General features: G+C 39.7%; 1 protein-coding gene and 2 long non-coding RNA genes across 3 annotated transcripts; 2 read left to right on the top strand and 1 right to left on the bottom strand.

Annotated features, from left to right (window-relative positions):
* Positions 1–3,079: 3,079 nt before the first annotated feature.
* Positions 3,080–25,602, bottom strand: ACTR2 (actin related protein 2). The gene is made up of 9 exons (XM_056486735.1): positions 25,421–25,602; positions 19,793–19,903; positions 14,691–14,906; positions 11,076–11,148; positions 9,541–9,677; positions 8,594–8,743; positions 7,768–7,913; positions 7,247–7,379; positions 3,080–6,128 (listed from the first exon to the last, which is right to left on the bottom strand). The coding sequence occupies exons 1-9, from the start codon at positions 25,466–25,468 to the stop codon at positions 5,958–5,960; spliced, it is 1,185 nt and encodes a 394-aa protein (XP_056342710.1). The 5' UTR covers positions 25,469–25,602; the 3' UTR covers positions 3,080–5,957.
* A 33-nt stretch (positions 25,603–25,635) lies between these two features.
* LOC130250729 (uncharacterized) lies at positions 25,636–42,499 on the top strand. The gene is made up of 3 exons (XR_008840036.1): positions 25,636–26,241; positions 26,894–27,019; positions 42,404–42,499. It is a non-coding gene; the product is annotated as an uncharacterized LOC130250729 (long non-coding RNA).
* A 1,368-nt stretch (positions 42,500–43,867) lies between these two features.
* On the top strand, positions 43,868–50,953 carry LOC130250682 (uncharacterized). The gene is made up of 3 exons (XR_008840028.1): positions 43,868–44,011; positions 45,720–46,928; positions 50,287–50,953. It is a non-coding gene; the product is annotated as an uncharacterized LOC130250682 (long non-coding RNA).
* Positions 50,954–51,240: the final 287 nt, after the last annotated feature.

Raw genomic sequence — 51,240 nt, 5'->3', positions numbered from 1 at the left:
GCAAAAGCTGCAGGGTCTTCAACCACAGGAAAATGCCACCACTTTTTTTTTTTTTTTTTATAGGCAGCTACTTTACCTAGGCAGAAGAAGCAGGCTTCAATATGGGGTAAAACCAAGGCCTGCCCCAGCACACTACATCCACACCAAGGGACCAAGTGGTTCAGGTATTTTATCTTTAAAATGCCGCACAAGCAAACACGAAAGGGAACCAATCCATACTGCTCCACAGGCCAGCATCAGCTGCCTTCCTCGATAACCTGGGTCAACGAATCCTCCTTCAATTTCAGCTGTAGCTTGAAAGTTGAGGTACTTTTGATTAAGCAGACTGCTCTCCTAAAAGTTAGCTTCCTGCCTCAATCCCTGCAGCAGGATGGAGAGAACTCTGTCCATCCTGGACTGTCTCATTCACTTCTCAAGGAACACGACTTTACTGACAGTAACGGAACAAGAGGCAAAAGAATGAATTTTCCCCATATTTTGTTGCCATTTTAAGAGTGGATAACCATTTAATTAGTTTTCACCCTCTGGGGCTGTAAGTTCTTTTAAAATTAGATAATGAGCAATTATCATTACCGCATTTTGTTCTCACATAGCACTGCGTGAATTCCAGCAGTGACCACATTTCAAAGGCTCGTGTTCCAGGTTGCTGTGAGAAGTCCTAACACCTCTCTTACAAGAAGACTTTAGAGGGAACATCTACCAGTTATTACAGGTGCTAACCTAAATCCCACCTGCTCTTACTGGACTTGTCCCACAAGATTTGTGCCAATACCCACTACAAGAGGAAAACCCTAAAATATTTCAGGAGATTATGTGGTTGGGTGCTTCCCAAATTAACTGCCTTACATGTCCTTAATGCCACCTTGCTTTTCCTGCTTTGGCAGGGAAAGCCAAAATCAGGGTTACACGGAGTGGTTTAGTACAGAAAGCTACATGCCAACACAAAGGTTTCAATCTGGAGTAGCCCCCAGAAGCACTGCTGCACTAAGAAAAGTACCTGATGGGAGTCAGGACTTACAGGATCTACTTGCATTGAGGCCAACAACTGGCAATTAATTAATTGGCTAAAATATCTGGAGAAATTTAAAATGGGCACATGGCAAGAATCTGTGCAAGAGGAGGATCTTGAAACCACTTAGGCTTTAGGGCAAATAAAAACCAGGTGGGAGATGGGTGCAGAGATTAAAAGGTATGGGCAAGAGGCCCATATCTGTCATTATTCCTGCAGCTAGAGTTTAATTACTACTCCTAGGCATTGGGAACTGAGTATTTTTTAATAATAATTGTTTTAAAAAAGGTATGTGAAAGAACATGAGTTCTGCAGCTGAAGATAGCCCTTAGTACTATTCCAATAAAGCACCTTAATATGCTTTATTCATGACCCAGAATTGAAACTGTTTCCCTAATCTTCAATGTTAAGGTTGCTTTCAAAGGGAAAAACAAAATTTTAAAAAGCCCAAATAAACTAATCAAGAAACAAAGCCCCATGCTGCCTCTCCCTCCCCAGACTTCTCCTTTTTCAGCAGAATTCCAACAGAATTCTGCATGAGGCACGAAGAAGGCAAGAAGCTCTTCTTAGCTGCTTGGGCAACAAGCAGATGTGCACAGAAATCTTGTTTTGTACATCTGTTAGTTGGTTCAATGGGCTGCAGCACCAGGTTAGGGGAAGGTAAGCAATTTACATGGAGGTTGTTATTAAAGAGCTATTTTAATGTCGTAATGCAGTGCAGGTAAGAAGCAAAATTAGCAAGCTGTTCTGAATGGAAGGGATTTTTCTTGAGGCCTCTAATGGCAGAGTTGCAGTGACTTACAGCACAGGACAACAAACTAACTCATTAGGAAGGAATAAGTATGACATAGCAGGGCCAAAATACAGCAAAATTTTCACTGAAATACTTGCTGAAAAAGTCCAAATCAATTTTCTCTAATACCATTCTTAGTTAGAATGTAGAAGCAGATATACTTGGATTAAAAAAAAAAACAACAAAAAATCCCCAAAAAACCCCAAACAAAAAAACCCCAAAACCCACCCCCCAAAAACTCACATTAAGCCAACATACTAAACGCTCCCCCAAACAACAAGCCCTCGAAACTAGATCTTCCACAGTTTTGGAACAGCAAATGACACTTGTTTGTGGAAAATAGCTGAAGTGCCCACAGGGAGGAATTCACTATTGAAAAAGTTGACTAGCAAATGTCGACTGAGCTGTATTTAGTCCTTTACACAAAAGCCATGTCAGGCAAAACAAGCAAAAGGGGAGGAGCAGGGACCATGAATTAGTACTGAGCAGAGGTACAGGCAGATGTATTCATTTTTTTCCCAAGAATGCACAGTGATAAAACACAGATTTGGGGTTAAGGGTAGCCTTACTTTTTTTTCTATTAAAATCCTGTCTATCTGCATCTGTCCCTAAGATGACAAGTGTTTGACCCAGCCACAGAGGCAGATGCATCCAGAGTCAAACTGCACACAGTGGTTCCATCTATAGAAAAACAAATCCATTATCCTACCAGGAACAAGATGCCTGGGGAGCATTCCTCCAGCACAGCACGTGAAATGAGATGGGGGAGGAAGCTGGTGGAGTTAATTTCAAAAACCAAATAAATGCATCATGAGTGGTGGACCAGTCACTAATCCACTCAAGTCCTAAATGCTACAGGTCAACCCCACATGTACTTTTTCTGTCAGTTAAAATCAGGGATGCAAGTGAAATAGCACATGAAGTCACAATGCCAAGGATACTTCCTAAACAGGGCATCATTATGTGGCTTCTGAGCTTAGCCAAGGATGCTGAGGTCAAAAGAAGTTGAGGGCTCTTCCCACTTTGCAGTATGGAGGCTGAACTAGAAAAAGATTCCTGTCCAAGGATAAGGATTTTTCTTTTTTAAAGAAAAGCATTGAGGGAGTGGAGTACTGGCTAAATGATGGAGTATGACAGCAATCAGTAGACAAATGTCTTATTTTGTCATGTCAGATTTCCTCAGCAAAAGCAGCTCATGATGGTTTTGTGATGGAAGTTAAGTCAGAGAAAAACTGACAGAACTGTGATTTCCCAAAGGAAACAAAGCAAACATAATCTACTTTGAAAAAAATCTGATTTTATTTTTGTATTGAAAAGACCTGTCAATTTAAATAGATGTTTATTTCCATTCATGGTCTCAACCAGTGTTGTGTGTTAACATTATTCAGAACTGTATAAAAAGCCATCTGTGTTACATTGGTTAACATCCTAGAACACTGGGGGAGGGGAGGGTTTGAAGCAGCTTAACATTAAAAATAGGATGTTCCCAAAAAACTTACAACTGATGCGGCATCTTCTATTCTAATTTTATAGGAGCTGAAGCATTTTGCAAATACAATTCAAGTTATTTGGTCTTTAAAAAAATTTTAAAACCAGATTGCTTTCATAGCAGTATTGAAGCTGTCAGCTGAGAGAACACACACACAACACTCTTGTGTGTGCAAACACATACATGGAGAACCACACTGAGCACAACTGGAACACCCCATTCAGTATTTGGATTACAAATGTTCTCCTCTGAATCCATGATCACAGTTAATTTAAAATGCTAGTTGCTTTTTTTTTAATATATACATGGTTTCCATGGAAACCCAAGATTCTGCACAATCAACTGACATTTATTACTCATGGTGCTGTGAAGTTCTCTAATGAAGGGGCCAAATTCCAAAACCTTTACTCAAACATGCACATACCTCACTGAAGCCAGTGGACAGGGGAGAAGATGGTTTAAAAAAGGGGTTGCAGGGTCAAGGTCTAGATTTGAAAAACCACATGACAGATTGTCATTCAAAAAAAATTTTTAAGTCGTTCTTTGGTTTATTTCCATGATTCCCAACACTGTCTAAAAAGCCCAGAGACAGTCACATGAGAAATCATAGCTCTAAAGCAAGCCCACAGCATTTTTAAGTCTTGTGTATTAAATGTTTAGAAGACTACAGGAATTCAGAGTACCCCTTACATTCATGTCCCCAAAAATCTAGTAACTGCTTAAGTGCATGCACTGAGGCACGACCGGCATGCCTGTAAATTCATATTGTTCAAGTCAAGAGTAAATATAGCTGCAAAAAACCCCACCCACCTATAATTAAATGGTCATTACTAGCAATATTATAGTGACTGTCTTGTTATTAAAGAAATGCAGACATAGTTTCTGCCCCTTTGGCTCGCTCAGCCAAAGGAAGCTGTCTGCTCAACTTAGAAAGGAAGCACATTTTAAGAGTCCAAGGGAGTTTAATATTTCCATGTTTCTGGGGTCAATTATTAATGTAAAGATGTAGACAAATGGCAAGTATATGAAAGCATCTCTCATACATTCCAAGGTTTGGAAGTCAAGAGCAGATCTTGACTTCCTTATGCTTAAATATTATGGTAGGCTCTGAAAACCAGTAAGAAGTAATATAATATTTCTATGGAAAGCAAAGTAGAACTAAGTCTAGCTAGCATTTGTATGCAAGCAGTTTTTGCTATGCTTAATGTAAGGCAGATTTTATTGCAATGATAGTTACCAGTCTACTAGTAGGGAAAAAAAAAACAAACAGGCAACTATAGTCAGAGAAGGTGGCTGATAATTACTAGTGACAACTTCTATTTTTTAGAACAACTCAGCTTTAATATACTTTCTGGAAACAGCATTTTCATCACTGGTTTTCACTTCCTTCCCCCTCCCATGTTAAGTATCAAAAATCAAGACTGGATAAAATGATTTGTGGGTATTTACCAACCAACATCTCCTATTCCAATATTATTCTTAACTGGAACAAATATAAGTCATTCTTTATGACCTACTGCCACTGGTTGTTTATAAATATCTGCTTGCTGCAATAAACACTGGTCATTGAAATATTCATTTGCAGTAACTACTTGGCACTAGGTTAATATACTTGTAAAGTTTAATGGAAGTGCTTCTGATGTACATACAAGCACTTAAAACATCAGACTTTTTAAAACTTAGTTCTGGGGCTTTAAATATTCATAGTTACAGTTTTCACAAACATTTCTGAAAGTATGAAATCTCTTCAATAAGTTTAGAGGCTCCTGTCTCAGCATATCTAAGTTTCTTCAACAATTACAGAATAGCTAATTTAATATTCTTGCTTCCTATGCTGAGACAATACGGTACCAAAATTTAGTTAAAAAAAGAGGCATTTTTGGTCAGGCTGACCCCCCCAGCTGTCCCTTAACAAAAAAGAAACACAGCTCAAACCTGTCTCCTCTCTCCAGAAAAAAAACACCTAAGGCCACAAATGTACAATTACCAGAACATCAGGTGTTTCTCCATTCGTGGCAACTGTACACTCCCACTTAGAGAAATACAGTCTGAAGGCCCCACCACCACCTTTAAGGATGAACCATTCAGAAGCCAGTTTAGGCAGCAGTGCATGTGAAACCACATTACAGTGAAACAGTCTATTAAAGTCATTCCAGCTACTTCAACTAGTTTTTAACAATGTTTAATCAAAATTCCTAATTGCAGGAAAGAAAAAAAAAACCAAACTTAATGTAGAGAGAGGCATAAAGATGCAAAGATAACCACCACAATGATCCAATAGCAAAAACTCTTGTTTAAAGGTTTTCTTATGCTAAAAAAGGCACACAACCCCTTGTGAACTAGAGACAAAAGCTAGCAGAACTACGGCAATAAACCCAAAAGAAAAAGCCTACCAGAATTACCCAACTGCCTACTGGGAGGGAACAATGAAGTAGACAGGCTGCTCTTGCTCCGTTTTGTTTGCAGGGAAGTGGTCAAATTTAATAGTCAAATTTAGCCACATTAAGAAACATTTAACAAAAGCTACCCCAAGAAACCAGAACAAAACCTGACGTTTGGGTCAAAAGGCCACAGACAGGCCCTTCCATAGCATGTAGCTGAGTGAGTTCAGAGATTGGCAATGAAAGAAAAAGCTTTAGACATGTGATGGGAACAAGCTTTGGGATTTATCGAACAGTCACACCAAGCTTCTCCAGCACACGCACTCCCTTTTCTTGGTATTCTTGTCGGGTCATCCAGAAGTTGTCTTTGTCTTTCATGATGTCTGCTAGAACAGCACCCCCCAGAAACACCATGTGCTTCCGACGAGGGGGATCTTCGATCCGGATCTTAAATTTCTGAGATAAAGAAAAGAAATTGTTACTACGATTCTTGAAACAAAGCCTTGAAAAGTAAAATTGGGCTTTCCACCAGAACAATGAAGGGGAAACTGTCTAGTGAGAAAAACACAACTAAAGAACTGAAATGTTAGGGCACTCTGTGCAAGCTTCCAGCTTGCGCAACCGAAGTAAAATAATGACTTTGCATTGGAAATTACACACAGCTACTGACACTTGCCCAAAAATTGTACTTTCAGTATATCAACAAAAAGCCCAGGATTCAGAATACTGACAGAAAATTAAAGACCCAATTTTTGCATTTCAGGAACACTATTAAAAGTGAAATAATTCCTAATCTTTGATGGCCAAAATTACCAGAAGTCACCAGATCATCAAATCACAAATATTTCAGAATTATACAAAATTACACAATCTAAATAATTCTAACTAATTAATATTCCCTTAACTTCTTCAGTGCTAAAGCTCTAACTTTAAGAGCAAAAATGAGTACAAAGCTATGACTGAAATACTGTCTCAGATGTAAAACATGTAGAATTGAGTCATTCCACAGAAGACCTTCAGAGAACACTGTATTAAGAACCAGGGAAGTTCAATTCAGTTCACAGTTAGGAACAACACACTGTTCCTTCTGTAAGGGGTGTGCCTGTTGCCTGCTTATCACAGTAACCAATGGAAAAGGGAAACTTACTCCACCTGAAAGTGTGCTAGAACTCTAGCCTCTCTCACTTTTGAGTATTTCACTTGTAGTATGAACCAAAACTTCCACAGATAAAAAAAGTGGCTTTTTTTTCTCATTGACAACTTTAAGGAACAGAAACTCCTTAGCTTTGTTTAACCGACATCACAATTTGTGTCCTGGTATTTATCAGCCTACTTTACATTCGAATCAACCCAAGACTTCAGGAATTACTGGCTACTAGGAGTGTCTAGAAGGTAACTTTACTGCAAGTATGTAAAAGCAAAGGCAGGGGTATGAGGAAGGAGGGGCAGCGATTTTGCAAGCTGCAGGGAGGGCCACCCGCAGGCTCCGTCATTTCTGACCACTTGGTTCCCTCTAGCGGGGATCCAGGGGAAGCCTCTGCGCCCCCCGGGCGCAGCAGCCACCCGATACCCACCGAGAGCTTTTCCACATCTCCTTTCAGAACTCGTTCCAAGTAGAGCTGTTTCAGTTCCCGCTCCAGCCGTGAAGGCAGCCCAGGGTACATGGTGGACCCTCCAGACAGCACAATGTGCTTGTAGAATTCAGACCTGACCCAAAAAAAATACAGTCTCTGTAGTGCTGTATAGTTTACTCTGTACTACAATAGGTACCTGTACAGACAGGGGAGTAAATACAAATCTAAAATACTGCTACTATTGCACAAAGACAGACTGCACAATTTCAGGAGACTTGCTCATGCCTTTCCAGAAAGAAGAAATAAAAAACCATTTTGCTTTCAAGATTTTATCTTTGCTCATTCTTACTGAAATAGTTTCTATACAAACTGTTAAACTCCAAAAGCTCAGCCTGAGCCCCACTCCCAGCATATACCCTTCACCCAGGAGCACAGTGTCTAAAGCAAAAGTTTTTACTTTGAAGACAATTCTTGCATCACCCCTGCACCCAGACCAAGGATTTTAAATGTTCTGCTCTTACCTGGTATCAATGTCAGCAGCCTGGATGGTGTTGAAAAGCAATTCAGCCACACCAACCCCTTCAACATTGATTAAGTGAGGCTGGAAGAGAGCCTCTGGTGCCTCAAACCGTTCTCCACCAACCTTGATAATTCTGCCATCTGGGAGCTAGGGAAGAAACAACACCATTGAAAAGACTACTTTTAGCCAGTCGAATGCTAAAAAAAACCAAGAGGAAATGACCTACATTGCTCCCAAATGTTTTAACACAGGAAATTGTTGATAATTCTCAACACTGCAAGGAATCGTTCAGCAGTACTGAAAGAATATACAAATTCTTTAATCACTCTGCATTTCACTTGGAAACATCAGGGACCAGATACTGACCTACCAAATATTTCCTTCCAATACCAACTCTGAGTATTAATTTTAAAAATTATCTTACAGCAAGAATAATGCTTTTCTGCAAATTTTTCCAACTGTTATCACAAAGTTTTGATTAAGAGCAAGTTTACCTTTCCTGACACCAGATACGAGTCTCATGTCTCACTGCTGAATGCATGAAGCCGGAACAATTTCATATGATAGAATAAATCCACCTTCTCTATAAATTTCTTTACTATAATATTCTAATTTCAAAGATCTACAATGACAAAAATGAGTACAAAATCTTACAGAAAATGTGAATAAAAAAAGCCTGTAGAAGACTTTCACAGAACTAATTAATTTGATTCTACAGGCTGAGGTGAGCTACTGCCAAGAAAAACTGTGAAGGAATCAAAGCTAAATGCTACCTGAATTCAAACCTAGGAAGTTCAGGACAAGGAAAGCTGTCTCGAGAAACTCACCGTGTAAGATTCAACGAGAACTGTGGTCTCTAGTGCCAGCTTCTGCTCCTGTTCAATGTTGTATCCCACGTAACACAACTTCTCCTTGATCATGCGAACCGTCTCAAAATCAGCAGAATGGTTGAAAGCGTAACCTCGCAGCAAGAGGAGCTGGAGGGAGCACAGCAGATTAGGAAATGAGAGCAACGGTCCAGATCTCTTTGTAGAGGGGAATTTTTAAACACCTGTCTTTGTTCACCACCCTTTTTTAACTGCAAATCTGGGTATTAAGACAAATCTGTCCCAGTGTATCCATTACCCCCAGAAAAGCAGCAGCGTTACTCCAAATGGGAAACTTTCTTCATCATTTCAATTTTCAGCATAACCAGCACAAACACAAATGAAAAAGAAACACAAAATAATTCTTATCTTTAGAATGTCACTTCAGGACATTCCCGTATTCCACTTTAACCATAAGATTTGTCTAAGATGTTGCTTATATTTAAAATACCCAAACAAATGAATTGTCCATCAAATATGCTCTCTTATTTAATAATCAGGGAAGAACCACTACACTATTTCCCACACTGAAAGAAAGTCGCTCTGAAAACAGATGAGTAGAACCGAGAGAATACAATTTACCTTTCACTTTAGGTATTGAGAAAGCCAACTTTCAAGCTTTTCCTTCCCAAACAGGGAATAAATTTCCTTCCTACAAGATTGCCACTAAGAAAATGTGATGTCTCTGAATAACAATATCATCAATATCAATATTATCACGTGATTCAGATGAGGAAACACAATAAACATAGACTGAAATAACACAGAGAATACAGGCATTCTTAATGTAATTAACATATCAATAATAAAGGGAAAATATACAGTAGTTTCTTGCTATCAAGGGATTTTGACTTGAACATACCACAGACACCAGCCTCAACCTTATATCCTCCTCCCTCCCAGCTTACCTTAATGAGGTACCTAGTGATGTCCCTCCCAGCAATATCTAACCGTCTCGTGAGGTGAGGGAGGGAGAAACCTTCATAAACTGGGCAAATGTGAGTCACACCATCTCCAGAGTCTACGACAACACCAGTCAACAAACCTAAAAGAATTAGGGGGAAGGACAACTTTCATTGTACTTTCATAAACTGAATGAGATCCACTTTCACAGACTAAAAAAACCAACTCTCATGAAGAAAAGTTTACCACAAACTATTAAATTCTAAAGTATACAAAACAGCTATCGCAAACATGTAGAAGCAGAAGTTTCTATACTTAAGAGGCAAAAATCAATGCTGAAAGTTAATCAGAAAACCGTTTTATAGTTTCTCACAAGCTACCTAAAACAAAAAATCATATTTTAAGGACAGACCTTAGACGTGTGGTGCAATGAAATGAGGTACATCTCTATATAACTTTAGCAAGTACTTTAATCTTTGAAGTAATATAAATAAGTAGGATGTTTTAAAGGACTTGTTTTTAAATTTTCAAAAGGAAATGTTTGATTTATGTGCCCCTTGATTTTTACATTTTAAAAGGTCTTCAGCTTTGTTTTAGATGAAGGTATGTAGAAACACTGCAAACTGTTCTAACTTATATTCTGTTATTCACAAATTGAGTGCTATACAGTAAGGTACATGTATAATTACAACAGACTTTAAGACTGTAGATGTCATTTAATTAAATATTTGTATGGAATCAAACCAAAGAAAACCAAGGGGAGAAAATGTAATAGCACAGATTGCAGCAAATAAAATTAATATTCAGGTTTGCAAAAGTGGTTTTGGTTCAAGTAGTTATACTGACTTGCATGGCAGAGCCACTCTTCCAGCAATCCATTGCTTTTTAATCCTGGACAGAGACACTACAGTGAAATGTTAATGGATATGGATATTTATGTCCTGCTATGTGACAGCTAAATACATCAAGTCACCAACAAACAGATGCAAGGAATCATGATATTAGAACTGATGTGCTTGAGTAACTTCTTAAAATCCTAGATGGACGGAAGTCGATGGAAGAATTTCCATTTAATTCAGTCAATCCATAATTTTCTGCTCAGGCTGAGGACAATTTCAATTTTGTTTATCTACAGCAAAAGACTCAATTTTTGTTTTTTTTTTTCCCCTGAAAATAGTGCAAAAGTCACATGATCACCTCCTTGAAATTACTCTCTTACTCACGGTAAAAAGTTCTTCCTTTTTCAGAAAATCCAAAGTAAGCCATTAAGACTTGATGCCAAAGACAAAATTATGACACCCTCAAACAGTAAGGGTTTTGAGGAACCAGGTTTTTGCATTTATCCATGAAAATAACACCAACAGGTGGTACCTATCAATAGTCCCTCAAAACAAAAAGCAAGCTGTCAGTCAGAGCTGAGCTTCCTTAGAGAACAGCATGGAATTAAGGCCAAGGTCCAGTTAGTACTGGATGCCATGTTTGTACTTTAGCTCAGCAACACATCTGGAAACTAAAGAAATTTTAGGTAAATTTTGCCTACCTTGAGCATAGAGAGTAAGAACAGCCTGGATGGCTACATACACCCCAGAAAACTGGTACGTCTCAAACATAACCTGTAAGATGAAGGCAAAAATCAGCTTCCAAAACAGGCCAAATACCTCAAAGAAATTTCATCAGTCTTAGAAAACTGTATTTCTAGAATTTTGTACTTTTACTAATCAAAAACGCTTCCAAGAATTTTCATCACACAGATTCTGCATCAACATTAGAGACCTATATGCTTTGGGACAGTAACAAGTACATTCAGTTCTGTACCTTAGCTGTTCACACCGGAAAAGCCAGATTAAATATTCCACATCCGTTAAGCAACAAAAGCAAATACTTACAAGAAACCCACACATCAATTTTTGTAGCTTTACACAAATTTTCACTTTTCCAAAGTGCTTAATGAGTGGGAGGCAGTACTTGCAGACTAGCCAAGCAGTTCATTACTGAAGTGTGACTTGGGAATTAAATGTTTAACATGTATGCTTTAAAAACGAGTTCAGACATTATTCATTCTTCATATTAAGCCATAGACTTTGTACAATTGCACACTATGTCAAATAAAGACCAGACTCCTTCATATCTTAGTCTAGAATAAGCCCAGTATCACAAGCTGTTCTCTGGATCTGGACCACCATCTTCTCTTCTTTAAAGGGCAACCAATGACAAACTTTTAAATTTAGTGTAAAATCTACTACATAGGTTTGCAGAATTCATACTGAAACAGGAAAAGTAATGTAATTGTCTTGTACACTAGGTTTCCCTCATCACTGAACTAGTTTCAGTTAAGAAGCAGGCCAAGACTAAAGGGATGTAGAGTTTATAGGATCTTGTTTTCTTCCTAAACATATGAAAAGGCCAAGTAAACAAATCATGCTGTACAGCAGTTTTCCCGTCAATAAGCTTTACCAGAAAAAATGGATGAACTCTGATTATTCCAACATATACAGAGGTTTTGCTTTTGTTACCCTGCAGCCTTCTGAACCCTTCCCCAACTTCTAGGGTTAGAAACTGATTGCATCTTAAGTGCTTCCACAGCTCAAGTAAAAGAAATCTAAATATTTTTGAAGAAAAAAGCTGATGCCTGACAATTTTAGAATTCTGAACTATCTAAAGAACCTCCTCCATGTGAAAAGGAACAGAAAGGGAACAGTTGACAGGGCAACAACTCAAAATAGATTCCCTATGAGTAGTCATTATCCAAACCCAACACTACTCCAATGGATATTTTCAAATAACCTGAGTGCTTATTAAATTTAAAAAATAATGTAAGAAAAATTTAAATTATCACCTTCATATAATAAAATCACTATTCAAATGGCACTAGTTACTGCCTTCACATGTATCAAACCCTAAAGGCCACTACAAAACCTTTTATAACCCTTGGGGGTGTTGTCATTCTTTCTTTCAAGAGAAAACAAATGCTTTCTCCTCTGCATTACTTCCTTTGACATGAAAATGCCTTGACATAGAGCATATATGTTAACAAATATTAAGATATAAATACTGAGCAATATGTTTCCCTGAAAAGATTCTTCTTCACACAACAGCAGATTTTTGATTACCTACAAAGTGATGTTCTAACTGGGTACAGAAAAGAAGAATTAAAAACTGGGAAAAAATACAAGGAATCTTAGGATGGATTAGATGAAGTGGCTGTGCTTGAGTGTCTCTACAGCTTCTTGATTTGCTACTTCAGTCTGGTTGCTTCTGAGGGTGTTACACAATGAGAGTGCAGCATATAAAGACAAACAGCAAACACTCCACTAAGCTGAGGAGAAATCTAGGTCTTGTCCATGCTATGAAAGGAAAAGCACTTCTTAAACATATTTTACAATATAGCTGACATGTGAACACTTGCTGCCTTACTATTGTAGGTGGGTCTAACAAAATGATGAAACGAGGAGAGAGAATTACTGGAAACAGAATGAAGGACAGCACATGTAATTATCTATCCTCTTTATATGGTCCAGGTGACCAAGCTTTTCTTCTAAAATGTTAACTGCACTGTTCCCAAAGTGCATTATGATATTTAGCTATTAGAGACATTATGATATTTACTGCAGGCTTTAGGAAATATCTTCATTCAGTCCTCTGCCTCATACTGGGCTTGTCTCCCTGGAAAGGAGGCGAGCATGTCAAAAATGGAAAGAGTAAAAATACATTGCAGTTAAACTAAATATTGCAAGTTCTCATAACATTGTGTTCCACTAAAAACATTAATAGAAATAATGAGCTTCTGTGTAGCTCAAATTTAAATTTACAAAAATGGATTCTAGTTCTCACTAATCTTCTGCATCATGATTAAGCATCTATGGTCTCTGGAGTGGTGTTAAAAAGGCAAATGGAGCAATGCAAATACTCTATGAGAATTCAGAGACCATGCTAGACTTTTGAATTTTTGGTATAAAATTACTTGGCATGAGAATAACTAAAATCCATCCTTTTTATCAGGCAAAAATAAACAAAACCACTATTGTTGACCACTGAAAAGCAAAGAAACAGACAGGAAACAGAGCCATTCCTGCCACATGGAGGCCACCCAGAATAACCTGCTCTGCCTATCACACTGCAGCTGGCTGATACACAGTACATGATATTACTGGTGTTGCATTACCTGATACTGAGGTCATAGGACCCAAATGTCCACAATTGCTAAAAAAAACCAAAAAACTGAATTTAGATTGCACAGTCTGATTTTTTTTTCACTTAAGTTTTCCCAACATTGCTAGACTTCATTTGCCCGCTGGTTGCTGAAAAAAGGATTAGTGCAAATGTATCCACTGCCAAGTTGCAAAAAGCACCACTGTAGCTGTGAAATCAAAAGGATTTCAAAGGAAAGCTCATGATAAATGTAAATTCTTAACAGACTAAGCAATGAATTTGGGGAAATATATATATACAAGCTCTGATATTCAAACTTATATTATTTGAAAATACCTATGATGCTTATAAGAAATAAATTCAACAAAACAGGAAACTAAACACTCTCTTCCCATCAAACACTACCACTCTTTAAACTTGAGTCTTCACGACATGTACAGGAGCTAAACAATACATATCTGACAACCTACACTGAATACAAGGTTCAGCTGGAACTTATATCACCCAGGACAGCACTCAGAGATGAGGATGCAAGAACCAGGCTTTCCTTCTTAGAAGGCTTTCATTGATAATCCCTAGCACTAATTAAAGATTAGTGCATTGGTTGTCATCACACCTTCATCTCAACTACTTCCAACAACACTGCTCCATCTGCTAAGCATCATCTAGCTCCAATCTCCTCTGTATTACTGGCTTATGCAAGTCCAAGTCATTTAAAGTAATTAACATCCATCCAACAGCTAGTAATCAACTTATCCTGTGAAAACAGACATGTATTTCCAACTCTGTGTTTTAATGCTTAAGACAAGAAGCCTGCTTACAGCTTGTGAATGAGATCAGCTGGTTTGAATTTAAGCACAGTAGCATTCATGCCTATGGCTGAGAACGGGTTTTGGTTAGAGAACAGAACTGCTTTGCTTCAGGCAGTCACTGCGTGTTGCTGGAACAAGCAATCTCCTAGCACTGCCCCAGTGACTGTATATCAGCTCCTACTAGACACACATACCTCCACAATCTTCTCCCTATTTTTGGTTGGATTCATGGGAGGCTCTGTGAGTAGTATTTTACAATTTTTTGTGTCAATATTAAGTTTTTCTGGTCCAAACGTGTAATCCCAAAGGTGCTTCATATCATCCCAGTTTCGAACTATGCCATTCTCCATCGGATAATTCACTTCCAGCATTGATCGTAATTCACTGGCTTCATCACCAACCATCAGATCCTGTAAAATTTTAATACAAAAACATGTCAGTGTTTACAAAGTTTACTAAACACCAAAATCCTCAAGACAGTGAACTGCTTCAGCCTGTGTCCAGATATGTTCTTAAACAATGCCCATATTTTTCAATCATTTGATGGTACTTTAGAGAGAAGTAGAATATATTTCATATAATGTTTAAATTTGGCTCTTATCCATCCCACAGCTTTTCAAAAATAAACATTATTAATTTTATTTTTTCAATTAACCTTAAAAAAAACCAATAAACCCTGTCAGAGCTAGAGATATAAAGACTTTGTAAGCAGAGATGTTTCTCCACTGACACCTCCAAAATTATTTTATCAAATACTAATTTCTAAGAGCTGAGATGCAAAACAGCACATAAGGGTAGTAGGTGGGATTGGCAGAATATTTTTCCATGCATGTTGCAAATTTCTGTGCACAATACCAAAAAAGGAATAATGAGTGGTGAATAAGCATACCGAACAGGAGCAAAAGCAAATAAGAGATTATAAATTCCACACCAGACATTAAAAGAAACAATGGTTTACATATTGCCTGTGTCAATAGGGTGTGAAGAGACACATCTGAATATAAAATTTAACCTCATCTGTTCCTTGCCAAAAGTCCCAAGCCAGAAACCCCAGTAATGCATTCTTGTACAAACACAACCAACTAATGCAATTTGTATAGTCATTTCACACTGATTAAGCAATCTGTTTATTAACGTTAGTTATGCAAACATTGCACATTCAAATTAGTAGCATCACATCTTCTCCTTTCCCACGTATTTCCCACAGGAAGTATGCACAGTAACATCTTATCTTTGCTACTCATTATATCCCATACTTTTCTACAGAAGCCTGAACTGACTCACTTGTGCTTAGGCTTTAAGAACATATTTCTAGGTACCATTAGCTCTGTGTCCATAATAATATTAATTGGAAAAAAAGAAAAAAAAAAAAAAAAAAAAAAAAAAAAAAAGAAATAGAAAAGCCAGCTGCTTCATCAAAACATATGCAGTTGCCATGGCACAGTGGAAGTGAGGGTTACTCAACCTACTATTCAATGCCAGGGAAAAAAAAGATGCACAAGAAAAAAAATCTGTCATCCGGTTTATAACGCCTATTTTAGAAGTAACCTAAGCAGTTGCTCTTGACTATATAAAAAGGAAGTTAATTGAAAGCAGTTTAAGTGAAACCCTTCGTCTTTCACCCACTCTCCCTGACAAGGTGTTTTATTTGTTTTGCCTTGCACAGCAGATCACACTTTAGCTCTCGACTGTACAGAAGACAAGACTCCAACACTTTCAATCAAAAGCACTCTGGTGAAACCATACTATGAGAACTCCACCATGTAGCCACATTACTCATGAGAATTTGAGATGACACAAACTCCATCAGTTAGAAGAATCAGAAGCCTTTTTTGTGCACTGCTCTTTGAGGCTCTAAGCTGCCAAACAGGACATAGCCCAGGAAAAGCCGCTATTCAAAGGTGCAAAGCCAAAGTTGCACAAAACTTTCACATCCTTTTAAAACAAAGCTAAAGGGCAGAACAATTGTTCTCTCTTGAGAACATCAGCACTAGCACACTAACAAACATGTATACTTGGCAGTTGAAGAGGAAGAAGGACACACAACCAAATTTGCAGAGGAATCAGTATTGTGGCATCCAACATTTCTATCACTTCAGCACTCAGTAATATCTGTCTAACTGAAGTCTGAACATTTCTTATGCAATGTCAAATACAGCAATTTATGCTGTTAAAGACGCTGAATTCATGTTGATCTTTCAATGTTATTCTTGCATGTTGCAAAACTACAGGTTACATAGCATTTAAAAGCAATACATAAAATATTCTCGTTAATTAGTTGCCAGTAAACCAAAGCAATGAACAATGTCCAAAATAAGTATGTATTCAAATGTAAAATGTAAGACAAGACAAAACAATGAATAGCATTTAAAAAATAACATAACAGCTACTAGGTCTCGTGAAGCAAAAATGGTAAACAAAAAGCACAGGGGCACCTCACTTACCATCATTTTGTTATTCTACTTCAACAGGTCAAGAAAGGTGAAGAAAAGGTAGAAGCAAGAAAGTCAGAAAAGGCCTAAATGAAATTCTCAAATTATTTTAAGTACACAGTAGAATTAGGCTGAAAAGAGATGCATGTACAGCAGGAAATGATTTGAGTTAGTCTAGTTAGGGCCAAACTAACATTATCAGGACATCAGATTAAATTGTCTCTTAAAAGGAAGCTATTGCTACATGTCAGTGGGAAGTCATGTTTAGGCTTTCTAGACTGCAAACAAGATCAGTGTATCTACCTATCTCTCATAAATAGGATTCTGTGTATAAATATTGTGTAACAGTGGAGTTTTACTCTGGGCTAGGTGTATATCTGAATTAGACAAGACTGCACATGACAATTGACCATAACCAGCTCTGACAATTGCTAAATTTAAATTTTGTTTTACAAATTCACTTAATATATCCAAGAATTGAAAACTACTCCTTAGTACTAACTTAATACCTCCTCAAAGCTGCTGCAGACTAGTAAGTCAGTAAAAGCCAAGAGCAGCATCTATGCTTCTGGTTTAGTTGCTATTTTAAGCAAAATAATTTCAGTAACAACTGAATTCCTGAGTCAGAGAAAAAGCTATATCACTGCTGCTAGCTGAAATGAGAATCCACAAGGAAAATATGGTCAAAGCAACTTGAAATTCCTAACTCAATGGATGATAACCACTGTTTTGATCAGCTTCCAGGCTCCTTTCACAGAGTTTCTGGATTTCACAGGAGTGCAGCTTTCCTGAATAGTTTTCAAAAGTTAAACTGATAATCTCCTTTCCAGCTTCCTTTACTCAGTTTTAAACTTATCCCATAAGAACTCACAGCATATGCCTAGAATTAAATTTTGGCATAAAACTCATCTGCTAAAATACATTTTTTTAGGAAATCTGCAAGATTCTCACAAAGAAAAACAGCACTCACACTTAACAAGTCTTTCTACTGTATTATCCTACTGGAATACCCAAAGTGTCTGTGGCAGGGATTTCCTCTCTTGATACACTGCTTTCTTAGGAAAGGGTGACAAGTTGTTACAGGCAGATGATATAAAACTTGTAGAAAAAATCTAGACACAGTTTATACTCTTTGAAACACATCCACATGACCCATGCTCAAGCAGAAGACCAGCAATGCATGCGAGATGATCATCTACAGATTCTTTTGCTGATCTCATAGCAATTACCTACTTCTACCTCCTATCTTTTCAATGCAGCACTGTTATCTGTAACAATATTAAATTATCAGATATCAGAAGATACCAAAACTGGCAGGATAGGCTGTATTGAATCAGCAGGAAAGAAAATATAACTTCAACAGTGAGATTTCATGCAAGAAAAATGGGGGTGGGGGGGGGGCGTAGTTTAGACTCATAAATCACTGGATAATTTCATAATTTACCAGGACCTCCCTTAAGGAGGCTTCTCACATTAAGTTCAAGAAGATACACAAAGAAATACCTCTCCCCAAATCTTACTAGAGAAAGAATTATGTTTTTTGTCTCCTTATAAAAAATCCTCTCTACTGTGGAAGGGAAAGATCTCTATCCTCTCAACCAACTTGTCTTAGCTGATACAAGGTAAAGCATTATTGACATAGTAACAAGACAAACGCACAATCACATTTTCAGAAGCTCTAGCACTTTTCAGTCTTTTGACTTCCTTGTATGGCCTTCTGCTGATACCACAACCGTTTTACAGGCAGAAGCAGAAACCAAACAATTCAAGTTCTCCTTGTCAACTACGGGGTTCTGAAAATAAGGAACAAGACTGGACCAATTTTTTTCCTCTTCCTAAACTGCTGCTCAGAACCAGTAAGGAAAGCAAAATTGAAATCCTGTATATGTGTGGTCCCACTTAACCTTCACTGGACTAAGTGGGCACTTCTACAGTTCTGCATTGCCGCCTGCTTCTCCTTCTCTCCAACTGGCGTTTGCACAATGGTCTAGTAAAGCAGTCATTACTTTACCTGACCAAGAAATCCCTCTTTTTCAGCTGGATCAGCTCACTAAAGCAGCTCACAACATGCCTGCACAAGCAACATGACCAGCACAAGGTGAGAATCGTGTGGCTAGAAGCAAGAAGGGAGGATGTGACCACAGCAGGGCCAAGACATTTACCGAAGCCTATACAGCAGAAGCAACTAATAACATTTGAAGTGTTACTCTCTAATTACAAAGTGAAAAATTATAGCTCCCTAGACTTGAGAAAATTAATTCTCCAACAGTGGTTCTCCCTCCATGTCTTGGAATAATGCCCCAAGACAAAGCAGCCTGAACAGAGTCTCTCCATCTCTAGCTGGTGTGGAGCACCTATGTCCATCAACAGCAAAAGGAAAACGAAAACCATAGAAACAATGAAACAAACACAACCAAGGTTAAACATCTCATACAAGATCACAGATTATCAACTCTGAGCAGAAAGCAAACTGTACAGAAAAACCTGGAAGCTCCAGCAGTTCTTCAGCATAGTCTCAAAATCCCACGATACAGCCTGGTGACAGTCACTTCTGTCTGATTTCTGCCTTCTAATCTTGACACCATTTGCATATTGGCATTTGAAGCCCCTTTTTGCCCAGAACCACTCAAGCCCTACCTGCTGCCTCCTCAGGTGTACTATCTGAAGTCCTTCAGTGCTTTAGATTAACCTCTTCTTAACTTTGTAGTTTTTGACAGGCTAAAAGCCAATACAGAAATGAATCAAGAGATACTGAAACAGCATCAAATGGAGTTAAGAAAAAAACATTTCCATACATTACACAAGTCAAAAGCTGCCATAAATATTTTTATCTGTCAGAAAGAAATAACAATCAAAAAATTTACCTTGATTTCAATGTTTCCTACTTTAGCAGTTGATCTTATAATAGGTCTTCCAACCAAAGCTGGAAAAATGTGCTCTGGAAAATTCGAGCCTGCATAGCCACATTTCACAAACTGAAAAGGAAGAAATAATTTTATTAGAGTATGCATTACTTTTGCTTACAAATAGAAACCTGGTTTGGGGTAAAAAATTAAAAGTCCAAATTTAAGAGCATGTGTCCCACTGGAAACCAAACTGATTTACACTTTCAAACGAATTTTACACATTTTAGATGATGCAAAGATTTTTAAAACTGAATAAAAGTATTTTCCATAATGTTTTCTGAATCAAGACTATCAGACCTTGAGAAACAGTTTAAAATGAATAAGTACACTGCAAGGTGTAAAAGAGTTCAGTGTCTGAATTTGGATTTCTTGCCGCTCTATAAAGAAGTCCTCTACCAACCTGAAATCTGTAATTTTGTAATGGATCACCTTATAATGAGCACCCACTGAAACCTAATTAAATCACCTCTCCAATTAGAGCACACAGTAGCATAATGAATTATACACCAGAAAAAGCCCCAAAACCTTGTGAATTCCAGTTTTACGCTCTTGTAAAAAGTGCTCAAATGTGAACTAGCAATTCAGATGGATTTCTCAAAGTTTTGTAATTTTGAGGGTTTCCTTTAAGGATAAAGTCTGCAGTAAGCACTTCTAAAACTAACAGCACAACCAAAACCTCAGATGGTGGCAGTTCACACCAAACAGGATGCTCTGAAAGTTTGTTACCCACATATATCCAAAAGGAAGCTTTATATCACCAGGCTCTGAAATAGTATACACACTAAGAAAATAATGACAATTTACTGAACAATAAAAAAATATATAGTCACTAGAGGAAGTTCAGTTGTAAAATGTGAACTTTAAATGTGCCAGCAAGAAGTTCCAAGTTTAGTTCATGGGGATCAGCAGGTTATGCTCTTCAGCTATCCTATTTTGATAGGATATTTTCATATATTGTACTCTGATGTTCTGCCACCAGCTCATACAGAGAAGACTCCTCTTTTATTCTGATGCACAGTTTGCATACTGGACTATATTAACAAGCCAGAACAAAAACGTTTTCATCTGCAAAATTACCCAACCACTGAGGTGCAGCAGCAGTAACCCTCGGGTTGGAGGGAACCTCAGGAGCTGCCTCATCCAACGCTGGGCTCAAATCAGTCACCGCTGAATTGTGAGCAGGTTGTTCAGGGCTTGGACCAGCTGGGTGCTGGGAGCCTCCAAGAACAGGCAATTCAGACTCCTCGGGACCCTGTCCCAAAATGTAATTACCCACTGCAGGCTGCCTTAAAAGCCATCTGCTAGAATTTTCCAAATATTCGCCAAGTTTTCTGAAGCAAGATCTGAAGACTGCCACTGGAACAATTATCCCAGCAAAGAGTACAGCTAATTGCAGCTGAGAGGAATTGTCATTGCACTAACATGAAAAGTCACTTGTGCTGCTGCTCATATATTTATTCACCTTACTGCAGTAAAAAAGGGCACCCGCTGTGGAAAGAAATTTAGAGCCAGTTACAGAAAGAGCTGGGGTAATGGAGGGGAGAAAAGCTTTTTATTTTGCTTTTTTGTGACCCTAGTTTCTTTCACTCCTTCACTGCTTGCCCTCTGAAGGCAGAGCTGTTTGGAATACCTGACGAATGAGACTGTGTAGACAACTCATTACAGTCATTCTACTTCAAACCCAGAATATTTGGAAAAGGCAAGTATTTACCAATTCTTTTGGTTATACTAAGGCCGACATGCTTAGGAGTTGTATAGATCATAGCTGTGCATTCAAGAATACAGTGCTGCTATGAGAAAGGAAAGAGCAGCCACAAGCACTTCTGCATCACATACCTGAACACATCAGTATATCAGAAGTAACAGGATAAGTAATATCTAAATAAATCTTTACAACTTCAACCCCTAGAACACTCCCTCAAGAAGCACCACTACTCAAACTTTTAAACCTTGCTAAATGCCCAGTATTTATATAGCAACCCTGCTGTATGCAACCAAAACAACTGCTGTACAAAAAACAGCGCCTCTTGGCCAACCCCTCTCAGAATCACATACAGCTATACTGACCTAAAAACTGCTGACCTACAAAACCACAAAAAATTCTTACTATGTGATATGAATAGTAACTTCCAGCCTCTTTTTATATTAAGACCTTGATGCATCTTCCTGGGAAGTTAACTACGTTGGCAGCTAACAAATCCTAGATTTTAGAAACAGATTTTCATTCCTCCAACCAGCCTAAACCACAATCAAAATCAGATTTAATTGATGTGAACTACAACAAGCAAGATTAAGCTTGGACATTCACAGTCTGTTTCCCACCTCTTTCTGGCCAGAACAGAGAGCCTTAAAAATTACATTTTACAAAGTCTGACAGACTCTGCCATAGACAGAAAGGACAGAATTTTAACTTGCCTTCAAATTTGAAATTTCCCCTTCCAGTCTACATAAAAAATTGGTGAATATAAGAATAAGAACAAGTAAGCCTCTTCTGTCAGCTTCCCCATCAATGGGGGCATCCCCATTGATATTCTCCCTGACTATCCTGAATATTCAGCTGGTTCAGTAGGTTTTTGATGACCTAACATTGCATATGATGGCTGAAGAAACAGGCTCAGTAAAACTATCACGAGGTCGATGCACAGATCTGTATAACAACAAATTTTGGACTCTTTTCAGATTTTTTGAAGGAGGACAGGAAACATGAAATACCACTCCCTCCTGTCCCTCACAGGAAATCCTTCACAATCTTCAAGTAAACATTATGAACTGCAGTAACCTGAAACAGTTTCTCTTTTCTAAGGCCCAACACTAAACGCTCACTGTTCTGCCACTCTCTGTTTGAAACTCTCCAGTTTAAGAACAGTGCACTTGTTTCTCTTCCACCTCTTGCCATGCACATCCCTCCCAGCAATTATTGAACAATTTCAGTACAATGCTCATGTTTCCAACAATAACACAAGCACTCCATGAATTTACCCACTTCTGCAAGGACTTCATCATCATTTGTTTTTGCTCACATTTGCTATACATTCAGAATGTTCTAAGAACAGCTATTTAGCTCGCCTGTGTGCAAGACCACATATGTAAGAATTTTTACCATATATAGTTTCTTCTCCATTTCACTGTGGTTTAAACCGTGTCTTTCACTTCCTACTGAGTCATCAAACACTAAGAACTTGCATGTATAAGTGTTCTTTCAAACTAAAAGAATGAGGAAGCTCGCAAACAGGTCACATGACTGGTTTTAAAATGAATACTAATATTCTTATCAGATCTCCGTGCTTGATCTTTTCCACTGATGCAGCTCTCAAACAAAAACTCTAAATACAGTTACAGTAATTTTACAGACCAGTAAGTAACTTTCCATTTGGCCTCTAACAATAAGAACATCCACCTCTAACACTTTACACCTTTAAGGTGCCATTGCCTGCCTTCCATACTACATGTTGCAAGAACTTCCTTTGAGTCACTCACCTCTTCCTCAAAGATTGGCTGCAGCCTGATACACCAGAAGTCCTACTGCAGCCTAACAAGAACAGCAATATCAAAGACAAGCCTAATGTTAAAAATTCACCTGATTTTTCCAAATATATTCTCAATTTTTTATCTATAAGATTTCTGACATCTGGAAAGAGATTTCATTTCAATCATGCTTTAAAGTGTGACATATCAAAAATAACTCTAAAATAAAACATCTCTTGTCATATAGGAAAAATAATATTATCAAAATACTGGTTTGAGGATATTGAACTACTTGATATCTCCACATGCAGTTGAGACGCAAAAGTTTTACTGAATGGAATTTCTGTCCAGCTTAGTTATCCCAACCCTTGTTCAATTATCCCGAATCAATCTAAACATTTTGAGTTAACTGACTTAACAATTACTTCTGACTCTGTGCTCTCCCACCCAAGGAGCTCTGTGGCTTCCAGACACACACTGTCCTGCCCATGGCCAAGCACAACCCAAAACCACACAAACTGAAGTGACACAGGCTGCAACACAGAGGCACCTTCCACTCCTGTGGTTATTCATATCCCGCTGGTACAACTCACAGAAGGAAAAAATGTATCGATCCAAGATGTCTCTGGAATTAACAGCACACACAGATACCCTAGGTTGGGTACACACAGCTTGGGAAATCTGATTGGAACAATCCCTTTTACCCCGTGTCACACCTGAGACCAGCCAAGGCACAACACTGCTGTCACCACCAACACACTAAATATTTTACAACTCAGTGATTATTGCCACATAAAGTACCACACCACTGGATGAAATTCTGAATTTATTTTTTTTTTTTTAATCTGGGCCTCACAATAAGAATATTAAAGAAAAAAGAGCAACAAAAAAAAAAAAAAATCAAACCAAACCATAAAGCAGCTTCAATATCCCTTTATAACAAGAAAATGTTATCTTTTCTTCTTTCCTTTTTCTAAATGATAGTGCAAAAAGCACCCAATGGCCCTGAACCCTAGCCCTATTAAAAATAATTTTTGCTATATGAGGGTTAACGAAGACATCAAAACTGTCAAATCCCTGAACTGTCAGATATGATGCTCTTCTTCCTGAACCATTCTAACAATTTCAGATGCTAATTGAAAACGCCTCTAATTTAGGATGCTGAATCTCTAATAACATCATCCTTTGTCTCAATTCTTTCCTAGGCTTATTAAAAAACCCCCACCTCTTTATTGCAAGTGTCCATATAAAAAAAAAACAAACCTTAATCTGTTTTGCCATTCAAGAGATCTTAATGTACACCAGTTAAAGTAACCCTCCACATAATATTGCTTTACTAGGGGAAACCCTAGATTGCAAAAAAAAAAAAAAAAATACCAAGGGGAAATATCCACCGATAGTATCTGATCTCCTGCTTTAAAATGGTATCTTTTTCACTTCCTGCCAAGGTGCCTCAGAGCCTGACAAAAGGATGGATTTCCAACGGGTGCCTGCACACTTATGGAGGTCAGAAAAGGTGGAAAGGATGGGGAGAAAACCTTTCATTAAAAAAATGCCAATTATGGAGGAGGTACGTGGCAGATCAGAAAGGTATTAAGGAAAGGATGATGCTCTATTTTGAACAGCAGCTGCCCCCCCTCCCCACCAAGAAAAAAAGAATCAAACAAAAACCTCCCCACAAACATTTCCCTAAACTAACAATCCTACAGACACAGGGCACATCCTGATTGCTCAATGCAAAATATGCTCATTCAATTTTTAAAAATCGGCATTTTTGTCTAAACGCTCGTTGCTACAGCGAGACTCGCCCAGGTCACGCAGAGCAATGAGGATATTGACGGTAAGATCAGAACGCCGCGGGGATGCGGGCGGCAGGGCAGCCCCAGCAGCGCGGTCCCCCCGGCTCGGGAGCCCCGCCGGCCCCCCCGCCCATTCATTCCGCGGGCCCGCGCGAGCGCCGGGATGGCGGCCGGGCCCGGCGGCGGCAGCAGGGCCGGGCGGGCGCGGCCCGCGGGCGGTGCCGGCAGGAAGCCGGGCCGGCTCCGGAGGCAGTCGCCCGGCTTCCCCTTCCCCTCCGCCCCGGCAGCAGGGCGGGTCCCGGCGCCGCCCGCAGAGACTCACCCCGGTGCCGTTGTCGCACACCACCACCTTCCTGCCCAGCGTGTCCATCGCTGCGACACCGACACGGCTCCGCACCGGGACCGACACCGACCGCGACACCGGCACCGCCCCGAGCTCCGCCGGGCCCCCCGAGCGCGCCGCCCGCCGCGCGCGCACGCCGGAAGCCGTCAGCGCGCGCCGCCGCCCCGCCCGCCGCCGGCCCCGCCCCCGTTGCCATGGCGGCGGCGGCGGGGGCAGCGGGACACGGGCGGCGAAGCGGCCCCGAAACCGAGTCCGAGGGGCGCCACAAGTCTCCAGTGTGACCCCAGCTTGCCAGGACGGCACTCTGTGTTCGTCCCCTACCGATGCCGAGGCGGGGACTGGTCACCTGAGGGGCTGCTCGCCTTTCCCCCTCATGCCTTCCCCTCCCGCGGGGGTCTGTCTGCTCTCTCTCCTCGCACTGAGCGAAATCAGGCAGCTCTTAAAAGAAAGCTTCTATTTGCCATGAATGTTGTGTTATTCCATAGCTCGACATCCCGGAAGAACTTCTACTCCTTACAGGAGGCCTTGCCCAGGTCTGCCTGGCGAGCCCTTTGCATTTATGTGATAGGTTCTGGATAAAGGAAAAGATAAGCGTGATCTCCTGGCTCCTTTCTGGCAGCCCAATTTTTGTAAAGGATAAGTATGACCTCCTGCCTTGTCTCTGACAGCCCAATACTTGTTTATTGTGTTGCCCCAAATTCCACTGACTTCCACGAGAAGCCAGGAACAAACCCCAGGTTTTTCCTCTCCGTGCCATGAGCTGTGTCGGCCCACTGTGAACAGCAGCCTGTTACAACCTGGTATCACACAGTATAACCACGAGACGGGTTGTGTAGTTAAGAGAATTACATATTGTGTGGAAAATCACGCTGGGAAAGGCCACTGTCCACAACGGAGGCAGAGGAATCCTCAAAAATGAACTTTATTCGTATAAAGGGAGAGAGCTCACTGAGCCATATCCCTGTGGGGCTTCTCTTGACTTGTTGCCCTCCTCCTTTCCCCAGGTACAGCCTTCCCGAGCCATCTGCTACATGTCCCCCTTGAACATGTATCCCCCCTCATAATGCATTGCAAGGCCATTAAAATTAATCATTAGCCCATCCTGGCTGGAGAAGTTAAAACTCATAAATATATTAGGTCTGTGCGTTTCTCCCCAAAGTTCAGAAGTTCAGGCTGTGCTTTGCTCTGCAACAAACTTGCACAGCTTGATGCTGGTAAAAACCCCCACACCCATTCTTCCAGAACTGGGCAGATCCTTTCAGATCGAGTCTTCTGTAAAGACTAAGCCCATTTCTCCTATCACATATGGATAGGAGAATCCATATGTATATGTTTGTGGTTCTAATTTTTTCTACCTTTAATTTTACAGAATAGTGAGAACAGTCAGGAATTTTAAAAATACCAGACAATAAGCCATAATATTTGACTTTTTTAAACTTTAATCACACCCAGATATTGAGAATGAGGAAACAACAGGGTTGTCATACCTAGTAGGACGAAGAGGCTGTGGAAACAAACATGGAGTAATCCGGTGTCATGCAGCTGTGATGGAAGGATATCCTGCACAGCTTTACCTGGGTATGGATTGCTTTCTAATATACATATGATTAATGATCTTATTTTAATCTGCTTTTCAGAGCATGGCACGGTTAACATTGCTGGTTGAAGACAGATGCATAAAGCAATTGCCTTAAAAGCCTGCTCTTTGTCCAGAAAAATTAATTAATCTGTATGTTTTAAATCCCTCAGCTTGTTGAACCCAGCACAGAGGGCTCACTAGGGGAACTACACCCTGTTTCCTACTCTGCTGTTGAACTTGCTGGGTAATTCTGGACACAGCACTTAACCAGCCTGTGCCTTAGTCCCACAAAGCTGGATATGGTACCATGCCATTTCATACTAATGCTCATGGATAAAGCATCTGCAATATCTTAGTGAGAAATGTTTCATTTTGGATTCAAATTATTTGTCAGACAGAATGCTTCAGCTGTGCCTCCTCATGTACAGTGGTGGCAACGTTTACTCTGCTCCAAAGCAAACTCTGTTTTAATATGATCCTTAACTAGATCCTTAAATAGGTTAAATATAACATGTAACTCCTTTCTAATAATGTTTTGTAGCTTTTATCAGACGAGCCTTTTCCTGCCAGGAATTTAGGCCATCAGTTAAAACGCTGTATGACAAAGGGTTAGTTTGATAATTGCCGTCAGAATTTACAGTGTAATCCAAGTCTCTCAAGATACTGAAGTCTGTCAAATATAAATGGTTAATTTGCTGTTTATAGCCCAGCATAAAGATTTCAAATCAGAGGTGGTGGAATCATCATCTCTGGAAGTGTTCAAGAAAAGGCTGGACATGGCACTTAGTGCCATGTTATAGTCTAGACTCTGAGTTGAGGTGTTAGGACATAGGTTGGACTCGATGATCTTGGAGGTCTCTTCCAACCTCAGTATTCTGTGATTCTGTGATTCTGTAAAGGGGTACAGATTCTATACCAGAAGTAGCAGAAATTACATCCTGCATGGTATAGTCAACAAATTCACCACTGTTCTTACTACCAATAGTTGTTGCTGTTAGCTGCTGGATAGCTATAAAAGATTTTTGTATTTTATTAAATGTCATGTACAGTGCAGGAGAGGAAGTACAATGTGGTTTGAACAGACACCTCTTTTAAAACTTATTTCACTGATTTAGTTGAACTGAGATTTTACTTCTTGTTTTAAAGATTAAAAAGAAGCAGTGTCTGTAGGAAGAAAAACCATGGAGAGAACTATCCACAATTTCCTAACAGGAGAAGGTGCTGTGACTTTTGAGTGAGCAAGACATCATGATAGAAGATAATAAAAGTATGATGACTAAGCAGAGTGCTGAAGCTTATCAGAGAAGGTACTACCTCTCTCTTACACTGAGTTTAATAGACTTTTATGAACTTGCCAGTGAAGTGCTCTGTGCTTATCCTAATGTGCAAGCATACAAAGAGGCAGGAAATACTCAGAGTTAAAAGGGAAAATGAGTTATTGTAACAGCTGTCCCATAGCTCTGCTCAGTGTTGAAGAGAAAGGAGGATCTAGTGATATCTTGCCTGCAGCAAAGCAAACAGTGTGCTCCTTAGTGCCACCTCCACTCCCCAGAGATCCCTCACTCCCAGAGTTAAGTATATGGAATTTGGACCTGCAAACTCTGGCTGGCTGGAGAAACTGAGGCCAGTTCATTCCTGTGCTGATGAGGCTTGTTCTGATGTTGTATTGGCAGGGCACAAGAAAGACATTCTACCTGAAAACTAGCATTAGTCTTTTCTCTTCAATAATCTGTTTGGTTTCTTATTGAGGGATTTTACCTTTGTCTTGGATTTATTTCATTACTTTACCAAAAATAGAAGTCTAGAAATATTCACAGGAAGTGTCCCCTGACTAAACATTGATTGTTTTCTGGATTTATCAAACTGTGGATGTAATAAGTTAAAGACAGTCTGGATACTTCTGAATAGATCATGGTTTAAAGGGCAGGTAAGCCCTCAGCAGACACACCTTCAACATGGTGTGACTACCTCATTAGCATTAAGGGACTGTGACCTTCACCCGATCCTGAATATCTCATTTTCCTGGTTATCAAAGCCAACCACACTCAGGTGCCAGAGACAGTGTGGCCATGGGGGTCAAAGCAGGAGAATTTTTCTACTAAGAAAAGACAGCTTGGTAATCAAACTGCACCAGAGTGAGAGTGCTGAGCAGGCCTGGGTTTCTGTGAAGGACAAAAGGGTCTGGATTCTCCTCCCTATAAGCACCACCCATTCTGAGTCATCTGAGCTGAAGTACTGGCATAATTGCAAAACACTTTCACACAGATGATATGATCCAGTGTAGGTTATGTGAGGATTCTTATGATATTTGGCTGTAATTAAAATACTATGAGGAGAGATTTTTATTGTTGGATATTTTTCACAAGCACTTCTTCACAGAGTAGAGAAAATGTTTTTCTTTTTTAGCATCACAGAGGTGCAGAGTATGAACTTTTATTTTTGTTGGATCATTTCCAGATAAACGTAACACATTGTAAAGGTTTAAAACTTTGCATTTTAAGTTCAACAAAAATTAAATTTCATGTAGGATCTCTAGCATATATCCCATCTGCCATTCAAAACTCTTAAAACTCAGCTTCAAATAAAGTTATCTTACAGAGTTCAGGCACTGCAAATCATCATGAATTTTGACCACTGTAGATGTGATGATGCTTTGTCACAAAAGCCCAGATCCGTGCAGGATATATACTTGTGCTGATTTCACTAAAGTTTAGGGGTCACAAATAGTTTTATGGTAAAGAAAATCTGCCTTTATAGCTTTGCTTTTTATTTGAAACAATTTAATTTCTGAGGCCTTAGGATGAAGCAGTGAAATGTGCAGATGAGATGTGCTGGACACTGGACTCAGGGGAAACCCCTGGATGCTCTCTCTGGACCCTGTTCTCCATTGCCCTAAATATTTTGTAGTTGTTTAGGCATGTGCAGTGGATGCAAGGTATTAATACATCTGAATTCTCCACTTACATCACTGGTAACATTTTGAGGCCACTTTCCAGAGATATAAATGGCACCCAATGGAATTTCAGAGTTTCAGAAACCTGATTTCCAGAGATTTCAAGTTCTTTTTATACCAGCCGAAGTGAATGAAACCATTTTCTGAAAATTGGTTCCAGATATTAAAGTCTGGCAGGCAAAGCTCAGTTATCCAAAATTAGATGCCAATTCTGAAAAGATAATTGTAAGTGATGATCTTGTAGGGGAAGTCTGAGACAGAGTTAAGACTAGAACCTAAATCATCTGACACCCAATCCTGTGCATTAACACTGATTTTTTAAATACTGTAAGCTTGAGTACTGATTTATTAAGAGAATAAAAACAGTTTTCAAAACATATCCATAGCGCATGCAAAATAATGTTTTGATGTAATTTGCTGAATTCTGGTAGCTGAAATCAATTTGCATCTCAAATTTTCACAGAAAGTACTTTCAAATAAATTCATTCTTTAGTGTGGTGAAGTTAAGCCCCATATAGGTAAATATTAATTAGTTGATTAGTGGATTTTTTTACCATTCTTTATCTGTTTTTTGCACTTCTAAAACCAGTTCTTACCAAATACTTCTATTCATGAGAGTATCTGTGGCTGCTGTAAAATACTGTAGGTATTAGAAGACAGAAAGCAGTGACATTTTCCATTTATCCTATGAAGGCAGGCTGAGTGAGCTGGGGTTGTTCAGCCTGAAGAAGAGAAGGTTCTGGGGAGACTTTATTTTGGCTTTTCAATACTAGAATGGGGCTTTATAAGAAAAGTGGCAGAAGACTTTTTTACCAAGAGTTTCAGTGACACGAGGGTTTTAAACAGAGAGGGTAAGTTTAGATTGGACATAAGAAAGACATTTTTTATTACAAAGGTGATTATACACTGGCACAGGCTGCCCAGAGAAGCTATGGATGCCCCATCTCTGTGAGTGTTAAGGGTTTGACTCAATGAGAGAGACATTTTGGAATGAAGTGCAATGTCTTTCATTAAGTAGCTTTTCCAGAAGGCACACAAATTATCAATATCTGGGAGTTTGAATTGCACCTTTCACTTTTTCTCAAAAGACTTGGTAGTTTTAAAACCTATTTTTTTAACCAAGTCCAAAACCTTACTAAGATTGAAAAGGAAAATGGGGAAATAGATCTAATATGTGGATGCATAGATGCACCACTAGCTTAAAATAAGGAAAACCTCTCTTTTCTTGTCACACTCAATATCACAAACTTTGTAGAGATTATTTGCCCTGAATTTCAAATTGAATAAGACAAACAAGAAAGAAAGGAAATACAGCTTTTTGAGGGGTTTGTTTTGTTTTGTTTGGTTTTTTTTATTTTGCAGGTGAAAATTGTATGTACTCAAAACTTTTGTATGAGAATTTTTATGCTTCTTGATTAGGGAGATATTGATGTCTCAGGCTAGATAGTAAGAGAGGAAGGCGCATTTACTTGGATTCCAGTAGCCAGGCTCATGAAGAGAAAGTCTGAGATATGGATAAAAGCCTGTGATTTGTCACCTGATGGATTAGAAGCAAAGAACTGTCAAACATCTGGAGTGTGGCTGTGGTTTCTCAACTTTGGCAGTTTTGATGCCACTTGTACTTTAAATTAGTATTAATACTTGGGGGGGAAATGCATCCTTTCTCTCTTTAATCTTTCTCTCTTTAATCAACAGTTTATAAATGCAGTAACACATTTCAGATTCAGTAATATATTTTTATCTGGCAATTGATTAATGTGCATAATAAGATGAATAGGCCTGTGTGTGACACACAGCATAGTGTTGTTTGAAAAGGAAACAATATTTTTATTATTTTTATTAGGTCTCATAGTTTTGGATATCTGTGAAAATCAATAGCTGCTCTAAGATGGATACAACATATTTCACGGTTGCTCTAGTTCCTGTAACTTATGTAAATATTTGTTTCTGATTATTTTTGAGGAAACATCCTTTCTACGCAGAATTAGCTTTACAATCACAGCCGGTGTTGGGAGGAACACCCTGATCATGTTACTAAGCAGCCCATGAGGGAGTGGAGATTTAAGACAGGAGGTGGCAGCCTTGAGTAGCAACGCACTGCTGTCTCTGCTTAGTTAAGCTCAGATCCAAATGGAGTCAGAGCTGGGCACAAATAACTCAGCATCTCAGCCCTTTTTCTTACACATCACAACGATGAGCAGCCTGGATAGTGAAGATGGCAACAACTAGCTTTGTCCTTTTTGCCTGGTAATTAAAAATGTAGCTAATTAATTCAATACTTTCAATGTGAAGCTGTATGAGTTTTCCTAGATTTTTTAAAATATTTGGATCAGTAGTTGTAGCAGGAAAGACTGCAACACACTGCAGAGGCAGAATTTAATCTGTGTCATTCTCATCTGGGTCTGTTTTTTCTGACTAGGAAAATCATGTTGCAGACAAGAATAACTAATAAAATATGGAGTTGATTTATTCAAATAAAAGTCGTGCCTAATTCTGGTCTCCTTGTTGGTATCCTGGAACACTGGGTTATCCTTCATCCATTAACTGTGGTGTACAAGCAGGTCATGAGGTACTCCTGTCTCCCTCATGAATTACCACACAGTAATGGCAAGATAACCTACTTTTTTAGGAATATCACTGAAATTTTCTAATCCATAAATCAGCAGAACCTTGCAACTACACAGTCTCAGTAGAGAGAGGAAATTGATGACATCATTGTTTTTCCCCTGTGAAAAAGCTTAGTTGGAAAAAGACAAAAAAAGCTTAAATGAATCAGAGTAGCTCCATGCAACCTCCCACTTCTAATCTTTTTGAAGAATGTGAACAGTACCATTCACTGGTAAAAAATGTAACCAAGACAGTTCTGCAGCATTGTTCATTTCTGCTGGATATTCATAGTAGGAATTATACTTGTAACTTTTAGTATTGTAAATGTTGTGTATATATTGATTAATTTTTCCCTACAGCTCCACATTTTAAAAATATGTATTTTGGGCCAAATTTCAAGTTACATTTTTTTCCTTCAGTTGCATATGAAAAGTCTTCATTTGAAAGTTTGATAAGCAACAAATCCTTCAAATAGAACAGACTGCAACTCTGTTCTGCCTGGAAATTACACATGCAAGTAAGTCTATAACAGAACTAATTTTCTGAGCTTTTTGTCACAGTCTGTAGGCAAAAAATAGCATTTTCCTCTTTTTCCCCTGTGGCTTGAACCCTGCAGTTAACCTGTGCATGCATAGATCTGTCTGCTGCACACAGACACCATAGTTTGCCTGGATGGATCTGAATGAGACACCCACATTTTCTGTAACAGTCTGGTCCTGTTAGGCACAGTAGACATTGTCAGGGAACCTTCTGTTTAATCTTTTTATTAAGCAAATATTTCCTTAAGTTTGCATAAGCAGTCACCCAACCATGGCTTCCACACAATCCTTTAATAACTGGCAGGGTGTGGTGATTACATTTCCTCAGAGGCTTCTCCTCCATCTGACTATCAAGAGTAATTTATTCCTCAGTTAACACCACCAATTACTTGTTTTATTTCTTCACTTCCTTTGTCTGTCACAGGCAGGCAGATCAGGGAGTTAATAGCTGTCTTTTTAGTGCAAAAAGTGGATGGGGGATGATTTTTTGAGCTGAATTCCCTGAAGAAATAAGGTTTGTGTTATCATTCTCTGCCTATTCCAACACTAAACATGCAACACTAGTAACATGGAACCCCACTGGCCATTTCACTTCATGTGGAAGAGAAACAGGGGACTTCAGTCTCCAGCTTTCCAGCAATTTTATGGAAGTGGATGGCTGAGGGGAGGAAAGAGAGCTTACTACTACCTTCTAGTATTAAGTGACTTGTTAATTTAGGAGATGCTAAGTTTTAAGTATCAAAAAAAAAAAAAAAAAAAAAAAAAAAAAAAAAAAAAAATTATTTGGAGTTAAAATGAGCACCTCTCTTTTTGCGTGTATTTGGTTTTTAAAAGGCCACTGAAACTGAATGAATGTGCAAAATCTGCTTGATACAGATGATCAGTACTGATCACTACTTTTAGGTTGAAGACTGAGTCATAACAGTTGTTCTGTGCATTAATTTAATTTTCACTCCTTCACAGCATTTATGGGATTGGAAAATTTGCCAAAAAGCATTTTGTTCTATGAGGAAGCACAGTAAACTTGGGCCTTATCATGTCTGTGTTGCTGGAGAAATATGGTTTTCTTTTTTGAGTAGATAGTTTTAGAGTCTTAAGGGCTCTCTTTCTGATTGTTGCTTTCTTGGAACAACAGTAGCTGCAGCCTTGGCTGGATTAGGACATGGAGAGATGTTTTGTTGCAGATGCAGCTGTGCAGAGGAAAGAGGTTTTCCATCCACAGCCACATGGGTGCTTCTAGCTGCTACAAACTGGCCTGTCATGGAGAAGTTTATATGGGTTCTCCCTAATTCATACTAAGCACAATTAGTTTAAAAGCAGTTTAAAATCCTGGTCTGAGATATGGGCAGCTGGCTGTGCCTCACCTGAGTTAGCAGCACTGCCATGGACTTCTGTTAGCATCCTGAAGAGTGGTCAGGAACTTCTGAGGTAGTTAATCCATATCTAGCACTCTAGGCACTGCTAGATGTAGAAGAAACCACCTCTACAAAGCCTGAAGCTCTTTTGGTAATTCACAAGCATATGACATCATGGGCAGGACTTCTGCCTGCACAAAAGGTGAGTGAATACCAGTTGGGGATTTGAATGTCTGACCTCAACAAACAGAAAGGAAAACACTGACTCATATGCTTTTACAAACCAGTTCCAGAGCAGAGCCACATTTTAAATTGGGCCACATGTGAAAATGGTTTCTTATGCTGAGAAAAATTGTAGATATCTGGAAAAGGTATTTGAAGAACTATTTAGTGGTTTGGGTCACTAAGGAGATCTATTCTGAGAGTATAGCTTGTGAATGGCATGAACAGATTTTTAGGGAACCCTAGCCATGTGTGGGGTAGAAAAGTCTAAGAAGTCCATGAGCAATGAAATCATAGAAGCCTGGTTTCCAATGGGTTTGTGCTTCGTGCAAGTTCTCCCCCTGGCCTGCATGGTCTTTGTCTTAGATGGATTGTCTGATGCCTGGTAAGAATGAGACTTTTGCTATACTTTTCCATGGCTGGAGACACCCTCTGGATCTCCTCTTTTTTCCAGCTGCCTACTTTCACTAAACTTGGGATGGTTTTGTGTCTTGAAACTTGTGATTCATTTTCAAATTTAGTTGAAAATCAGCACTGGATTCAAAAGTGACTCTAAGAGGAAGTGAAGACAGCAGAATAGGCACTCACACACAAAATATGATGACAAAGGCCTTTTTTTCCTTAGGGAATCAGAACAGTTGGAGAAGGCACTTCCTTCATATTTGGTGATTTCCAGCACTGACAAGGTCACCTCATTGGGACATAGAAAGGGCAAATGGAAGCAGCTTTCTAAACTTAAACCTGCTTTCATCTTGCAGCCCTGTTTTATAGAGAACTGAGGGACACGTTTACAATATTGTACTCTTGTGGGTCTTGTTGGCATTTATTTGGAACTTGGTTATTCATTAGGTGAAAATGTGCTAGAATTCCAGGAGTTGGTCTATATCTATATGTAGATTGCATATTTTTAACTGTTTCTTATGTCGGTATTACTGATATGATTAATTTTGCTTGTCACTCCAAAATTACATATATTTGTCTAGGGGGGATGAATGAGAAAACAAAATCCAGTAGCAGGTGCACAAAGCAATCTACCCATACATGTAGGTCAAGTTTAATAAGCACATTTTGCGAACCAGAACAATTTTCTGTAGTTCTTATCAACATCATCATCTTTGATCTTCATCTCAGTAGGTAAGAACTCCATTGTTTTGTTAGTGCTTTGGTTGACTTGCAAAATAATCCTCCTTTGACTATTTGAGAACATGTAACTGAAATACCTGGTAGTGGCAACCTATGCTTTTGTCCCAGGGAAAAAACACGAAAGCTTAAATGGAAAATGAAAAAGGAACCTATCAGAAGAACTGTTCTGAATAAACTGCTGTGCGCATGTCCTCTCTGTCTCTGAAAATTTCATTTAGCTCCAGGCATGGGCTTGAATAACCTACCTCATGTTTACTAGCACCAGCTAAAAATTTGTTCCAAATGGAGAATATACACCTTTTTATTTTACACAGGGAATGTATACCTTGTATCACCCTTTTAAGAAAGAAAGGTGGGTTTCATGTAGATTATGTCATTGGCTGTAAAAAAAGGTATGTCTTGATGGCAGAAAACAAAAAGGATTTATCTAGGTGCTTAGCCCAGCGCAAACATTTTTTCCACCAAATAGAAAATATCTGTTGACATAACTAGGATGAGAGAATCTGTATAGATAGGTGTGATAAAAAAACCTTCTTTGCCTCACTGAAATTCTCAGTAAAAATGTAGCCTTTAGTGGGGCTTGTAACAGAATAATATTTCAATTAAACAATCTGTGACTTATGGTTCTAGAAAGTAAAAAAGCCTCTACAAGAACTATATCTACAGTACAGCCTAGGATGTGTTGTCTAACAGCACAGCTCCTATCCAGGGATAAATAGTACTTAAATCTGAAGAAGTTAATTCCTATTCCCTGTTTTAATTTTATTTCTTGTATTACTCTATGATATAGCAGACTTCTGCATTAAATTCCTGCCTGCTTGGCCTTACTTTTCCAATTTTAATAGGCAATCAGTTTGCAGGGCATGAACCCTTCTTCCAACAGTCCCAGTTCATAATATTGAACAACATCAAGGCAGTGAGATCAATATTCCCCTCTGTAAGGAATTTGGGGTGGTGTCAAACCTGCCAAATGACTTTCACAACACTAGCACAGGTGATGTGACCAGGGTGTTTGAGTGATCCTGCCTGAGCAGTCCTGGCCTTGTAAACTAGCACAGGTATCTTGACTGCTCAGACCTGTGCTTGCATAACCTTAGCCAGCATCTGAATCAGCTCCAGGTCCAAGAAAGGCAGTAGTAGTGGGTTTTCTAGGCTCTTTAGGCCATTTTCCTGCACATAGTTTTTGCCAGCAGGTTAGAGCTGAGCCTTGTGTATCATCTATGAGTGCTGTGTATGTATGGGAAACAAGAGCTGTCTTCCAGTACAAGGCCTGCTTTAGATTTCATGAAGCTTAAGTGCCTTCATTCTGTTAATACCAACAGGTTATCTACTCCTACTGCCTGCATCTAAATGATTAGTTTGAGGAGATCTTTGTATTAAATGGAGTATAAACTTTGCTTCTGTGAAGCTTCTGGGAGCAGACATGGGTATGTGTTCCTGGCTGCAGGAGGAACAAATGGTTGTGAAATTTGGAGACTAGGAGACTGCTTATGAGAAGTATTACTTACTATACGTCCATCCTATACTGGATAGCTGTTCTTTGAAATGTCTACTGTATTTTGGAAGTGTCTGTACCATGGAAAATAAGTTTTAACCACAAACACTGTGTGGAGCGTGACACTGGTGCCTGACAGCAGAGACCACACCCAAAGCAGCTGTGGTCTTCCTCTTAACATGCTCAGTGTAAGTCACAGCACCTGAGGCCACATTTTTCAGTGCTATTTTCAATGTTCCTTGGGTAGTATTTTGAATTTTATCAGCTTAAAAATTAACTGTTTTCCAATAATATTTCAGTGATTTCACTGGTGAGTATCTAAGAAAATCTGAAGGTTACAGGGCAGTCTTTCATTTAATTTCTTTTTTCTTTCCTCCTTGCCCCATTTTTTCCCCCTTGAAGCTAGCACAGCCTTGGAGATAGAGATTTTTAGTCTCTGATCTCATGCCCTGAATTATGACCTCATCACTCCATATCAATTTCTGGTAGTCATTTAGCAGTACCTCTTCTAAATGGGGATATGTAAGTTAACTGTGGAGACAGTAAAGTTAACAGAAAGCATGTAGTTTAACTTCTAGAACCCAGGCTAAAACTTTAGTGCCAAAGCATGGAAACTCTGGGTTTTTCCTAATGAAAATGAACAGGCTGAATAAAGATGAAGTCTCACAATGGTATTGTACACAGCTTTGCTTTTCTTATTACACAGATTCACTTTTCTTATTGAAGAGAATAGAAATAATTGAGAAAGTAAAATGAACCACCCTCTAAAGGCCAACCAGCTTCTCTCATCAAATGGTCAGTAGGCAATAAAGAGAAATGGTCAGTTCAGAAAATAATTCCTTCTCTCCATCTTTGATACCCATTTCAGGAGAGAGGAACTCATCCCTCAGAAGAAGAAAGGGATACAGTCTTGTATGTGTAGCTATCATTGCTTAGCTTTCAAATTAACACTAACAACCTTATCTAACCTGTTTTTGTGACCGGAACCTAATGAAAATGCAGTCAATATTTGCAAATGCAAAGCTCTGCAATTCTACTATATTTCACCCTGCTCCACAGAGCAGCAGAGGAGATTTTTAATTTACCCACTAAGAACAAAGTGCTGATTTGGCTCTGTGCTTCTTGGAAACTGTCTTTGCTCTGCTATTTCCTGTTATTTTCTCAAGTTTTGTATTTCAGAAGAGAACTCCGTATCTCTTTATGTTTGTGGCAGTGTGAGGTGATTCCTTGGACAGATGTAGATGGATGCTATTTGCAGGTGAAAAGGGAATGGAGAGCAAAAGCAGAGCAGAAAGTTTTCTCCCTTTAGCTGTGAGGCTTTGATGCCCAGCCGCCAGCATGCCACCGCAAGCAGCCGCCCACAGCGCTGACCTTGCTTGACACGTTCGGCAGACGCTGCTAAATCTCCTTCCTTCAGATTTCAGCATTCCTCATGACTGTTCCTCCTTTCATGCCGAGACATGAGCTGTGAGCCAGGTCATGCTCACTCTGGAAGCTCCTGTGGCACCTCACCTATGTAGGTGGCCTTGTTTCAAATCTTTTTGGATGCAAAGTTGAATAAAATGCTTCCAGAATCTGTGGATGACCTGGCAGGAACTGAATGATTGTCCATAGAACCATTTGCACTTTCTGTTTTGTGCCTTTGACAGATCAGTGGTTGGGAGACTTGTTCGCATGTCACCTGCACCTGCTAGCCTTGCCATGCAGGAATGGGTCATTTCCTTTCCAAACATGACTGATTTCTGATATCAGTGGGAAATTGACAGCTCTCATATGAAAGCAGTAGATTCCAGTTTCCTCTTTTAGATTTTCACTGAGATAGGAAAGGAGTTGTTATTGCTATGGTCTCAGTGCTCTGTCCAAGTTCTCTTCCCCACATAACTGCCTTTTCAGTCATTCAAAACCAATGTGACAATAGTACACAGCCTCATATCTTCTACTGTATGAGATTGTCAGATCATTTTTTCCTCAATACCACAGGCTTCATTCTGAACAGAACTGCACAACCTACAATGAAAATATGTCCTTCTTCTTTTGTCTCTTGGTCTTCCTTCCTCATTTCTGTGAAATAATAAGAAAATGAAGAATAAAGTGTCTATCTGGTGCTGGGTAGGGCTTAAGAAACAACATCATGGAATTGAAGTGTACTTTTCATCCTATTTTTTTTTGTCATATCAAAGCATTGATGTCAAGTGTCACTCAAAGTGCTTTCAGTTTTCTTAAATAGCAGAAAGCTGTTGCAATGACTTCTTTGTAAGGTGTGTTTAAATCAGCAGATATGGAATCAGTGGTGCTGGACAGGACGTGGGCAATTGCCTCGTCACCTTCAAAGAGAGCTGCAAAGGAGTTTTGTTGCTGACAATGAGATGGTGAATTTTGCTGCCACTCTAAACAGCATAAAGCAGCTGCATTGGCTTTACAAGTGATTCAAAGGTTTGCTCTCCCTTAAAGAAAGGGTAAATTTTTTTGTGCATCCAATGTTCCTGTGTGTCAATTACTGGAGATGGAGATAGAACTGTGGTTTGTCTGTGCTTTCATGTAGCATTATTACTGAAACAGGTAATCCTATTTGTCTAAAAATCAAGGCAAAGATCACTTGTGTTCTGTCCATCTGTTCCAGACACCAACAGCATGCTCATCACCATGGTATTGGAACAGCCTGGTACACAAATAGCAATCAGCAGTTATTAACATAATATTGTTACTTGGTCCATAAAGCTAATATTGGCAGAGATACAAGACATCACTCACTGTGAGACAGTTTCTCGGGTGATGTACTTTGTACTACCAGAATATGATAATATTCTGTATAAAAGTCAGTAAGAGGATGCTTTTTTTTGTTGTTTTTCATGCAAGCAGCAAAAATTGCCAGTATAATGTAAATATATTAAAATTTTGTCTTTACATCCAGTAATTTACAATCCATTGTTATCTAGTTGTAGAGCAGCATTCTTTAGAAAACAAAAGGGCTTTTCTTTTTATATGTATTAGATCAAATGAAGCCACTGAAAGTTCCCCTTTCCTTCCTTTCTTCCCCAGCTGCTGATATAGACTGATACAGGAGTGGATGTTTTTGCATGCAGAACACCATTTTATCTCAAACTGGACCTAGACAAGTTCAGGTCTGTTCAGCAGGTGATCCATAGTGCTGAAAGAGTGGCACATGATTGCAGCCCACCAGGAATCTCCAAGTCTCCCAAAACATCCTGAACACCCACAAAATTTGCATGTTCCTTATTTGTCCTTATTCCCTTTCATACATTTCATTTATAGATGTTCAAAAGCCCAACTTTAAATGCCTCCTTTTTGTTTGGTCACTTTTCCCTTTGCTATAACATAAGGATTTTTTTCAGAGTTGAACAGACACACCTTTAAAATCCCCAGTATTCAAATTTCTGGTTGAAAGGAGTATATTCTTCTGAAGTGGCATATTTGTGCCAATCCAGTTAAATTTATAGCCCAACTATTGTTTTTCTTCCCTTCTGTTTTGGTTTGAAAAGACAGGTATTTGCTAGGGAAGGCGGGAGCCTTTCTTGAAATGGAAAATGTAAACTCCCTACCTTTGAATTATTATGCCTTTTAAATTAAGGGGCTCTTAGGCAAAGATATGGGAATAGGAATAACAGTTCTTTACTAGGAAAATTAAAATAAAAATACAGTAATACAAAAAACCAAAACAGTGACAGAGTCAATACAACCTCTCACCCTGTTGGTTAGGGTGTTGGTAGCAGTTGGATTAAATGGTGGCTACAGTCTTTCTGGAGTGGCAGATGTGGGTCTGTTGAAGCAATGATCCTGTAGAAGACAGCAGTTTTCCTCTGAAGGTCTAGTGGTGGTGTAGATGGGCCTAGGGTTTTTTTGGCAATTTAGTGAGGAAAAGCTGCTTTGACGTTTCAAATGTTTATCTAGGTAGGAAATGCTTGGCTCCTCCCTCTGGGTGGAGTATCTCACAATGGGATGATGTAATTTGATCGATCATGCAATGAGACTTAATGGCCTATTAATAGAAGATATCTTTCTGGACAGAGGATGGGTTGTGGAAGAGATAAAGAAAACTGCCCTACCTGGTTTTAATAGCAGGCTTATTAAGAGAGGATATTCTTTCCAGAGTTATGAGGGATGGGTTATGGAAGAGATAAAGAACACTGCTCTACTTGGTTTTAGTAGATGGTGATAGAATACATACTTCTGGTTACACCTTGCATTCTAACCTAAGACACCTCCTTAATCAGAATATATTCCTTGGAGACCAATTTTGTGAGCTTCTCTACGGAGACTTCAGTATCACAGCAAGTGGAGCCTTTTTCTTCTGCAGCTTCACAGTTGTAGTGTTGCAACATGAAACAAAAGTGAAACCAAGGCGTTACAGTTCCTGGGTTTTATACACAACAACTTTTGCTCACTCTAGAAGGCAAACTGCTGCCAAATTAATATTTCTGTAAGCATTATAGTGCCCATACAAGTGCTGCTCTAGTGAGAGGGAGCATCTTTATCTGAGCTGGTTGTGATGATGTCAGTAGGGATGAGCAGATTGTGTCAGCAATTACTACTCTTTCAGAGAGCAGGAAACTTAAATTGGTCATGTTGTTTCTTCAGTCTCCATTTTTATATCAATAGTTGTTTTTTTTTTAATTTAACTACAATAACTAACTACTATTAATAATTAACTATCATGATAAACTAACTAAGAAATGTAAATGGATTCTTAAGGATGTTGTTGCCAAATGGAGCCATCCATTTGTTTGGAAAGGCCAACAGGATCTTGTTATAAAAAAGAGGATAATTTTCTGCAGGTCAGCTCTGTCTTGAACACTTTTTGTGTTTAAAATTAATAAAATTAATAAAAACTAGCTTTTGGCTCAGCTAAAGGAAGGAGTCTAAAGTACTGAGTGATTCTGTACATGTCCAGATGCAATGAAGGGCAGAGGGCAGGATTTTTATCCTGTCATTCCCTGTTATCACTCTCAGTTATTAAGCAAGTGGTGGATATTAACATCAACTTTGCCTCAAACATTTAATAGACATGACTTACTAGACAAAGTGCATGTGTCCCATGTTATTTCTTTCAGGGCTTGTCTCTGACTGGATGCATGCCAGATTGTCCTTTGGGATATAGCCCAGTGAGAAGGAGAAATGAGTTTGAACTTGGCAAAATGGCAATAAATATAAAGATACAGTTGGAACTTTCTTGGAATACTCTCTCCTATCTTATTATCCTAGGCCAGTATCTCAGTTCTTTGCAGCCAAATGTTTCAGAGCAATGTTATAGAGAAGAATGAATAATTTCTGACTCCGTTTAGTGAGTTTATCAGGACTGAAAAAGCTACAGCTGGACTAAATGCTGTGTCTACAGCTTGTTTCATTAGCTCTTTTTGTCATTGTACAGTGACTGCCCACCAAAAGAAAATGAAGATGCATTGCTTCAGCTATTTTAAGAAGGATCTGTGGCAGGTTGTGTGAATACAAAATGTTTCTGTTAGCTCTCTGCTCCTGTGCCTGCAATGAACATTGCAACAGTACATGTTGCCACTGCAGTCTCCCCTTGTCCTTTCCATTTGAGATAGGCTGCATCCTCCTCAGTAATCTTTGAGATTTATGATTTATAGCATAAAATGTAACCACTAAAATAGGACAGATGGTTTTTCTGCACAACTCTGAATGACTAGTCGAAGCAGGATTTGGGGGAGAATTTGTCATAGTTTTGTAGAACTGGGTGCCTTTCAAAACAGCTGCTCAGAGTGGGGTGCTCATTCAATTCACCACGTGTTACACTGGGCACACTCTAGGAAAGATCAGACACTGCTTTGAATTAACAAGGAGGGCTGGGATCTCTGTTATTGTTAATTATGTGTTGGTGGAAAGCACAGTAGCCCATTGTGCTTCCTGAACTAGAGTATTAGAACAAAAAAAAGCAGTGAAAAATCATCACTGCAGAAGCTGTCACCCTTGTTCCCTTGTGTGCTCTCTCTCTTCTATGGGGAGGTCTCATGGATACCAAAGAGGAAAGCAAATGTAGTTGTCCTGATTATTTCTTTTTTCTTCAAATCCCATCACACACAATAATCCTCTGTGGCTTTTTGCCCCACATGATGTTTTGATGCTCTTGATTTAGGTATGATGTTGTTATGTCTTTTGAACCATGCATTTTAGCAGATTTTGTATTTGGACATAAAAGCCTGGATATGGAATTCATATCACACAGGGCAATATTATGTTAGAAGGCAGGTGAATTTAAGTAGTTAATCTCATGTAGTCACCCTTTTTAACAGGGTACAAAAGGAATCTCATTAGTTAATGAACATAGGCAATGCATGAAGCATGTAGATAGTGACTGCATTTAACTATTAATTACTTGATCTTTGAGTAGCTTTTCTTCTTAATGTAAAAGGAACAAATAATTTCAGTACCTTAACTCAAATAATATTATTTGTAATTATTTTTCACAATAGCGAATGGAATGTAAATAGGTAATGGTGAATTTACAGCTCCTGAAATTATATCTGTTTTCTCTCCTTTTGCTTGCTTTCAGGAAGAAACTGGAAAGCTGCTTCATCAGTGCCAATCCATACTGTGGTTGGTCTCATGAAAAGGATCATACTGATGAATTAGTGCATCTACCCTCCCAGCCATGGAAGAATACCTCATACAAAAAAATCCATAGGTGACTAATAGGTGTGGTAAGCAGCCTGTGAGACTTGGGAGAAACATTCTGGTATACCTGGAAATCAACCTAGATCTAAATTACCTGACATTGTGGATATTTTAGACTTAATTCATGCTTTCCCACCACAATTCAGAACATGTCCTTTATCTGAACAGCTTAGCTTTCTTGTTTGTTTGTTTTTTATGTTTGTCAGTCATTACACAGTGCTATTTAGAATCAATTTAGCACCCTTCCATGTGTTAAGTGGTTGTGGTGAATGATGATTGCAGGATTAGCCTGCTAGTAATTAAATGTTGCTGCCTCTTAGCTTGAAAATGAAACATCTCTGTGGAATTTAAGAGTTTTTTACTTTATTTAGGATGGGTGTTTCTAAATAGTATGGGTAGGTTTACCAAGTCAGTGCAGGCACAGTGGAGTCATAAAAAAAATTAAAAACAAAAAGATGAAGGGAGAGGAGTAGAGAGAGAAGAAGAAGAGAAAAAGAAATTGAGAGAAGGAAAACAAATTCAACTGATCATTAAAACTTTGAATTGCATAGGAAATTTTCCACACTTTGCTAAATCTTGGGTGTAATTTCCTAATTTTGACTTTTTACAATCTAGATAAAAGTTTCCTGTCTGGACTCATTTTACTCACAGATGGGTCTTCAAAATATGCAAGTGTTAAGTTATGTTTGTTGAAACCTAGAGGGGTACCTGTCTCAGTAAAGCAGAGGCTGGGTTCCCTCCCATTTGTGGACCCAATGGATGCTTGATTTTCATACTGGCTTTACCACTACTAAGAGTTTTACCTCTTGAATTCAGTGATTGATATTTTTACCAGAATGAAGCCCTTTTTAATTTTTTTTCAAAATCTGCTACCAAAAACCACATTATTTCACCGTTCAAATACAGTTCTTTGCTGCTTCAAAGACTTATTAGACTGATCTATGCCATACTCCTCCTAGGAATGTAACAGTGTAACCTCATTTGACAAAAATGATGATCTTGTGTTTGAAATAATAGGGATGAGGCCTAATCCTAATTCCTTCTGATGAACAGACATCAGAAGGATTTTAAATAAAGGCTCTCACTGAGAGGCCTGTAAGCTACCCTCACTTAGTTCTGTCTGGCCTGTGTTAGGGTGAAGATGAAAGTATTTGAATGTCTTAAAGTAGAGTGTGAGCTTTTGACCTTGAGCTCTTGTTATATTTAAGAATTCATGCTGAATAACAATAATAACATCTGCTTTTCTGTTGACTTTTAGTTTAATTTAGTGGATGGCAACTCAAAGTTTAGTCTGCCAGCCAAAGATATGCAGTTATCAACATTACTGATAGGATAAACCAATTATGTAAGCTTGTTTTCAAATCTCCCCAAATCCCATAATACTTAACAAAGTAAAACCCTTGAGCTAAAATGTACCTGTTTACAGAAAGGTACAACATCAAATACAGGTTTCATTCAGAACTTTAGATAGACTAAGTGGCCTTGTTGGCTGCTTTTTTTTTCTCTCTGTAGCCATTTTTAGGCATAAAATATATCAAACAAAAAAGAAAGTATGGACAAGAAAAACAGTTGTAAGAAAGAATTTAGAGAGTTTTCAGAAAGACTCCTTTGCTTGCAAGACTGCAGAGACCCAAGCCCTGAACAGTATGTTCTGTGTTGAGTGTCTAGCTAGTGCTGCATCTTTGAGCTGTAACAGTACTTCCCAAACCCTGTGTCTAACCATTGCCTTGGCAGGACTCCAGATTAATCCTGTGGGGAGAGAAAAGTGCCTGTGGAGCTTGGCAAAAGTTGCTTATCCTTTCCTCCTGAAGATATGCATTTGTTCCTGGGTAGTGTGGGAGGTGGCTCCTCCTTTCTGCATCTGTAGCCACCATGGAAACAGAGAATTCCAGAAGACGCTCTAATAATGCAATTGCAGACCCAAACGTCATTACAGAGGTCTGAGACTCTCTCTCCTGACACTAAATTGTACATGCATGTGCAAGCAGTGTCCCAAACCTGCTCATAAATGCCCCAAATCAAGTTAGATGGAGACTCCAAGGGATGAGAACAAAATGCCAAGGGCCAAGAAAGACAAAAAAGCACAGAGAGATTCCAAGTTTAGATCATGGAAAGTGTGAAATAACATTGTCAGTGCCAGGCCATGAACTAAAGAGGCATTCTGTTGTTGAATCACATGTTGCAGGCCCCTGTAAAGGTGCAATACAGAAAGTACTGAAGATGCTGTCAAGGCAGGTGTGGATGAGCAAACAGAGGAGGATCGTGAGCAAAGAAAAATTGCGAAGAAAATTTTTGAAAGAGGAAGAGGTCAGAAGAGATCCTGATGGCACAAAAGCTGATAGAGAAGAAAAGCAGTATGACAGTAGAATGAAGGCTAAAAGAAAGCACAGCCATTGATTTAATTTGCTGTTTTTCATTAGAAATTTATCCCTTTGCCGGTTCTGGATGCCAAGCATATGTTTAAGAACATATAAGCTTTTCAGCTTACCAGGGTGAAAGTGCCTTCCAGAACTCTGGTGTCAAAGGCACCTACAAGACCTGATAAAACAACCTTCAGTATTAAATCAATGTTGGTGTTCAATAACATCCGGTGCCAGGCAGGGAGATGCCAGCCCAGCTGGGTGAGTATGTGCCAGGGCATTTGGATGGTAATTGGCTGATGAATCCAACTCTTAAGCAAACAGATACCTAGACAAAGAGCAGAGGGCCAAATTCCACCAAGCACTGCCCTGCTATCTCCCCTGTGTTGCAAACTCTGTGAGTCAGAGGCAGAAGATAGTCCTGGGCAGTACCTGCAGGGAGAACTCTGACCCCCACTTCAGCAAACCTTGTGTTTCTGGGCCCTTTTCAAGTGTGTTTCCCAGGCAGGACTCTGCCCCGATGTCTGTGAGGAGGTGAACCAAGGTCTGCTGCAGGAATAAAGGGTTCATTTGCTGAAAGGAGGTGAGTGCTTTGAGCAGGAGATCAGGAGACAGCACCCTTATGGCCCAACCACCTGTTGCAGAGTTGTGGTCCAGAGTCTGAGCTGCCATTATAAAAGCAAACAGGCCAGATCCTCAGCTGGCACAGAACCACAGAAACTCAGCATGTTAGCTCAAGCTGCATCTTCTTTATTGCTTGGGGCAATGAAGGTTATGATTGAAAAGATGGCCAGGATGAAACAGATGAAGTAAAGTGTACTGAATTTACCAGCAGTCTTAAGTAAAAGCCTAAGTTGCTTAATTTATCCTTGGAATCATTTTAGCAGTGAGCTTTTTTTACCTTTCTTGTGGGTGCTGTCATAAATGGCCTGTGGGAACAGTAGAATTGTCATATCTGGACGTTTTCAAGAATATCACTATTGAGATTCAAATAGATGCAGCTGAAGCAGAGAAACTGGGTAGATCATCTCTTGGAGTCTCTTCCAACCTTCTTTTTTGCATGATTTTAGCAAAACTGTTCAGTTGCTGTCCTAAGGTGGCAATATTACCGTGCTTCCAGAGGCTTGTGTCCCAGAAACCACAGCTCCCAAACCCCTCCACTATCCTCCATGGCTACTCATACAATATAAAATGTGGTTTTGTCAGTTTTGCAAAATATTGTGAAATCAAGATCTGAACCGGGCAACAGTGTGAAGTAAAAGAGAAAGATATCAAAGTTAATAGGTAACCTGCTTATTACAGTGTTTCATGTCCTGCTCAACATAATTTTCTACTTCAAATTTGGCTGACAGTTGCCCTAAAAACACAAGTGTACTCACAGCAATAATGAAGCAAACTAGGCTTGAAGAAAGGAACCAGAACAAGGTGCTAGATCTCCTTCTAGGAGTTTCCCAAAAGAGATGCAGCTCACCAGCGTTGGACATCTACTCCCCAAGCATCCTGCTATCCATTCACATCTAAGTGCTCTTGACACTCCCCCTTGCCATTACCTCTTGTCTCCTCCTGTGACTGGGAGCAATGTGAAACCTCGGGCTCCATTCCTCTCACTGTAGGAGATGAAACCACAGGCCAGATGTCCAGCCAAAGTGAGAGGTAGAGCTGGACATCAGCCGGTTCCTGGTGATTCACAGAACAGTAAATTCCCTTTAGCAATGCGTGATAGTGCACCAGCTCTGTTAAAAAGCTACAGAATACCATTGTCCTCTCCATGATTATTTTTCGAACTTCTTACTACATCTGATTATGGGTACATTTGTACTTTCCCTCCCAGGGGTACCATAGGTCCATCAGCAACTTACTTTCCCTTGCCCTTTACTTCTTAAATCCTAAGTATTAATAGGAAAAAATTGTTGACACCATTTTAGGTATGCTGCTAACACATCCGAAATGGCCTGGTTATATTGTCTAGAAAATACTGGGTTTTTTTCTAAAAAACACTGAGAAGTCCTGCAGAGGAATTATGCAGATGGGAGGACTGTGAGCGAGGCGAGAGAGGCACACTGCTATTGATAAGGTAAAATCAGTGTTTGTTCCCCAGCACTCCCAGGACCCAAACAGCCAGTTGCAATGTTGTGTGTTCCTGGTGCCTGACCTTCTCCCGAGGCTGCTGTGCATCTATCAGCCTGCGAGCTTCCCACTCCATGGACCAGACACTGGGAAGGGGGAGGGAAAGGAAGGGCAGGGAAAGGCAGAAGGGCAGATAAATACCTGTATTACTTTTTTTCCTGATTTTATACATAGTCCAGGGAAAAGCGCCTAGCAGAGGGTAAATGATTTCTGAGCACTGCTGTTGTGCTAACATGACAGCTTTATAAGGAGGCAGTTCTGGTCAGAAGCCCAATTCCTCCTACCTTTGGTTCAAGAACAGTTACATAGGGAAGTGAAAGACATTTCCAGGATAAAACTGTGGTAGAGTGCCAGATAGCACACCTGAAACCTTCCTTTGCCCTGTGACTGTATGATTGTGGCTATATAGCTTAAAAATATGGATCATTCCCTAAAGAAATAAGGGCAGAAAAGAAAGGCAGAATGGATCCTGTGCAGGTTGTTGCTCTCTGCAGGGGGCCCATCCCAGTCCCACCGACAGCCCCACAGTAAGGGGGGCTCTGTACTGCAATGCAAAACCTGCGCTCATGCAGCTGTGACATTTCTCCTCCATCATCTGTGCTTTTTTTACTCCTTCCTTTCCCCTCTTACACCTGACTGCAGCCACTGAAGCTTGCTTTTTCTCTCCCTCCCATCCTCTGTCCACTTGTCCCCTCATTCCCCAGAGCTTTCCTGGCACAGGCCTTTTGTGGCCTGGGGAGGAGAGAGATGGGAGCAGGGGAGGGCAGATCACCTGAGAGGAACCAGGAACCATTCAGAGTTCAACCTCAAAAACCTGTGTGACATGAGTTAGTGGGTCAGGATGCTGCCCCAGGCTGGACAGGACAGAGGAAGTTGGTTGCAGGTGGAGCTGGTCTGTGCTCATGGCTTTTCCCCGGCTGCTCTGGTAGAGCACTACAGTCTAAACCGAAGGAAATTCTGCAGCTGATTTTACTAAGAGGATAAAATAAACCTCTATTTTCACAGGCAGAATTCAGCCCTGAAGTTATAGGAATAATGCCTCCCTAACTGGCACCTGATACTGCTCCCAATGTTATGCTCCTGTTAGCAGGGAAACAAGCGAGGCCCCTCTGACCACCCAGTGGTTCGTGTGTTACAGAGGAACCATGAATAACCCCTGAAGGCAGGAGGAGGGACAGGACAGAATGTGATAGAGGGTTATAAATCGCTGCTGAGACCCCAGATAGAAACCAGGCAGGGGCCCTGAGCCTGCTCATCCAGTCAGACAGCTACATATGCACACACTCGGCTGCAGGTGGTGACACCATGGCACCAGGTGACACCACAGCTGCAGGTGACCTCAGCCCGCCACAGGGGAAGCAGAAAGCACCCCCTGCACCTCCTGCAGAGCTGAAGGAGACACACTCCTTCCCTCTGCCCTTACACTGCAGCCGTGGGCTGCTGCGGCTGCCACGCTGCCTGGACAGTCACACAGATTAAATACACTTTTAGACATGGAAGCTGTTATTTCTCTGAAATGAAACAGCTTCCTACACTCTTATTAACCTGTGCCCTACTTCAGAAGTAAATCTAATTTGCAATTTCAGAGTTAGCTGGTACTGGTGTTGGTTTGTCCCTGTGTCTTCTCTGATTTGGCTGGGGACATTTATACAGAACCACATGTGGCAGAGTCCTATTTATTGTGGCCTGTGAGCATTATTCCTCACTGCAGAGTAAGGAAGTGGGGTGGTTGGAGCTTTTTGTTTCACCAGGGTAGAGAAAAGTTAAAGCACAAATATTAAAAATGTCCCAGTAAAACCAATTTTTGTATTCAGCAGAGAATTAATTGCTGTCTGCTAAATGAAGTTTGTCATCTGGGCTATACCTGCACATCTGGTCACCTTCCATGGAGTGCCATGGAAGAGAAGTACTGTACCAGAGAGGAGAGCACATTTCAAATGATTCACAGGATTTCTGATGGCAAACATAAAAAAAAAACGGGCATTGTTTCACAGATGCACAAAGTAATAGAGAAAGGGAAGTGGAAACTTCAGCAATGATCCCCACAGAAACAACAGAACCTTCAGCAAGTTATGTGGTAGATTCAACTGCAGATTGTGTTACCTAACCAGCAGTGTGAGGGAGCAGAGGAAACCCAAGCCCTAGTAACCAGTGCTCACTGTTTCCTATTGCAGCCAACACACTTTATCAACTTTTTGTAAGGAACCGAATGTAACTAAAACCTCAAAGATGTGTGCAGCATGAGTGACTTTTCTTCATCTTATTGTGGGGAGAAAAAGGGACAAGAGCATAATTTCAGTTCCTCTGGGGCTTCAGCTCTATTCTGATGCTGTCGAAGTGAAAGACACCCATTCCTGTCAGTTATTCCAGTAGTCCCTGGACACAAAGCACATTTAACATCTACATGTCTGCAGTAACACCTCCCAGCTTGTAGCCCAAGCCCTGCACACACACACTCCTGCATTGGATGTTTCAGTGATCTCACAGTCCATTTGCAGATTGTTCCTCCTGTCCTTTGAGCTGGTTGGAAGATAAACTTTGGTCAGTGTATTATACTATGCCCTTTGTAATGAAATAACATCGGGTAACATGTATTTAGGGTTGGGATTTAAATTCCCGAGCTGATTACAAGGAGCTGTTAAGACTTACAAGGTTTAGCAGTGCCCTGTGTGAGAGTCTAGAATGATGTGCACTGTTGCAGCACTTGTGCTCTCTCTGGTGCTGTTGAGGCTTTGCTAGGAATAAACCTGAGAACACCAACAAGTAAA

The sequence above is a fragment of the Oenanthe melanoleuca genome, chromosome 3 (genome assembly GCF_029582105.1).
Source record: "Oenanthe melanoleuca isolate GR-GAL-2019-014 chromosome 3, OMel1.0, whole genome shotgun sequence".
NCBI classification, from domain to species: Eukaryota; Metazoa; Chordata; class Aves; order Passeriformes; family Muscicapidae; genus Oenanthe; species Oenanthe melanoleuca.
This window is presented reverse-complemented; position numbering and strand designations above follow the sequence as displayed.

What these genes read in the sequence shown, in the direction of transcription:
- ACTR2 (XM_056486735.1), bottom strand. Translation starts at nt 25,468, where the DNA reads ATGGACACGCTGGGCAGGAAGGTGGTGGTGTGCGACAACGGCACCGGG. An exon ending in TGTGCGACAACGGCACCGGG is followed by an intron (nt 19,904 to 25,420) that starts GTGAGTCTCTGC and finishes CTTCCTTTTCAG; the next exon opens with TTTGTGAAATGTGGCTATGC. An exon ending in TCACTAGGTACCTCATTAAG is followed by an intron (nt 8,744 to 9,540) that starts GTAAGCTGGGAG and finishes TGCTCCCTCCAG; the next exon opens with CTCCTCTTGCTGCGAGGTTA.